This window comes from Tasmannia lanceolata, unplaced genomic scaffold, assembly GCF_043159265.1.
Source record: "Tasmannia lanceolata isolate RefF3 unplaced genomic scaffold, GAP_Taslan_0.1 ptg000018l, whole genome shotgun sequence".
Taxonomy (NCBI): Eukaryota; Viridiplantae; Streptophyta; class Magnoliopsida; order Canellales; family Winteraceae; genus Tasmannia; species Tasmannia lanceolata.
The window spans coordinates 20,585,000-20,645,947 of record NW_027518695.1 but is presented as its reverse complement, the minus strand read 5'-3'; the positions used below and the strand labels follow the sequence as shown (position 1 = coordinate 20,645,947).

Here is a 60,948-nt window from a genome sequence, read left to right as displayed (position 1 = left end):
TACTTAGGGTCCACTACCTAGTGACCGAGATAAGCCACCCCAATGAGTGATGAAGGCAAGGTCTGATGCTGGCTATATACAGGAAGAAATGTTCAGTCTCAACTCCAACCAGGAATCTTTTAGGTCTGTAGAGAACTAGAATGTCATATCTTCCATCCCATTGGGATCTGTGAATCTATGAGCATGATATTCCTACGATGCTACCTTAGGGCAAATATGTGTCAATGTAATAAAACACGTAACATATTCCTTTTATGTTCCCAATAATTGTCATGAAGTTCATCAATCAACCTTATGCACTACATCATGACTGGCTTTAAGGGCATATAGTCTAACAAGGCCCACATGATTCAATGACTCAAAACATTTATTCTTCAGGCCCAACTTTAATAGGTCATGCCCCGAAAAAAAAATCATCTCTACAGGATGATTACCAACCTATTTGTAGCAGGCCAGGTTATAGAAACCTTTATAAATTAGTACATTGTGATTGTCCCATGGAGATGATTTTCGAGGAATAACCTACTTACGTCGGGGGACAATAAATTGATGATTTCTATCATTGAATAATTTGGGTTCATTGAATAATTTATGTTACAGAAAGGCAAAACGAACGGAGCAGAATTGTTACTTTATGTCAGAGTGGGTGAAACGGGCGGAGCAGAAATGTAAATTTATGTCAGAGCGGGTGAAACAGGTGGAGCAGAATTGTGCAGAGCGACTCAGTATTCCTCTTCAAACTCTATTTTTAGCTACATTTAGTCGGTGATTTAGAGAAATAAATAGAACGGCCGGTGGCAAAGAACACCATTCTCCGATTTTTTCCTACTGTGCGAACTGGAAAAAACAAAGAAGGGCTCAAAAGAAGGGTTAAAGAACATGCGCTAAGATGCCGTCGGCGTTAAAACGGAGCCATGGTTTGTGTGCCAAGCGACATGTTTTACGGTAGGCTCAATGATTTCTTACCAAATATAAAAGCCAGGGTAAATGTATGCTTAGCTGGTTGGTTAAGTTAAGTCCCTCAATGTCGTACATGAGAGAGAGAGACCGTCATCTTAATGTTTTACAGTTCTTTCCATAGATAGAAATCTAACACTATTAATCTTGATCAATCTCTTAATGTTTGTGTTTCTACCATCTTGTTTCTTTCTAAACCTGATTTCATTTTTCATTTTTGCTTAGAAATGTAAAAAACAACTGAGTAAAAATGAATTAGAAGGTACGAACCTTTATTTTTTTTATTTAATAATTTTGAAATCAATGAAAGTTTGGTGAACAGATTTTCTAGGGCAACATTTAATGAGATGAGTGTATAAGACCAACAAAGGCGGGGAAAGATATGTAAAGAAACAGTAGTCTGCAATTCTGCATGTAATGAGAGAAAAAATAGGAGGCGTGTTGTGAGGCCATTGGAAGAGTAAAAAGTTCACCTAAAAATCAAACCTATTCACACAGCCTTTGTTTTCCCTCTGTCATCATCTTCTGTCAAACGCCTAATAAAGCCAAAACTATTAAAACCCCCTTCTTCTTCTTCTTTCATCTGTGTTTTTTCTTCAACTTCTTTCCATATATATCAGCTTTCAATTTTTGTGATATGGATTAGATATTTGAAAGATTAGTGAAATCTCTTTTTTCCATCTCTGGTTGTTGCTTTTATTTTCTTTCTTTTAAGAGATGGGGAGAGTTAAGCTTGAAATTAAGAAAATCGAGAACACCACAAATAGGCAGGTCACTTTCTCCAAAAGGAGGAATGGGCTTATCAAAAAAGCCTACGAGCTTTCTATTCTTTGTGATACCGATGTCGCTCTCATCACGTTCTCTACTTCTGGAAGACTTAGCCAGTTCTCTGGGAAGAAAAGGTTTGATTTTCTAAATACGATACCTCCCTTTTTTTCCCTTCTTTTCTGTTTTTGCTTCCTTACTATTTAGGATGTGATCCTTGGCGGTTTGCTCGTTGGATTGATGAAATATTTGAACGAGTGGCGGGAACCTCCATATCTTTTCATCATGCAAGAAGATCGGCAAATAGGGAGGCCCATGGTTTAATTAGGGAAGGTTCCTCAAGAGCAGAATTGGAAGTATTTGATTTTCTTCCCCCTTTGACGCGTGTTAACTTTGGTTATCTTATTTTCTTATTTGTTTTTGTCTTCCTTTAATCATCTCGATCCAGGGGTTCTCCCCGTGTTTCTTCATTGTATTAATATAACTCTTACCAGTAAAAAAGAGAGGAGGTGAGATGTGATCGGCCGCATGACCAAAACATTGCATGAATATTTTTTTATTTTTTTTTTTCGCAGGATTGAAGATGTTCTTACTCGCTATGTCAATCTCCCAGAGCATGAAAGAGGGAGGTAAAAATATCATATTTTGATTTTAGATATATATCATTTTATCTCTATTCCTTGATGAGGAAGATTAATTAATTTCTCCTTTTTCCGTTTGACATGTTTTCGATTTGCATTTCCCTTTTCTGCACGTGTTTGGGGTCATGAAATTTAAAAGGCTGAACAATCAAGAGGTAGACAAACACCCCTTCATCCAAATCTTTCAGTTGAGATGTTTTTTTTTTGTATTATGATAAAAGGGTTTTCTTTTTCATAGTATCTCCAAAGGATCCTGCTAAAGTTGAAGTGTGAGAGTGATCTAGTTTCTCAATTGAACAGGTCCTAAGGGCTTCTTCCATTTGTCCTTTGATTATATTCTTCTAACACGTACTAGTTTTTGCGTTTATTAGGTCACCTTTTCTGATACTTTTTATTCTTTTATGACGGTAGTAACAGCAGCCCAGGAAATGTTAATTCCCAGATGGAGGTATTTACACAAAAATAAATCAACTTCTTGTGTGGAAATGTTCTTTTGTCCATGTCGGGATTCAATTGAGACTCATCATTCCTTGATTTCAGGATTTGCTAAAAGAAATTAATCGTTGTCAATGCCAATTGGAGCAAGTGGAGAAACAACTGAAGTAACAATCACCATCCTTTTATCTATCAACAAAACCCTAACTTGTGAAGTCCTTTTCCTGTATAAGAGATCAAGGACTCATCTGTTTATCTATCCAAAAAATCAAACTTTCCTTCTTGTATAAGAGATCAAGGACTAAACTTACTTTTGCTTGATTTCTAGCATTTTCGAAGGAGATCCTATGAAGATAACATCGTTGTGTGAGGCTCAGCACCATGAACAGGTCTTGGAAGAAACCTTGATTCGTATTCGTAGGCGCAAGGCAAGATCTATATGCATTGTTTTCACTTCAAATCTTACACAAATTTTCTCTATCTTGAAAGTTATAAAGTTGTTTAATGGTAGTCTGCTTAGACCTGATATTGTTAAGATGATACTAATTAAGCCATATAATATTCAACTAAGATCAGAACTCTTAGAAAATAGGTTGACATTTTTTTGTTGTTGTTGCAAAACTGTATTTGGTATCTACCCAAAAGAAGCTCAATTTTTTTCCCGTTTGGTGAACAGGCATATCTGCTGTCGCGAAATGGAAATGGTAATGGGATCCTCACAAATGATTCAAGTCATATCATGGATTTTCCAGATTCAAATGGCTTACTTCCATTGAGGTGCTTATTGCAATGATAGCAATGATAGTAAGAAAAATTGATTTGTATAATTAAAAATTAGAAGCTAAATATAGAACTATCTGTGCACTGTAGGGAGCAAACACAATCCTTCGCTGAATACTTACCCCCAAACTCAATTGCCTCCCCGACATTTCTTCATCGAAATGGGTTTCATGTGAATGGATGCAACACAAGCAATGGGGTGAAGGAGAACATTGTCCACCCACAGGAATTCGGACATGCCAATGTGAACCTATCTCAGTGGTCTGAACATTATGCAGGCAATGGTAGTGGACTTGCTTCAATACACTATTCTTTACCACAAGTAACTCTCTCTCTCTCTCTCTCTCTCTCTCTCTCTCTCTCTCTCTCTCTCTCTCTCTCTCTCTCTCTCTCTCTCTCCCCCCCCCCCATTCACAGGCGCGCAGGCGCACACACACACACACAAAAAGGCACAAAAACGAAATCTTAAAACAATAATGTTTCCATGGAGCTCTTATTTGAAATTATTTAACAATTACTTTACATTGAAAACCCTAAATAGCAAATTACTGTTTGTAGGGAATCACAACTCCAGGTCTACAAGGCTATGAATATGAGCTCTCGCCTAATGGTTCTTACCTTAAATCTCGTCCGGTCACTGCCATGCCTCCTACATTCTAGTCATACTGATGCATAAAATGGGTATGAGGAGGGTGCTTCTTTGGCATCACTATCAGAATTTGTTTATGTGTTGCCTTGTTTGATCTTTAGAACAATGAATAATATGTCTTTCGTAATTGTTTTTGAGAACCCAACCAAAAGAACTGAGATAGAGTTATGGGCTTGAGGATGATGAGGTTTATGTTGAATTTCAGTATCCCCAAAAAGCTTACTCTTTTAATAAGTATTATATGTTTGATGGATCTTAGATGCTACTGACTAGAATATATGATTTTCCCCATTTTCTGAAACTGCATTCTTGAGTTGGAAAATACATAAAATAGATTAAATACGTACTGGTTCTAAAATTTGTGTTGACTTACTCTTCCGCCTTCCTTGATCAAGAATTGAATAAAGTTCTTGGGGAGGTTTATCAATTCACTGAAGGCAAATGAATTTTGGCAAGCAATGCTTTAATGCATAGTTATCGCTTGATTGGCTACTTCATGTGTATGAATTGTTTTTAGTCTTTTGCACAAGGAGATCACAAAACCTTGAGGTATGAATTCTTTCTTACAACCCTTCATTGAGGATTTGTATCGGTAGCAGGTACTCACTTTTCATACTTCTATCTCCATATCCAACTCTTGTGTGCTGTCAAAGGCCTGTCTTAAAGGTGTTGACCCAGCTATATTGCAGCTTCAATTACCATAATCCATGAAAATCTGAATCCAAATGTAAAATTTTTCATTGCTATCTAAAACCAAATTGCTTATTCCAGAAGCTCCAGGACTGGCATTGAACATTTAGCGGATTTATTTTTACCCAACCATATTCTAGTAGAATCCATGTGATAGTTTTGCCAAATTGCAGAATTCTTAGTTGTTTAAGGCACAATGTATTACTCAGTGATGGAAACAGTGTGACAAATTGTTGCGCCTCAACCCGGAAGCATGCGAAATGAGGACGCAGTACCGCACGCCTATGGTTTGACCCACAAACACGCTAGGCCGCATATAACACCCACATCTAAAATAATAAAAGGTCATCAAGTTCTTAAACAAATTCTTCACATTATCCCATATGAAATAAAATAAATAACTTCCAAGACTTAGATAAACTAGACAAACCACGACTATCTGACTCTTCAATTCTTGAAATGATGTCCTACGCGCAAATACCATTCCACTGCGATCCTAAACCTGCTAGTCATCTAAAAATAACAGTCAAATTTGAAATAAAGTAATGCATTAAAAAAATACTATACAAAAACTTGCATTCATCACAAAAGGGTGGCTCATCCTTCCTACATTTTCTTCTTCAATTGCGAAGAAATGAATGACACCGATAACACGCAAGTGATATAGAAGAATGAATTTGAGTTTATTTCTGATAAGTGTCAATGTACAATCACCCCATTCACTTACTAATGAAAAAAAGGCCTACCAAATTTCCTACGCATCCTAGACGGACAAACGATTGCAGTTTATAATCATTCTCTCTATATCGGTAATGACAACCCCACTACTTATTCCCTACTCAAAAAAGTCTATGCCACATAACCTAGAGTTCGATTCATATGCGTCGCGACGGAGGGCAATTACATTAGTCACCCATTTAAGAACCGTCTGATCATTTCGTCGGACTAGATTAAAAGGGTTTAAAAACAATTGCTAAAGGTATCCCAAAGCCTTCTCGCTCAACGTTCCTAATCATCGCAATCCCAATCTAAAGCACAATTGCCGGGAAAAAAAATGAAGATTTCCATTTTCATCCTCGTTTCTTCCTCCCGTAGCCTTCTCTACTACCTTTCCTAATTTTAAGAGCACGTTTGGCTGCCTTGCCAAGTGAGATTTCTCTCCCACATTTCTTCCTCCCGATGGCTTCTATCTTTATTTTCACCCTCTCTCGATAGCTCAAATCCCGCCCAAGGAGTTTCGGGCAACTATGGATTAATCCATCAACACATTCAAATGTGAGCTGAAGGGAATCTGTTAAGTCAGTGGGTTTGTCTCGTGTCCACGTGTTATCAAAATCTGAGAATTTATTTCCTTCTTAACATTCAAAGTAGAAAATTCAAAATTAAACCATCACATAATCATAGAAACTTCTTGAAAATTTATCGCAGGAAAATGGGACCCCACTCAAGGGATGAAATAACATTTAGTATAAAAACGACCCCAACATCAGAAGTAGGTTTTTCCCATCCAATTTAAGTCTAGTAAATCAAAACAAAACGCAGCACCCAGAATTTTTTGTTCGAACAGTTTGTGAATTGAAAATTTGATGACGCCAATCTGTTTATCACCTACCACCAATACTTCAAAGATGTATTGATCGGTCCACAAGGAAACCATATAATTCGGTCATCGCTACTCCCCTCTCACCTTTTGCCATCCTCTCACCTTATGCCATCGCCGCGGGGGGTGGGGATCTCACCTGGCAAGGCAGCCAAACACGCCCTTAAAATTAGGAAAGGTGGGAGAGAAGGCTATGGGAGGAGGATGGAAATGGAAAACCTCTTTTTTTTTAGCGGAGATTGCAATTTGGATCAGGAATCTCATCCTAAAAATTAGAAAAGGTGAGAGATAAGGCTACGGGATACCTTTTGCAACCATTTTTAACCCTTTTTAATCTGGTTCATCAAAATGATCAGGCGGTTCTTAAATAGGCGACGACGTAATTGCCCTGCGTTATGATGCACGTGAATCGATCTCCATAACCAAACTCTACATATCACTATACTCTTAGTTTGGTTGCACAAACTCTAGGCAACCATCGGGATTTTGAAGGCCATTCCTTGTTTGGTTGCCAATATTTCATGGAACTCCAAGGAGACTCTTGACATATTTCCTAAGTAGATCTTGAATTTCGAAATTAGAGATCTACTTTTCAATACCTCGGCCACAAGATGAATCTACGAAACAAGTAATAATCCAAGGATTCGGTCACAAGGGTTTGTTCTCAAAGGTTGAGGCAGAAGGGAAAGACCAGATGAGGCTATGATGGTGGGCTATGGTGTGATAGTGAAAGGAGACATAAATGGACAGCAGTAGTCTATTGAGATTAAAGGATATGGAGGATGGGTATTATAGGTGTAATGGGGATAGGTATATGGGCTTTATGCCTATTGGTATTAGGATAAAGGGTCTGACAATTATGGGATATATGAGGAGAAGGCATGATGGTGTTGGATATAGGATGAAGTATGGTGTTTGGTCAAAGTTGTGGTGAGGGAATGACAATGGAGGTTCGGTTTCCAAGGATATGGAAGAGAGAGGGCTGTTGGTTATGGAATGGGACGAGAGAGGTAGTGGGTATATCAATTTTGGGTTGGACCTTATGTAACCTTCAATTTTTTTTTCTTCTCCTCCTTCCACAGATGGGCTGTAGAGAAGCATTTATAGGTGATGGGTAACTTGAGTTGCTAACCTTGGAGCATGTAAAGGTGTAGGGAAAAGATTAAAAGTCAATTTTAGGAAACAAATGGAGGGACAAGATGAAAGCTCCTAGAATGTTCCTTGTTTATAATAGGCAATTTTAGAAGGACAGCAAATCACGGCCAATTTAGGAGTGCAAGCTGAGTTTTAGAAAGCCTTTGATTGGTGTCTTTGTATAGAATAATATTCGAGATTTATAAAAATTGGTAATATTGACTAGTTTTCCCTTTTTTTATCCAAATTGGCAGAAATAATCCAAAAATCTCTCAAAATATGTCCAAAATAATAAACATTAAGGAATATTCCAGCAAGGGACGTTTTCCCAAGTTGGGAAAATGTGGCTTGGTGAGAGAATAAGAACGGAGAGAGAAAATGAAAGTCAATTGCACATTTTGTTAGATTTTGTAAGATGGCACAACTAGTTTCGAAATTTTCTTCCCAACTCTTGTTCTCTAATATTTACTTAACAATTTAAGGCCCGATACTGCCATAGAAATACCATATTTAATTATTTGGATTTATGTAAGCCGTCATTTTTTAACGGCAAACCATTTGCCCAAAAATTGATCAAATTGACGATCTGATTGAACCGTTCAGCTTAATTAATTTTGGATTGATGATCACAACCACTAAATTATGTTTTTGAAACCAATTTATGTATTTAAAATCATGTTATCAATCATTAGATTTAATAATTTCAACGGCTCACATTTATCCGCATTGATCCGTGGGTTTTCACAGGGTTTTCGATTAATTAATTGTTCCAATGCTTAATCAGGATTGGGGATTGACCCTGATTGATTTAATTTTAATCAAATAAGCCTAAATATACGTAAGAACACCCAAATTAATTTTAACCCTCGATTTGATGATTTTCTAAAAATCAGGTCACGGAATGGAATTAGGGCTCATACTGTGAAGTGACCCTAACTAATTTTAATCTAATTAGCGATTTGTATGGCTGGAACATGGCTTAGATGACCGAAAGTATATTAGTACATGGTAATAGGCCTCTCACATGACTTAGTATTATAAATAGGGCCTTTTACTAATGTTTCAGGTCAAACTAGTTTACCTGGTAAATTCCATCGCCAGTCGGACATTTTGGCCTCTGGGAGTGTGAAAATTAGCGAAATTCTACCGTTCATTTGAGAAATATTAGAAGTTAAAGTGTAGCAAAATGGGAGTGTCTACATCAGGATTATCCAAAAATCCTCAAGGGTCAAACGAGTAATGAGTGGGATCACTGCATGGATTCAATGGTTGATCCTGCAGGACTCAAAGAGCCCCACTAAGACCTTGCTCTCTAGTCCTACTATGGTCGCATTTAGGTAAATTGGCCCAACCAAGACGTACTCTGAAGATAACAATCAGATCATCCTAATACCTCTAATCACATCCAAAGTGTACATCCTTCCTCCATATCCTCCTCTGGTGGGTTGGGCCCCATAGGGGCTGGACACTTACTACCCCTTTGGAACGTACCAAGGTATATCGTTCAAACTACACCCTTGGGTCCGCAAATGCATTTGCAAATTCCTTTGAAAACATAATATGTATAATATGTATATTTTGAAAACCTTTTGATAAACAATTATAAAAAGCCTGGCCAGGCTAATTTAGAGGCCCATGATGTGATTGCAACTGTAAGTGATATTCCTCTATATATGAGGTGGAGGATTCCATGAAAGGCATCCGTATTGACCTCGTGGGTTGCCCTCTGACCCACTACTACCGTAAAGTGATCCTAAAACCACTGTTAGGCATACTAGAGCCATGAAGTGAGTTCATAGACCAATATGACCCCTCAGGTACAAGGACAAATATAGGGACCTATCTTGGTAGAATATCCTTATCCTTGTTTTCTATCCACGGGCTATTCTAGAATATCATCTTGTTCAGTGCGTCAATAATTCATTGCACCCATTCTACCTACTTAGGGTCCACTGCCTAGTGACCGAGATAAGCCACCCCAATGAGTGTATGAAGGCAAGGTCTGATGCTAGGTATGTACATGAAGAAATGTTCAGTCTCAACTCCAACCAGGAATCTTCTAGGTCTGCAGAGAATGGGAATGTCATATCTTCCTTCCCATTGGGATCTGTGAATCCTTGAGCATCATATTCCTACGATGCTACCTAAGGACAAACATGTGTCAATGTAATAAAGCACGTAACATATTCCTTTTATGTACCCAATAATTGTCATGAAGTTCATCAATCAACCTTACACATTATATCATGACTAGCTTTTAGGGCATATAGTCTACTAAGGCCCACATGATTCGATGACTCAAAACATTTATTCTTCAGGCCCAACTTTAATAGGTTATGCCCCAAAAAAATCATCTCTATAGGATGATTATCAACCTATTTGTAGCAGGCCAGGTTGCAGAAACCTTTATAAATTAGTAGATTGTGATTGTCCCATGGAGAGATGATTTTCGGGGAATAACCGACTTACGTCGGGGGAAAATAAATGGATGATTTTTATCATTGAATAATTTGGGTTCATTGAATAATTTATGTTAGAGCAGGCAAAACGAACGGAGCAGAATTGTTACTTTATGTCAGAGTGGGTGAAACGGGTGGAGCAGAATTGTAAATTTATGTCAGAGCGGGTGAAACAGGTGGAGCAAAATTGTTACTTTATGTCAGAGTGGGTGAAACAGGTGGAGCAGAATTGTTCAGAGCGACTCAGTATTCCTCCTCAAACTCTATTTTTAGCTACATTTAGTCGGTGATTTAGAGAAATAAATAGAACAGCCGGTGGCAAATAACACCATTCTCCGAATTTTTCCTACTGTGCGAACTGGAAAAATCAAATAAGGGCTCAAAAGAAGGGTTAAAGAACATGCCCTAAGATGCCGTCGGCGTTAAAACGGAGCCATGGTTTGTGTGCCAAGCGACATGTTTTACGGTAGGTTCAATGATTTCTTACCAAACATAAAAGCCAGGGTAAATGTATGCTTAGCTGGTTCGTTAAGTTAAGTCCCTCAATGTTGTACATGAGAGAGAGAGACCGTCATCTTAATGTTTTACAGTTCTTTCCATAGATAGAAATCTAACACTATTAATCTTGATCAATCTCTTAATGTTTGTGTTTCTACCATCTTGTTTCTTTCTAAACCGAATTTCATTTTTCATTTTTGCTTAGAAATGTAAAAAACAACTGAGTAATAATGAATTAGAAGCTACGAACCTTTATTTTTTTTATTTAATAATTTTGAAATCAATGAAAGTTTGGTGAACAAATTTTCTAGGGCAACATTTAATGAGATGAGTGTATAAGACCAACAAAGGCGGGGAAAGATCTGTAAAGAAACAGTAGTCTGCAATTCTGCATGTAATGAGAGAAAAAATAGGAGGCGTGTTGTGAGGCCATTGGAAGAGTAAAAAGTTCACCCAAAAATCCAACCTATTCACACCGCCTTTGTTTTCCCTCTGTCATCATCTTCTGTCAAACACCTAATAAAGACAAAGCTATTAAAACCCCCTTCTTCTTCTTCTTCTTTCATCTGTTTTTTTTCTTCAGCTTCTTTCCATCTATATCAGCTTTCAATTTTTGTGATATGGATTAGATATTTGAAAGATTAGTGAAATCTCTTTTTTCCATCTCTGGTTGTTGCTTTTATTTTCTTTCTTTTAAGAGATGGGGAGAGTTAAGCTTGAAATTAAGAAAATCGAGAACACCACAAATAGGCAGGTCACTTTCTCCAAAAGGAGGAATGGGCTTATCAAAAAAGCCTATGAGCTTTCTATTCTTTGTGATACCGATGTCGCTCTCATCACGTTCTCTACTTCTGGAAGACTTAGCCAGTTCTCTGGGAAGAAAAGGTTTGATTTTCTAAATACGATACCTCCCTTTTTTTCCCTTCTTTTTTGTTTTTGCTTCCTTACTATTTAGGAGGTGAGATGTGATCCTTGGCGGTTTGCTCGTTGGATTGATGAAATATTTGAACAAGTGGCGGGAACCTCCATATCTTTTCATCATGCAAGAAGATCGGCAAATAGGGAGGCTGATGGTTTAATTAGGGAAGGTTCCTCAAGAGCAGAATTGGAAGTATTTGATTTTCTTCCCCCTTTCACGCGTGTTCTTCGACGCGTGTTAACTTTGGTTATATTATTTTCTTATTTGTTTTTGTCTTCCTTTAATCATCTCGATCCGGGGGTTGTCCCCGTGTTTCTTCATTGTATTAATATAATTCTTTCCAGAAAAAAAAAAAGAGGAGGTGAGATGTGATCGGCCGCATGACCAAAACATTGCATGAATAAATTTTTTATTTTATTTTTTGCAGGATTGAAGATGTTCTTACTCGCTATGTCAATCTCCCAGAGCATCAAAGAGGGAGGTAAAGATATCTTATTTTGATTTTAAATATGTATCATTTCATCTCTGTTGTTTGATATGGAAGATTAATTAATTTCTCCTTTTTCCTTTTGACATGTTTTCGATTTGCATATTCCTTTTCTGCGCGTGTTTGGGATCATGAAATTTAAAAGGCTAAACAATCAGGAGGTAAACAAACACCCCTTCATCCAAATCTTTCTCTTGAGATGTGTTTTTTGCATTATGATAAAAGGGTTTTCTTTTTCACAGCATCTCCAAAGGATCCTACTAAAGTTGAAGTGTGAGAGTGATCTAGTTTCTCAGTTGAGCAGGTCCTAAGGGCTTCTTCCATTTGTCCTTTGATTATATTCTTCAAAGTTTAAACACTAGTTTTGGAGTTTATTCGGTCACCTTTTCTGATTATTTTTATTCTTTTATGACGGTAGCAACAGCAGCCCAAGAAATGTTAATTCCCAGATGGAGGTATTTTCACAAAAATAAATCAACTTCTTATGTGGAAATGTTCTTTTGTCCATGTTGGGATTACATTGAGACTCACCATTCCTTGATTTCAGGATCTACTGAAAGAAATTAATCGTTGTCAATGCCATTTGGAGGATGTGGAGAAACAACTAAAGTAACAATCACCATCCTTTTATCTATCAACAAAACCCTAACTTGTGAAGTCCTTTTCCTGTATAAGAGATCAAGGACTCATCTTTTTCTCTATCCAAAAAACCCTAATTAGTGAAGTTTCCTTCCCGTATAAGAGATCACGGACTAAACTTACTTTCGTTTGATTTCTAGCATTTTTGAAGGAGATCCTATGAAGATAACATCGTTGCGTGAGGCTCAGCACCATGAACAGGTCTTGGAAGAAACCTTGATTAGTATTCGTAGGCGCAAGGCAAGATCTATATGCATTGTTTTCACTTCAAATCTTACAAAAAATTTCTCTATCTTAAAAGTTATAAAGTTGTTTCATGGTAGTCTGGTTAGACCTGATACTGTTAAGATGATACTAAAGCCATATAATATTCAACTAAGATCAGAACTCTTAGAAAATAGGTTGAAGTTTTTTTGTTGTTGATGCAAAACTGTATTTAGTATCTACGAAAAAGAAGCTCAATTTTTTCCCTTTTGAAGAACAGGCATATCTGCTGTCGCGAAATGAAAATGGGATCCTCACAAATGATTCAAGTCATATCATGGATTGGCTCCCACAAAGAGAGACGCAGTCCCAAATCATGAATTTTCCGGATTCAAATGGCTTACTTCCATTGAGGTGCTTATTGCAATGATAGTGTGAAAAATTGATTTGTATAATTAAAAATTAGAAGCTAAATATAGAACTATCTGTGCACTGTAGGGAGCAAACACAATCCTTAGCTGAATACTTACCCCCAAACTCAATTGCCTACCCGACATTTCTTCATGGAAATGGGTTTCATGTGAATGGATGCAACGCAAGCAATGGGGTGAAGGAGAACACTGTCCACCCACCAGAATTCGGACATGCCAATGTGAACCTATCTCAGTGGTCTGAACATTATGCAAGAAATGGTAGTGGACTTGCTTCAAGCCACTATTCTTTACCACAAGTAACTCTCTCTCTCTCTCTCTCTCTCTCTCTCTCTCTCTCTCTCTCTCTCTCTCTCTCTCTCTCTCAATTGACGGGGGGCGCACACACACAAAAGGAAACAAAAACGAAATCTTAAAACAATAATGTTTCCATCGAGCTCTTATTTAAAATTGTTTGACAATTACTTTACATTGAAAATCCTAAATAGCAAATTACTGTTTGTAGGGAATCACAACTCCAGTTCTGCAAGGCTATGAAGATGAGCTCTCTTCTAATGGTTCTTATCTTAAATCCCGCCCAGTCACTGCCATGCCTCCTACATTCTAATCATACTGATGCATAAAATAGGTATGAGGAGGGTGCTTCTTTGGCATCACTATCAGAATTTGTTTATGTGTTGCCTTGTTTGATCTTTAGAACAATGAATAATTTGTCTTTCGTAATTGTTTTTGAGAACCCAACCAAAAGAACTGAGATAGAGTTATGGGCTTGAGGATGATGAGGTTTATGTTGAATTTCAGTATCCTCAAAAAGCTTACTCTTTTAATAAGTATTATGTGTTTGATGGATGTTAGATGCTACTGACTAGAATATATGATTTTCACCTTTTTCTGAAAATGCTTTCTTGAGTTGGAAAATACATAAAATAGATTAAATACTGGTTCTAAACTTTGTGTTGATTTACTCGTATGCCTTCCTCGATCAAGAATTGAATAAGTTCTTGGGGAGCTTTATCAATCCACTTAAGGCAAATGAAATTTGGCAAGCAATGCTTTAATGCATAGTTATCGCTTGATTGGCTACTTCATGAGTATGAATTGTTTTTCTATTAAGCCTTTTGCACAAGGAGATCATAAAACCTTGCGGTATGAATTCTTTCTTATAACCCTTCATTGAGGATTTGTACCGGTAGCAGTTACTCACTTTTCACACTTCTATCTTGATATCCATCTCTTTTCTGCTGTCAAAGGCCTCTCTTAAAGGTATTGACCCAGCTATATTGCAGGTACAATTACCATAATCGATGAAAATATGATCCAAGTGTAAATTTTTTCATTGCTATCTAAAACCAAATTGCTTATATTCCAGAAGCTCCACGACTGGCATTGAACATTTAGCGGATTTATTTTTACCCAACCATATTCTAGTAGAATCCATGTGATTGATTTGTCAAATTGCAGAATTCTTAGTTGTTTAAGGCACAATGCCACATAACCATGAGTTCGATTCATATGCATCGCGACGGAGGGCAATTACATTAGTCGCCCATTTAGGAACCGTCCGATCACTTTGGCGGACCAGATTAAAAGGGTTTAAAAACAATTGCTAAAGCTATCTCGTAGCCTTCTCTCTCAACGTTCTGAATCATCGCAATCCCAATCTAAATCACAATCGCCGGGAAAAAAAAATGAAGATTTCCATTTTCATCCTTGTTTCTTCCTCCCATAGCCTTCTCTACTACCTTTCATAATTTTAAGTGCACGTTTGGCTGTTTTGCCAAGTGAGACTTCTCTCCCACGTTTCTTCCTCTCGATGGCTTCTATCTTTATTTTCACCCTCTCTCGATAGCTCAAATCCCATGGTTCACAGCTCTGTTACACATGTGGGTTTCCCTACTGTTGGGCTTTACGACCACCCTTGGGAACTTTCTTGGATTGTAGGGGATGCATGATGTCTGTAGCCAATCCAAGGGTTTAATGGTTTATCAAAACAACTGAGCCAACTACATCATTGAAGGGGCGCAACTAACTTTTCTACTTGTTATGTGTTGCTGCGAAATTGGGTGTTGTAAAATGCAAACACTTGCATTTAAAACTAAGTTCCAATGTATTTGTATTGTATGAACTCAAGTTCTTGATGGCTATGAAAAATGCAGTTTAATACACATTTGCGAAGTACAGAAGTATGGAAGAAGCTTACCTTACATTTTTCATGCATGAAGAAAAGAATGTTGTCCCATGAAATGTAACGATTACAGGCTTTGCTAAACATAGTCGCCCGTGACCATGTTATTGTTTGAGTTTATATCAAAATGAGATGACTTAAAGTAATGTTCTTCTTGCTTGTAGTCATGTGGGTTTAGTTGAAAAGGGGCAGCATTATTTTGATAGGATGGTTAGATATAACAATTTTTTTTTCCAATGTTCTTCACTAGTTGTGCATGGACATGGTTGATATACTTCCTTGTGCTTGGGAATAATGTGGGTTGTTCCATGAAACTTGTTCACTGGTGATGAAGCCCAAATGATAGATTGCTGAAAGCTATCACATGCCAATGAAATAGCCCACATACAACAACCATTCATGAGCATTCTTAGAATCATCTCTGAGCAAGGATCAAGGAATCTATGCCAATCAACAGAGATTAAACCATCAACACTCAAATGTGAGCTGAAGGGAATTTGTAAAGACAGATTTCATTGGGAATTTGTAAAGACAGATTTCATTTGGAACCCTGCACTTAACGATTGTCAATGAAATTCACCACCAACTTCAGTGGGTTCGTCTCTTGTGTCCAGGTGTTATCAAAAGCTGAAAATTTGTTTCCTTCTTAACATGCAAAGTAGAAAATTCAAAATTAAACCATCACATAATCATAGGACCTTCTTGAAAATATATGACAGGAAGATGGGACTCCACTCAAGGCATGAAATAACATTTAGTACAGAAACAACGACTCCACCATCAAAAGAAGGTTTTTCCCATCCAATTTAAGTCTAGTAAATCAAAACAAAACGCACCCGAATTCATTGTTTGAATAGTTTGTGGATTGAAAATTTCATGATGCCAATCTGTATATCACCTGCCACCACTACTTCAAAGACCCATATACTTTGGTCATCGCTGCTCCTCTCTCACCTTATGCCATCGGAGTCGGGTGGGGGAAGGGGGGAGAGAAATATCACTTGGCAAGGCAGCCAAACGTGCCCTTAAAACTAGAAAAGGTGGGAAAGAACGCTATGGGAGGAAGAAACGAGGATGAAAATGGGAAACCACTTTTTTTTCAAGGAGATTGCGATTTGGATTCTCAAATGGGTGATGAACGTAATTGCCAGAATCGATTTCCATAACCAAACTCTACATATCACTATACTCATAGTTTGGTGTTGTGTTGCCAATATCACATGGAACTCCAAGGAGACTCTGACATGTTTCTTAAGTAATTATTTAATGTCTATTGAATTAGAACTCGTGTCCCCCTCCTTATAACTTTCAAACCAAATTCTACAAAAAAAAAACAAAAGGTAGAAGATAGAATTTTGGTTGAAAAATCTTAGGAATTGTCTCTCTCTCCTCTTTATACTAAAAAAAAGGTAGAAAGTATAATTTTAGTTGAAAAATCTTGAGAATTGTACCTCTCTCTCTCAGTTGAAAAATCTTGCGAATTGTACCTCTCTCTCTCTCTCTCTCTCTCTCTCTCTCTCCACTCTTTATATTGGTAATAACACCCCTACTTATTCCCCTATGCTCCAAGTCTATGTCGCGCAACAAAACACTATTGTAACTATTCTTTGAGGAAATTTCAGACAAATCCAATGTTTGTCTCCTCCCTCTTGACTTCTTATTCCACTGCACTCCGAGCCTATGCCACGCATCCAAACATACCCTAAGGTAATTCCAAGCAGATCCAATGCTTTGTTGAGTAATGTTACGCGACCAATAGACGAAGTACTTCCTCTTGAGCACAACCATACTGACCTCATGTTGCCACAAACCACGCAACCATTAGCAACTTCCACGCAACCATTAGCAACTTGGTATCCGAGCAAAAATAAAGCCTACAAAACATGCTCAATTCTACATCTTATATTTATATCGTTAAAACACTAATCGAATAGTGCCCCAAATTCCACTCTCCACCAGGCAACCAAGGTCATGAAAGTACGGCTGCTCTAGCCATCTCAAGAAAAGAGTAAACAATGTGTTTGTTGTATGTTTGAGTGAATGGATGATAGACAAAACGAACCAGGAACCGAGCAGATCAAGGTTTAAAAATGCAGAACAAGTTATTGCCAGAGTGGGAGAAGAATATGTCATCTTCCAAATACGGAGATGTGAAGGGAAATTGATCGATGATAAAATTGGAATGACATTCAACGGCTCCTGCATTCAGCAGAAGTATGATAATTGATTCAGAAATTTAACATCTAATTCAATTGCTGAAAATCGAATTTAACGGAATGGCAAAACCGTGGGTAGCGCGGCCATTGATTCAAGGCACTAAAAAAGACAAGACATGATACAGCAGCCTATACAGAAATAATAGGAACATTGAAAGCCATGGGTTGTGAAAGATGAGAGCCAAGTTGAGAGCCGACAAACCAAGGAAAACAGAAAGGAAAACCAAGGTAACGCAACATTCAGCTACCAGTTAATCAACAACATTAACTCAACTGGCCAATAAATGAGACACCTTAACCTTCAAAGATTGAAGAGCAGGTCAGAATAATAGCGGGCCGAGTACATCGATTGGAAACAAAGAACACTTCTAATATGGATGAAAAACAAATAGATGTTTCAATTTAATTAAGATCCACAACGGCAAACAATGAAGTTCAAGTTAGAATTATAGATAACTGTCACAACATGTCAACAGCAGAAAATACCATTCTATGTTTGCTTTTAGGTCATTTACAAGGTCATGCTAAGGTTTACCAACTAACCCACATTGACCAGACTGAATTGGGCTATGCCATCAAACTACGGTAAGTACGGTGGACGATACGGTAAGCCACCAGACAAGGGGAGACTGCTGTAAACCAAACGCTTATCATACAAACTAGTTCCCAGAAGATGCTCTGAAGAGTACTGTTCAGACAATGAAGGAATATGGTTAGCACCAAAATCCAAAGATGATCCCAGAAAACTGGGACCCGAGCAGTCATAGAGCATACCAGGTCCTGCCAAGCCATAAGGCCCAGCTGAACCCAAGTAAGAAGGGACACTGTTGACCAACAGCCCAGAAGGCTGTGGTTGTTGTTTATTGATTGTGGCTTGTGGATCACTATGAGGGACAGCAGCCGTGGTTGGCACCACTGGTCGAGGCTTCTTGTTTGGTGGATGTTGCTGGGGCTTAAGTACATGCAACCGTGCACCACGGTTCTTCTCCGCCTTCTGTTTTTCTAACTGAGAAATACGCTTCTCAAGATTCTCAGATGAGAATTCAGATTCAAGGCTATGCTCTTCTATGCATGTGATTACTCCTTTCAAAGCTGCAATTTCTTTGTCCTTGGCCTCATTCTGTAGCAGATATACACAGTTTATAGTGTCCCCATGTGCAAAAGACATTGAAATATGTCGGGAGTAGTCAATAGAAGGATGCAAAGAATACCATACCTCTGACCTAGTTGTGTACTTCCCCCGTTTTCGGATTTCTTCAGCAACCTTCTCGGATTCTTTTAAGTAGGTTTTCAACAATGGTACAGGAGGGAATTTATTCACGAGCTCAAAAGCATAGACAAAGTAAACAGCATCGAGTTGCTTCCCCTTAATGACCAGTTTCTGAACAAAATCTGAAACAAGCAAAAAGCTTGCTGGTCACACAGGTAAGGGACTTATCCACAAGTTAATGCAACCATAATTTCTCATAAATTTATCTAGCAAAAAGATGGAAAACAGGGCCAAAAGGATCTTAGGAAACAGATTTTAACCGATATCATACCAGGAGATTACCAAGGATGAGAACCACCTAACATTACTGATGTGTCTTCACCATCTGGTATATGCTGAAAATGATTTAAATGGATGGAAGACCAAATTTTACATTACTCCAAAAAAAAGGGAAGAGAAAAATAACAAAAATCAAAGGAGAATAAAAGCTTGGTTTGTGATTTCAACTGTAGAGACTTGTATCAATGACAACAAAAAACAGGAACCACTTCTAACAAATTATCCAATTTTTACAAAGTAATAAAGGATGATAGATGTGTCAAAAGCCATGGTGAAGAAAATCGACAATTCGACATAAATATTTAACAAGAGGCCTCAGAATTGCAGAATAACAGCAAGCCTTCAAGAGCCATTCAGTCCCAAAAGATGGTGTTCTTTGATATGATATCATCATAGGCCAACAAAGTATTCAAGGGTAAATAAGAATTGGTCTTTAGAGGGGGCTAAACAGATGTACATCACCTGTTTTGCCTCCATATGTAAATGCCAACCAAATGTCATAAAAAATTAAATGCTAACCAAATGTCATAAAAAATTAAATGCTAACCAAGCATTTCACCATTAATAAGCCAACAGAAATTATCAAAACTAACCATATGTCATAAAAATGAACTTTAACACATAACAGGTCACCTTGTGAGATGAATGATGAGTAGAAATTGATGTTGAGTGAGCAAATTAATTCCAAACAGCGGCGGACACCATGTGTAAATACCAAGGGTATTAAATTAGGTACCCAACACAAAATCAGTGATGAAATACAAAAAGAAAATTTAAAACACAATTAGAAATTACAACATTGACACAACAACAAGACATGTCATGATATCAGTCTTCTCCATACAAGAGCAACCCAGTAACTGGCAACATATCCATGACAAAACCAAGTAAAAAGTAAAAATGACAACCAAATAGACTCCCGGGCAATCTATTGTAGTTGAATAGAATTTAAAGCCCACAAAATATACTACTTATGGTGGGGGCAAAATATTTCTTCCGTGACAAGTCCAAGGAGCTAGCAAACACTGCTCCTCAAGGCAAAAAAGCTTAAAAGCAAAAATAGGAAATAAAAGGATTACAAGAAAACCAAGACTAAATGAATCCAGCCAACACATTGACTGATTAAAACTGATGAAAAATCCAGCAAACAGATTTGGCTGATAAAAAAAATCAGATCCAGAATCTCTGTACATAAAAAGAATGATATGGGAACACAAGAAAAAGAGGATAAAAAGAAAACAAAGAAAAATAGGAGGATTACCTCATCCAATAAGGTGACAATGGAAACAAACAAATAACATGAAAAAAGTGCAGGCATGCCTATCATATAGGGATAGGCCTGGAGAGAATCAACAGGAGATGAAAAAACTCAGGACTGAATATGAAAATTAAAACCGTTCAAATCCAATTAAAATGAATTAACTGAACAAAATAGTGAAAAGCAAAAGAATAACCTTAACATATCGGCAGAAAAATGTATGTCTCATGGCCAGTCCGAAGAGGTAATGGCAGCAATGCTGCTCCTCAAGGCGATGGAATATGAGACCGCTCAGTAAGAGGAGGTCTTCGAAAAAGACCATCAACTCCAAGAGCTTTATCTGTGACGATCTACGAACACAATTTGCTTGCCCCAACAAAGTAAGGAGATTTTCACCCAGAAAAATCTTCCCCATCAAGTTATAAAGGATACGCTTGAAAAACATATCAAACCAAATAGAGGGATCAGCGGCAAAGATTCAGAACACATACATATCTAGAGAATGTATTTTACATGAGAAAAAACAACTAGAAACAAAAATTAACAACCAAAAGAAAAAGAGGATTGGACAAATGAATGTCTGTCTCATGGCCAATGCCTGGAGGTAATGGCAGCAACGCCCCCAAGGCAATGGAATATGAGATGGCTCTGCAAAAGAGGAGATCCTCACAGAGGACCATCAACTCCAAGAGCTTTTTCTATGACGTTTACCAAAGAAAATACAAACACAATTTGTTTGCTCCAACATGGCAAGGAGAATAATACTGTCCGTCACAAAGTTGCAGCAAATGTCCAATAGAAATAACACCTAGAAACAATCAAAGTCCATATAGAGACAGGAAAAAAGGCACTAGCCACTAGACAATGAAACCCAAATAATTGGCATGGCAAAAGACTGAATCTTTCTGGACAATATGCTCAGAAACTAGAATTATAAGCATGTAGACTCAACTAATAAACAGGTACCCATTAAAATTTAAAACTAGAGGTGGTAGTGAACAAAAAGTAATTTTTTGTATATCCTTAGTAGCAAAAAGAACCCAGAAAACTTCACAAAGCAAAAACCCAGTAAATTATTTGCCACTATCAAAATGTGATTATACACCTGGTCCTTACCAGGAATCTTATCTGCTAACCCATGCGTCCTGATAAAATCAATCGTCTCTTTCCATCGAGCAATAAAAGCAGTAAGATCCAATAATTCAACAGCATCAAATACAGAAACCAAGCGATACGAAGCTAAAAACTGGAAAAAAACCCAAACTTTTAAACGATCTTCACGACGGGGACTAATCATCCCCTTCCATTCAATCGCCAATTTCTTCGCTCTCTCCTTCACAGAATTTTTAATCTCAGGCGAAATCATCGATAGACAATCTAAAAGAAGAATGCAAGTATGTCTAAATGCCGAAAACAACTCTCTCTCCTTTTCATCCCTTGATTTTGGATTAGAACTGAAAAAACCATTCATGGCATCCAAAACCAACTTCGCGGGATCAGAAGCTGACCTAAGAGCAGAAACAATCTCATTCTGTAATAAAGAGAGTTCTTTCCAATTTTCAATTATGAATTCTCTCAATCCCTTTCCATCCATCTTTACACAGAAGGATTTCAACTCCAGCTTGGGTTTTGCCTCTGAGGATGATTCTTCGGGTTTTTTCGCCACATTATCTGATTTTTCTGATTTTTTTACTAGAGGGTTTTGTTTCTCCTTTGATTCGAGCTCTTTGAAGCGAGATTGGACGGATTTTGACATTGAATCGATGTGGGTTTCGAGATCTTTCCATTGAAGAGTGAAAGAGGTGAGAGAGGAGGGATGAGATTGGACTTCTTCGAAAGCTTTTCGAAGAGATTCTTTCTTTGAAGGAATTGATTTAATGGCCGCAGAAATCGACTTCGTAGAAGAAACCATTTCTGAAACAAAAACCCTAACCCTAACCCTAGATCTGAGAACGGAAAAATCGTGCAGGTATTGTTGATTTACACTGCATACATGTTATCATTTACAAAACCTATTTGTTTTGGATATTGAGAATCGATTGTGAGTCCAAAACAGCCCAGCCGGGTTGGAAATCAGGTTGGCCCGACCCAATTTCCAATTCGGGTTGATTTTTCCCGACCCAATCCAATCCGATTTAAAAAAAACCCAACCCAAATTCAGGTTCAACCCGACCCGAGTTGCACCCCTACATGATGGTCTACAAGTGTCACGCCCCAAACCGAGACCCAACCAGAGGCACGTGACAGCACGTCTATGAACTTAAGTATACAGACAAGAAAGGCGTTCCAATAACCATGCAATAAACAGAGCATAACTAAAACTAAATAGTCTCATAAATTTGAATGAGTAATTGTCATATGTAAAAGTAGGAATTTGCTAGCGTCCATCGCAGATGGTCTGTTGCATGTCAGACCAGCCACACAGGTTCACTTTACAGCAGCTTTTGTCTTCATTCATGAGGTTGCTCGTGTGATATGCAACAGACCATCTGCGATGGACGCTATGCGAAGGACGCTAGCAAATCCCATAAAAGTAAGTGCTGAAATAAAGTAAGGGCAGCGCTCCAATGTTTTGATAAACATGCACTCCACATGTTTGTCGTGTAGTATTTAAGGGCTTCAAGAGCTTTTTGAGAACTGTAATATTCGTCTGACAACCCTTTAAATGCTACACGACATAAATTTGAGTGCATGTTTATCAAAAAATTGGAGCGCGGAAATCATTTCCCTAAAGTAAATGTCCATAAGGGACTATAAGAGTGAAAAAAAAAATGATTCAACTACTGAATGTCTACTACAGCTTGAAATAAACAACTGTATAGTAAAATCCTAATTTTTGACTTCCTCACTTCTCGGTACCACAAGATAAAATCTTCTACTTGTTCAGCACTTGTATATATAAATAATAATGAGTGAACTAAAACCCAATGAGGTAGACAAGTTCTATAAGTAACAACATGAATACCGAGCATGATAATAGTTGATAATTAAGGCAATACTAGTAACTAGCAAATCCATGCAATAATTGTACAACCGGCATATCATATCTTATCTAGCACAGATACTATTGCATAAAACTGGCATGTAACATATACTGGCATCTTGAAACTGGCCCAATGGTGATCAAGACACGCCTCCGCAAAACCTGTAATAGGCCAAGTCTCCACTAAACCCGTGGGAGACCCGATCCCCACTAAACCAGTGAGCGATCTCATCCCCAGCAATACATAGGGAAAATAAATTCTCTGCAATCCTGCCATAAATCTCGTCCCTATAATACCTGTGGTAGACAACTGCTCGCTGACCCACGTGAGACCTCGCCCTCACAATACATACCTATGTCCCATGATTTATCTCTAACTAATCCAAGTCAATACTGACATAAACATGCAAATTTAATAATTCTACAATTATAATTATTTTATCAAGTACTGGTAGACAATGCTACTGGTCATGAACAATTGTTGGATCATGGTAAAATCTATGTGTAATCCAACACACTACTTTTTCAATCAAGATGATCATACTGCATATAAAACCTGCATAAGCAAAAAGAAATAGAACATGTATATAATAAAATCGGTAGAGAACTTTGTCACACACAAGACCTCAACTAGAGTTTTCCATCTCTCCACAAAAAGTCACCTAAAACTAAAACAACTACATGCCTTAAAGACGATTTTGTTCTCCTCCAAAAATCTCCATTGGTTCTTATTTTCTCAAAAAAACCTCCAAAACATTTTCTCTTGGGTTGATTTTCTGCAAGATTTTTGGGTTAAAGTAAGCATTTATAGACCCTCTTTAAGAGTCCTAATCCATTTAGAATAAAAGCCCTAATCTAATTCAAATTGGAAAGCTCTAAATAATTTGGATTCAGTTTGGACAAAAATACCCCTGCAAAATGAATTTTCATTTTTGGGGTATTTCAACAAGATCAACGGTCTCGATTACACATGCATGTCCTTGTGTAGGATCCACAAGTCGATTGTTAGGATTAGTTTTGATGGTATTCCTCCTCATAGTTGGACTATTAAACAAAATGTTAGAAATAAAAATTCATAGAACTAGCTTCAATAGTTCTATCGAAGTAAGAAGATAATCAAACTTTAAAAAAAAGAAAAAAAAAAGAAGATAAATCGATATTAAAAGAAGGGAAATGATAATCCCCCCCTCCTCCCTTCTGACGGATAAAATCCCCACGTTTAACTTTAGCCGTTAAGTTTTAAAGGCAAAGAAAAACGTTAAAAGAGGTGAATTTATCCTCAAGCAGTGAACCATTCTCATGGAAACTGTTGAAGGGGAGATTTTATCCGTTTAAGAGAGAGAGAGAGAGAGAGAGAGAGAGGGAGGATATCATTTCCCTAAAAGAAAGGTTTACAATGAAGGGCAGAGGTTACCATGATAATGCATCACCGATACAACAGTTCTATCGAAGTTAATTAATCCAAAACTTATTGCATATTCTATATTCTAACCGGAAAATACAAATCCGGCATATTATTATGGGAAGTGATATATTCGCCCCTTTTGATTACTTGGGACACCTGCAGCAGTGTATCAATGACTGCAGTGGGCTGATATACTTCACATCAGAAGGATTCAATGGGGCTGATTGAAAATGTACACACTACACAGGCCCTAGGTGTCCCAAGTAATCAAAAGGGGTGGATATATCACTTCCCATTATTATTTGTCACACATTGATTGATTGGACGATCTTATACTCTTGATTTTAGTAGAGCGCAATGCTTTGTCCATTTGGCATGTAAACATGACCATATGAGGAATCTTGTAATGGCTCACTAGATGAACAATCGACATCAAACACTCATCTCCCATGTAAGACCCTACGATGATTCGACCCCCCTTAGAGCAATACAATTGCAAGTTGAATAATTAGGGGGCTGTCCCAAGTGAACAAAGAAGCTAATATATCATTTCCCTACTCATAACATCTCAAAGGTAGATTTAAATCTAATGGGGAATTAATCAACTTGCAATTAGAATTGTCAAAAGAGAAATCATAACCACACTCCCATGTTTGATCCCAACTCGACTTTTAGGAATTCGGATTGAGCTTTTATCATAAAAGTAGATTGAGTTCAGGTTGGTAAGCACTAATTAAAAAAGATTATAGTGGGCCCATATTATATGATGATCTTAACCGTTTATTTGTTGGGCCCCAATGCCATATCTCGAAAATCATCTCCATAGATCGTATAGATCTCTATGATCCTAGGCATGGTTTATTTACATTGGGGCCCAAGAAATGAATGGTTTGATTTTTTTTTTAATGGTGTGTGTTTCCCTGAGTTCCCTTACATTGGGTTAGTTCTTACTTCTTAGAGAGTTTCGAATAGATCTTCTTGCAGAAATGTCTTCTTCTACAGAGTCGATTTCTGCTGCCATAAAATCCATTCCTTCAAAGAAGGAATCACTTCGAAAAGCATTCCAAGAACTCCAATCTCATTCCTCCTCTTTTGCCTCTTTCACTCTTCAATGGGAGGATCTCGAAACCCACATCGACTCCATGTCAAAATCCTTCGAGTCTCGTCTCAAAGACCTCGAATCAAAGGACAAACAAAACCCTCCTCTCAAAAAATCAGAAAACCCAGAAAATCCTTCTAAAAAACCCGAAGAATCATCCTCAGAGGCGATTCCAAGACCTGAGCTGAAATCCTTCTGTGAAAATATGGATGGAAAGGGAATTCGATCTTTCATAATCGAAAATAAGAAACAACTCTTTACTTTACGGAATGAAATTGGCCCTGCTCTTAGGTTTGCATCTGATCCAGCAAAGATGGTTTTGGATGCCATGGATGGGTTTTATAGTTTGGATCCAAAATCAAAGAGAGATAAGGATATGGAATTGGGTTCAATTAGAAAGACTTCTATTCTTTTGTTAGAGAGATTGTTAATGATTTCACCAGAGATTAAGAATGATGAGAAGGAGAGAGCGAAAAATTTGGCGGTTGAATGGAAAGGGAAGATTAGTCCTGGTGGTGAAAACCCTTTAGAGGTTTTTGCATTTTTGCAGCTTTTAGTTTCGTATGGCTTGGTTTCTCTATTTGATGTGGATGAATTATTGGACCTTGCTGTTTTTATTCATAGACGGAAACAGATTGATTTCATCAGGGCGCTTGATTTTACAGAGAAGGTTCCTGGTAAGGACCAAAGGAGAAATCACATTTTGATTGTGTCAAATAATTTTTATGGGTTTTTTTATTTGTGATTTTTCATTAGAGGGTTCTTTTCACTACAAAAAATTGATTGTGTTGTCTAAGATGGATCTACCTTACATGGTTTTTAAGTTTAATCGGTACTTGTTTGTTAGTCTAGTCTTCATGCATATAATTCTAGCTTCTTGATTGATGTTGGATACTGTGTTTCCAATCCTACTAGGATACTAGCTTTTATCTTTATCTAAGATATTAGTATCTTATTATTGTCTTATTATTGATGTTTAACTAGTTGTTAGGATTTTACTAAGTTTTTTTTTTTTTCCTTTTTTATTAAAACTCATGGAATTTTATGCAATTAGGGAATTATTGCTATATTAGTTGTAAAAATCGTAGGGTGGGCTTTTTGGATGATCAATTGAAGACATTTTCAGACACACTCTGATGTAATCCTGGTAGTGATTTACAACGAAACCACAGGATGAGAATCGAATCAAACTCAGATGAGATCGGAAATACTTTGACAAATCTAGTAAGATGTTAGGTTTCCCTAAAATATTCCAAAACTTAAACAAGCAATGGAACAATGAAGCAAACCACAATCAATACGTGCTTAGATCCTTAGTAGAACATTAATAGATCAAGCCAAGAGAAGTTCATAGTAGATCGGTGTGAAAATTCCCAAAAGAAAAAGAAATTTTATTTTCCAATCTTCAAAGCAGAGAAACAATAAAAAAAACCTCCTATTACCACAAGTTTCTAGGCTTTATATAGCCTCAATCACAAAACAACCAACTCAAAAAAATAGAAATCCAAACTAACTAGGAAAGAAAATTTGCGTAAAAATAAGAAAGTACAAAAATAAGAAAGACGTGGGAAATGACGTCAAACAGCTCGTGGTCGGATTCTGTCACTCTGTGTTGCCTGACTTGGCGCAACTTGTCCCAGAATTCCTCGGCAAGCTCTTGGATTGCATCATTCTCCTCGGGTTGGAAAGAATTTGCCCTCGAATTCAGCTCGTGTTCTGAAGAATCTCCATGATATGGCACGAGGTGTCTCTCATCGAACACATCATGCGTCTTGATGTGGCTGGGAAGTTTGAGCCTACATGCATTGTCATTAATCTTCTCCATGGTCTCGCAAAGCCCAATCTTTCTTGGATTAAGCTTGTTGTACTCACCTGTGGGCATGGTTTGAAATTTTGACCGAAATCTGAAATTTCGGGTTTCGGTCGAGACCGAAATTGAGATTGGGTAAAGTCAAATATGCATTTTATCCATTATTTAATATTATCCAGAAAATTTCAGCCGAAATTACCGAAATTTTGTATGATACAAAATACTTTTTTAATTGATTTCGATGGATTTCGGCTGAAATTTCTGTCTCGGTGAGGACCGAAACGCATTCCGAAACTGAAAATTCTAACCATGCCTGCGGGTACTCTATCTTTGGTTAGGACAACCCAAACATAATCTCTAACATCAAATGCAACCCGTCTTCGATACTGATCCGCCTTCTCCCTGTATCGTTGGCTAGATTTCTGTAGCTTCTCTCGAACTAACTCATGAGCGTCATGAATCTTCGTCACTTGCTACTAGATCTTCACCATTAAAAAAAAAGAAAAAAAAATCTTGCTACTAGATCTGCCAAGGTGTGGTATTGGTGCTAAGTCAATAGCACACCTAGGATTAGCTCCATTCAAGATCTCAAAAGGGCTCAATCCTGTGTTTCGATTCTTGGACCTGTTAAATGCAAACTCCGCCTGAGCTAGCATCTGGTCCTACCGTAGAGGATTAGAACCAACCAAACTCCGTAATAAATTTCCCAACTTGTCCCAGAAAGCCGTGGAAAACGGCGTCAAACACCTCGTGGTCGGATTCTGGCACTCCGTGGTTTCTTAACTTGGTCCAACTTGTACTAGAATACCTCGGCAAGCTCTTGGATTGCATCACACTCACAGACTCTCTCTCTCTCTCTCTCTCTCTCTCTCTCTCTCTCTCTCTCTCTCTCTCTCTCTCTCTCTCTCTCTCTCTCTCTCTCTCGTGAATTCTAGGGTTCTCCTTCCCTTGTGGATTCTAGGGGTTTGCAGCTTGTACGCTTCGGCTTTGATTTTTCGTTTGATATGCTGCGTTACTTCGTTGCATATTGTTTTAAAAGATTCTGTCTTTCGCCACCGCTCTTATCTCTGTTTCACCGTCTATAGGCTAGTGCTTTTTTCCCTGTCTCTATATGAACGTTGATTGTTTCCAGTTCTAGGTGTTATTTCTGTTGGATATTTGCTGCAACTTGTGACGGGGAAGATTTTTCTTGCTGAAAATCTCCTTACATGTTGGAGCAATAAACATCATAGAGAAAGCGCTTGGAGTTGATGGTCCTTTCTGAGGATCTCCTTTTTCAGAGCAGTCTCTTATTCCATCGCCTTTGGGAGCAGCATTGCTGCCATTACCTCTTGGGACTGGCCATGAGACATACATTTTTCTGCCTACTTGTTAAGGTTTTTATTTTTCTTTTAACTATTTTGTTCCGTTAATTCATTTTCATTGGATTTAATCAGTTTTAATTTTCATATTCAGTCCTGAGTTTTGTATCCCCTGTTGATTCTCTCCAGACCTATTCCTATGTGATAGGCTTGCCTGCACTTTTTCATGTTATTTGTTTGTTACCATTGTCCCCTGATTTGATGAGGTAATCCTCCTATTTTTCTTGGTTTTCTTTTAATCCTATTTTTTCGTTTTTTTGAAAGATGACGAAAATATAATAAGATCATACAAAGAGTACATGTGTGGGGGACCAGTAGTCCCCCAAGTATTACATTGTATGAAAACCTGGATCATTCCAGGGCGAAGAAAACCAAAAAAGATAATTATAAACTAACAATTGGCCCTCCCAACCGTCTTCCATATCCACCAAAAATAGATCTGAATTCATTACTACCCAACTAACTCCCAAAGAATTCTTCCCATTTCAAAGCAATTCATTGATCCTCTTTTTTCTTGTGTTCCCTTTTTCTTCTTCTTTCTGTACAGAGATTCTGGATCTGATTTTTTTATCGGCCAGTTGAGTTGGCTGGATTTTTTTTCTCAGTTTTTTGTCAGCCAAATGTGTTGTTGGCTGGATTCTTTTAGTCTTGGTTTTCTTGTATTCCTTTTATTTCCTATGTGTTTCTTTTAGACCTTTTTGCCTTGAGGCACAGTGTTTGCTAGTTCCAAGGATTTGTCATTGAACAAATATTTTGCCCCAACCACAGGTATATTTTGTAGGCTTAAAATTTTTTTTTGAAATAAAGGGCTTTAAATTCTATTGAATTACTATAGGTTGCCTGTGAGTCTATTTGGTTGTGTCATGGATATGTTGCCAGTTACTGGGTTGCTCTGGTATGGAGAAGGCTGATACATGACATGTCTTCGTGTTGTGTCAGTATTGTAACCTCTAATTGTGTCTTAAATTTCCTTTTTTTTTTCTGTTTCTTCAATGATTTTATGTTGAATATGTAATTTAATACCTTTGGTATTTACACATGGTGTTCAGTGTTCACCACTGTTTGGAATTAATTTGCTCACTCAACATCAATATCTACTTATCATTTATCTCTCGAGGTAACTTTTCAAAAAAAAAAAAAAAATTATCTCTCAAGGTGACCTTTATGTGTTAAAGTTTAATTTTTTACGACATTTGCAGTTTTGCTCTTTTTGATAATTTCGATGGGCTTAGTTATGGTGAACTGCTTGTTTAATATTATAATTTAGAGATTGAGGCAAAGCAGGTGATGTATATCTGTTTAGCTGCCTCTAACGACCTATTCATATCTACCCTTGAATCGTCGTGGATATGCATCTAGAGTCTTTAACATTGTTGGCCTGTGATGATATCATATTAAAGAACACCATCTTTCGGGACTGAATGGCTCTTGAAGCCTTGCTGTTATTCTGCAATTTTGAGACTGTCATCCTTTTTAAATTTGTTAAAATTGGATAATCAGTTAGAAGCCATTCCTTTTGTTTTGTGTTCTTAGCAGTCATTAATACATGTCTCTTACAAATTAAATCACAAATGAAGAATTTCTTCTGCTTCGATTTTTGTTATTTTTTTCTTCCCTTTTTTTTTAGTGATGTTAAATTATCGTCATCCATCCATTCAAGTCATTCACATCATAGTGAAGATGCCTCAGTAATTTAGGGAGTTCTCATCCTTCGGTAATCTACTGGTGTGATATTGGTTAAATTCTGTTACCTAAGATCCTTTTGGGCCTGCTACCATCTTTTTGCTAGATTAATTTATGAGAAATTAAGCTCATTGAAATTATGGTTGCATTAGCTTGTGGATAAGTCCCTTCCTGTGACCAGCAAGCTTTTTGCTTGTTTCAGATTTTATTCAGAAACTGGTCAGTAAGGGGAAGCAACTTGATGCTGTTAACTTTGTCTATGCTTTTGAGCTTGTGAATAAGTTCCCTCCAGTACCATTGTTAAAAGCCTACTTAAAAGAATCCGAGAAGGTTGCTGAAGAAATTCGAAAAGAGGGGAATTACTCAACTAGGGTACAGGTATGGTATTCTTTGCATCCTTCTATTGACTACTCCCGAAATATTCCAACGTCTTTCGCACTTGTTGACCCTATAATCTGTGTATATCTGCTACAGAATGAGGCCAAGGCCAAAGAAATTGCTGCTTTGAAAGCAGTAATCAAATCCATAGAAGAACATAAGCTTGAATCTGAATTTTCAACTGAGGATCTTGAGAAGCGTATTTCTCAGTTAGAACAACAAAAGGCAGACAAGAATCTTGGGAAGCGTATTTCTCAGTTGGAACAACCGGCACCAGACAAGAAGCCTCGACCAGCTGTGCCCTATGACCACTCAGGTCCGGGTTTTGGTTTTAACCCTAGCCCATCAATGTCAGAGCTCTACTCTTCAGAACATCTTCTGGGATCTAGTTTGTTTGATAAGCCTTCGGGTTATAGCGGTCTCCCCTTGTCGACCTTGTCTGGTGGCTTACCATATCGTTCATCATACTTGCCTTAGTTTGATGGCGTAGTCCAATTTAGTCTGGTCAATGTGGGTTAGATGGTAAACCTTAGCATGACCTTCTAAAGGTCGTTGTCTAAAAGCAAACATAGAATGATATTTTGTTCTGTTGACATATGTTGTGACAGTTGTGCTTATCTATTACTCTAACTTTAGGTTCATTCTTTGCTGTTGTAGATCTTAACTGAATGGAAATCTCTATTGGTTTTTCTTCTACATTAGAAGTGTTCTTTATTTTCATTTGGTTGTGTACTCCAGCCACTGTTAACCTGACCTGCTCTGCAATCATTGAAGGTTAAGGTGTCCCATTTTATTAGCTGGATCAGTTCATGTTGCTGATTAACTGGTTGCTGAATGTCGTGTTGCCTCGGTTTTCCTTTTTGTTTTGCCCTGCCTTGTGGGTTCTCATCTTGCCTCTCCTCAGTCAAAGCCCAAGTTTTTGTTGCTTGAGGTTTTGTCATTCCATTAAATTTGTTTTTCTGCTGTTGGTGTCTGTTGAGTTTTCTTTTTGTCCTGAAGAATTCAGCAATTGGAACAGATGTTAAACCTATGAAACAATTCTGATAATTCAATTTTATCATTGGTCAATTTCCCTTCACCACATCTCTGTATTTGGACGATGACATATATTCTTCTCCAAATGTTGTAATACCTGTTTCAATTAGCTGTTGAATACCCCACAAATGTTATGTTTAATCCCACTCTGGTAATACCTGTTTCAATTAGCTGTTGAAAACCCCACAAATGTTATGTTTAATCCAACTTGTACATGCCTTTGTGGTGTTGAAAATTTTGTTCTGTCCTGTCTATAGAACTTCTTTCGAATACATATTCATATTGGTCTGAGTTTAAACTCTCGAAGATCAAACCCGTTACCATTTTTACAAAATCACCCATTTATCATCCGCTGCTGTGGGCTGGGATATGTTGTCCTTGGCATCTAGTTAGTGTCTGCCATTCTATTCTATCAGAAGATGAGGAGGATTCAAATACATTCCTAGGTATGAAACTTTGTTGGGACCATTTCAAAATTTTTTCTATGTAGCTTTAGCTTTCATCCCCAACGTTGTTGTTTAAACTTTTCTATGAAATTTTTATTTCACTTTACACGTCATTTGATGTTATTTAAGAACAGTTAACTTTGAAGGGATATTTGCTAGGGACCATCGGAGAAGGCATTTCGCGGGCCTGCTGTTGCATGAGAGAGCAGCCGCCTCAGATGAATTAAACGAATAAGACAAAATCTGTCGAAAAGTGGGCCTATGTGGCTGCTCTTTACTACAAATATAATCCTGATAAAAATACCTGATGAAACCAGCTCACTAGAAACCTTCACATTATTTACTTCTTTGGATGCACAAGTGGTTTATGATGGAATTGAGTCATAGAATCCATGATTACATGACTCATCTCAAATCTGAATTGAACTGTACTGTAACCTTTGGTTATGTTTATGTTTCTTCAAGACTAACTCACTTAGATTTGTTCAAATTTGAATAAACTCGAAACAGAAACAAGTTCTGCTTTGACAAAATCAGGTTCTGCAATTCTTTGCTTGAACAAGTTTGTGTTGAATCATGAACTTGTGGAATACATTGAATTCCAGTTCGGATCCTTGCCGCAACAAACATTGGAATTTTTTTGGAACCGGTTGCCACTAATTGAACAAAATTCGTGAATCATTGGAGATCTGATCAGTCCTGGTCTGAATTGGAATGCAAAATTAGAAGTTCCTATAGAAGTTCACGAAGTCCATTAGAACTTGATGTTTGCACATTCAAAAAATAAGTACAAGTATTAATATGACAGTTAACAGGAGGATGGTTTTAAATTTCGGTTTCAGAATGCGTTTCGGTCCTCACTGAAATCGAAATTTTGGCCAAAATTCAACAAAACCATTAAAATTAATATTTTTTTTCCATACCAAATTTCGGTCGAAGTAATGTAAGGTTTTGGGTATCCACAATTTCGGTTTCGGGGTTGACCGAAACCCGAAATTTCGGATTTCGGTCAAAATTTAAAACCATGCAAAGAAGTTGACACAACCTTCAAATCCAATGCTAAGCCCTAAATCTAGGGCTGCAACTCGAGCCGGGTTTTACCCGACCCGCATCGATCCGACCCGAAAATAGCCTGGGTTGGGTTCAGGTTTCATGGGTTTCGGGTTGAGCATTCAAAAGCCCGCATGAATCTCGGGTCGAGCCGGGTTTGAAGGGGCCCGACCCGAGTTACATAAGTTATAGTATGTACATTTTTTTCTATTGTTAGTTAAAAGTTAAAAGTGAAAACCCACGCACCCACTGTTATTGTATGTGAGTGTAATTTCTGCTTCTATGAGTTGAGTTGATTCAAGTGTTTGATTCAGCATTGTTTGATTGTAATTACAACATTGTTTGATTCAAGTGTAATTACATCATTGTTTGATTCAAGTGTAATGTGAGTGTAATTTCTACTTCTATGAGTTGAGTTGCCTTGCTAGACAAGAATTTTCCTTAAAAAATTGCGTCAACGTGAAAAAACCCGACTCGGCCCGACCCAACCCGAGATTTATCATGGGTAGAGCCGGGTTTGGGAATCATGGGTTTTCCGGAAAAAAACCCGACCCGACCCGACCCGAGATATTTCTCGGGTAGGGTTGGGTTCTTCAAAACCCGACCCGAGTTGCAGCCCTACCTAAATCTACCCAAAAAAAAGGCTACTGATTTAGGGGTGCAACTCGGATTGGGTTGGGTCAGGTTGAGGCCAACCAGAGGAACCATCTACTCAGCCGAAACCTGACCTGACCCGAGTTCCAACCTGAGGAACCCTTTTCCCAACCCGAACCCGACCCGAGTTGCACCCCTAGTCTCCTGATCTATTAACATTACCTTGTTTTGATATTGGCAGTTACTCACTTGTCTTTTACTACTTAACAAAGTGAGTTAGTATAATTATCAAAAAATGGAAGTAACAAATAACAATATGAATAGCTAAAAAGCCAAAAAAAAAAAAAACACTCATTTGACGGGATATTTTAGCAAAATCTACGCACCTAGTCCGAATTCCATATACCCCGCCCCGGTCCACGCGTTTTCTCGTTCCGCGTCATGCATCTTCTTCTTCTACAAAATCAGAAGCGAACGTCCCTCCTTCCTTCTCTTCCCCACACTCTACACAAAAGAGCCTCTTTCTGTGCCATAACCCTAACCCTAATTTAGCTTCTTTTACTCTTAAATTTCTAGTGTTTTCTGCTGCCCTAACCCTAACCCTAACCCCAAAGCCCTCCCTTTCCCTTTCCCTTTCCCTTTTCTCTTACGCTACCCGAACCCTAACCCTAATTTAGCTTCTTTTACTCTTAAATTTCTAGTGTTTTCTGCTGCCCTAACCCTAACCCTAACCCTAACCTCAAAATCCTCCCTTTCCCTTTTCTCTTACCCTACCCGAACTCTAACCCTAATTTATCTTATTTTTCTCTGAAATTTCTCGTGTTTTCTGCTGCCCTAACCCTAACCCCAACCTATCTTCTTCTCCTCTACAATCTCTCCTTTTTTTTTTTGAACCCCTGACCTAATCAGAAGCCATGCTTTTATCTCCAGGCCATTCACCTCGCCACATCTCAATCTCTCCCTCCCCCTCAAAAACCCTAGAACAACCTCTTCCCTCTTCAATCCCCTCCAAAAACCCTAACAAGCGTCGTGCCCTCGTCCTCGACGAGGACAGCTATGTCGCAGCCATTGAAAAGATTGTCGAGCGAGATTTCTTCCCGGACCTTCCCAAGCTCCGGGACCGCCTTGATTGGCTAGAGGCCCTTCGCAGTGGCGATCCGATCCAGATCCGAGATGCCCAATTGAAAATCTTGGAGCGCCGTGGCAAAACCGCAATTCCCAATGATTCTGAGGGTAAGATTCTAACTCCTACTTCTTCCAGTTTCTGCAATTCTCCTTCAATTCTGTTCGAAAAAACTCCGATTCACGGTGTCTCTGGTTATGGAGAAACCGTTGCGGATGATTTGGGGGTGAGTGATTCATTGTCATTAGACCAGTTTTTTCGTCGTCATACTAGTGAAGATAATGAAAGTTTTTCAAAAATCATGGAGAAGGTTAGCCAAAAGAGGAAGGAGAGATTTGGGTATTTGATGGAAGGGGAGGAGGGGGAGGAAAGGAAGAGCCTTGAAATTGAGAAGAAGGATCGGATAACTGATGGATATGGGACTTCTGATCAGCCACCAAGTACATTAGAGGGGTGGAAATACACTGCTAAGAATCTTCTAATGTATGATTCTACGAACCGTGAGGAAGTGCCATTGACAGTGGCTGAGAGGGCAGAGAGGTTAAAGGGTTTGACAAAGGAAATTGATCGTTCGAGCACACGATTTCATGGCAATTTGGTGGATTCTAGACCAAAAGAAGAAGACACTGTTGCAATTCTTTATACTCCTGTTGCTGGTGCGACGCCTGTAGCTTTTCCCTTTGCAAATCGAGAAGCAGAGAGGTTGAAAAAATATGATTTGGATGATTTGAGAAAGACCCCAAATCCGTTTTACATTGAATCTGCGAAGAAATCTGAAAATGGGTATAGTTTTGTTAGGACTCCATCACCTGCACCGGGGCTTGGTGAATCACCTTTTATTACATGGGGAGAAATTGAGGGGACACCATTGAGGTTGGAACCAGAGGACACGCCAATTGGTATTGGGGGCAATGGCCAAGGGGCACATTTTAAGATCCCGTACCCACCTTCTAGAGATTTGAAGGCCCACTCCTTGTCAAGGGATGCTGCTCGCAAATTGAGGGAGAGGTCGAGGCTGTTTCAGAAGCCACCTTTGCCTTCTCCGGCTAGAGGGGGCAGCATGAGCCCTAATGGTCGGATACTTTCTTCAGCTGCTCAAAAGTTTGTGAGGAATGCCATTGCAAAGTCATCATCCTCTATAGACGAAAGCCTTCGAGCGAGCTATCGTGGCACTAGTCCAGGTATAGGGACTCCAAAATCGGGGAGGAGCTTGACTAGATTTAGTAGAGATGGAAGCTTGGAGTCTAGATCACCTTCAGTGAGAGAGGGTTCTAAACCTCCCGGGTGATGTTGGTTCATTTCCTTTACTTTTTTTTTTTTTTTTTTTTTTTTTATATGTATGGTTAAGCAATGCGGTTATGATTGTCTGTGTTTAGCTCTTGAATAAACATCACATTTCTCAGATTCGAATTCTTCTCATTGCATATATGCACCTATCTGTGCCAATTGTGAGGTTTTGTTTCATTTTGCATCTTTATATGTTTAAGGTCCATGAATTTGAGCCACTGGTTGAGAATTGGGCAAGGGTTTAGCTTTTTGGTGTTGGGTTTAGTTGAAAACTATCTTTCTTTATCATTATCAAGATTCGTGGTGACAGATTGTCACACTCTGACAAATACGAACCCAACGATACCAAAATTATATTTTGGTGCAAATGATATGTTGTATATCTAAATAATTTGGCCTTTTGGTGTGGATTTTATTTTTTATTGGAAGGATAAGGAAAATATAAAATGTGTACTTTCTTAAGATTGGGTATGATGTCTCTTGATAGTTTGAGGAGATAGAGTGTGACAATAAGAGAAGCACACAAACTGACATCTAATTTTGCAAGCCTCCACATTCAATTGCTTGCGTCTTGTCTCATCTGATGGTAATGAGCGGATCTCCCTCTAGCACAAGATGCCTTTGAGAATTAAGGGTGTGTTCGGCAACTATTCTTTTACGGGATTTTCCCCCTTTTTAGGGGTGGAGAATGACGAAAGCCAAAAAAATCTCAAAAATCATGTTCGGCTGCGTGACCCGCTAAGGTCCGTTTCCACAAAAATTTCTTACTTTGTTGACCAAAAAATAGGATTCCTCAAAGCGATAAATAACCGTTTCTAAAATTTCTCATAACTCCGTTTCCGCCCGATTCTTTAGGCGAGAATGAAAAGTGTTGCCGAACATGCCCTAATTTGCAGAGTTTTTTTTCTTGAGAATTAATTTGCAGCATTCCTTTTTTTTTTTTGAAAGGTAGACGGAGCAAATATATTAAAACGGGAAGACCAAGGAGGTCACCCTAGGAAGAAACAAGAGAAAAAGAAAGAAAAAGAACAAGAAAAAGAGAAAATACAAGGATCTCAAGGAGGGAAGAACTCAAAAAACTCCAAAACATCCTGATTTACACCCTCCGAGCCAAAGCATCTGCCTCGCCATTCGCAGATCTTCGCACATGATTGAAAGCTATGGAAGAGCCACGAATGATATCGTGAATCTCATCGAGAATTGACTAAAATCTCCACGGAGGCGATGCAGATCCCCGAAGCCATCTGATGACATTGAGAGAGTCTCCTTCCACGATAAACGAGTTAAAAGAGCCCCTATCAATGTGTTTGAACCCTTCAAACGCCACAAGAACCTCAGCTTCACTGGAATCACAAACCCCCAGGGGACCAGAATAAGACCAAATGGGCTCACCACTAGAAGAACGGCATAATCCCCCCACCCCAGCCGGCCCTGGATTACCAATGCTAAAACCATCAAAATTAATTTTCAGATAGCCAGTTGGGGGAGGACTCCACTTTTGAATCACCTTGGGGCAATGGGACCCTTCCATACAAATCACGCTCCACCCTTTCCATAAATCAAAAGAAGAAACGAAACAGAAAGAGGGAAGACATCGAGCCCTCTCTATTACAGAAGCAATGATATTGATGAAAACCCTCTGAGCAGATTTATGCACACCCTAAAAAATTCTCGCATTCCTCTCCTTCCAAATTTGCCAAAATGTATAAAATAAGCACATCTTCCAAAGCATTCTACCATTTTTCTTCCAAGGCACTCCCTCCCAGCACTTCAATGAATCCAAAATAGAACTAGGGAACACCCAGCAAAGGCCAAATCTCGATAATAGTAAACCTCAAACAACTGACGCAAAGCTGCAATGGATAAAAAGGTGAGAGGCCGACTCACCGGCCTTAAAGCAGAGAGGGCAATAGTCAACTAGAATCATTCCCCTCTCCCTGAGAAAATTAATGGTCTGAATCCTATTCCTGCAAGCTGCCCACCCGAAAAAACACACCCGAGGAGAGCATGAAGAATTCCACACTATAGCCAAAATTGGATGAGGTGAGCCAGGGATAAGATGGGAATAGAAAGACTTAACAGAGAAAAAACCAGATTTATCCCAAATCCATACTCTCTTATCAGCTTCCGGACAACTTAATATAGCAAGATTCTAACAGTTGAAAAAGACTCGCCAAAGCATCCAACTCTCTCTCAAAGAAATTCCTGTGAAAAGCTGGCATCCACAACACTCTACCACATTCCCGAACGAAGCAATCTTTAACCAACACTGCCTTGTCAGGAACTATTAGAAATAGCGCAGAGAACAAAACACTCAAAGGCTTAGAAGCACACCAGGCATCCAACCAGAATCGGATACGATCTTACATGAATAATGCCTTTTAATGTCAAGGGGATAAGCTAGTGGAAGGTGTGTTATGTTGATACTTGATAAATGTCTTTTAATGCCAATGCCTATGATGTCTTGATTCTTGAAGCAAATGGAGAGTGCGATGGTAATACCATCACAAAGATTGGCATCTTATGTGTGCAGGCCTCCACATTCCAAACCTTCCATCTCACCCATCTTATGGTAATGGGCATATTCCTTCCACTAGAAGAACATTACTTGATTGGCGTCTTTTAATGCCAATTGGTACGATGTCTTGATACTTGATGGTAAGAGAGTCTCAGAAATTGACATCTAGAGGTTTGCAATCCTCTACATCCAAAACCTTCTGTCCTGCTTTTCTGGTGGTAACAAGTGGATCTCCCTCCACTAACAAGTGTTACGCAATTAACTTTGTATTTGCCAGCAGTACTTTTTTTTTTGAATGGCCCAGTGATACCTTTAAATGACATGTTTCAATCACTTCTTTGTTTTCTAATCACACCCCAACTCCAGAAGTGTCTGGGTTATATAGAGATGGTAAAGTTTGATAGTACTTATGGGAATCTCTCACCTCGTTGAAAGTCTTCAGTTCCTCCGCTTTGATGAGCAGAATACCTTTCTTCCATTCTCTTAGCATATCCTTGAGCTCTATTGTAAAATTCTTTTCAGAACCAAAGAGTCCATAAACCCGATCCACTCTCTCCCTACTCCTACTTGCGGTGCCAACCCTTTAAGAGTCTTGTTATTTTTATATTTCCAAGTTTCCTAGAAGATCAACTGGAAATTTTCCTTTTAGGAGAGCTTGCATGAGATTTGAGGAATTTAATTTGGTTGCTTGAAGGTGGGTTTGGGATAAGATTTAAGTTTGTAGGAGTCTATGGACTTTCTTAAAGTTTTAGAGTAATTGTTAGTTAATTATCCAACTTTCCAACTTTTGTAGCCTGCTAGCCTGCTAGGAATGATTTTGTGTGTTCTTGGGCTTTTCAAAAAAAAAAATGTGCATTTTGGTTTGCTACTTGGTGAGAAGCTGACGATGATTGATGGCCCCATCATACTCATGGACAAGATAGAAGCCAAGATCAATCAAAAAGGGTTGAACAATCTGGATGATAATTTCAGAAGTGGGTCCTCTCCAAGTCTGTTTGAGCTGAATCGTAGTATTCATGGTTATTGTTATCTTAGATGATCTTTAGTGAACTTTAGCTTGACTTAATAGTGAATTTAGGTTGGTTTTAAATGGGGTCTATAAATAAAAGCATGAATTGTATTTTTAGGTTTATTTGTTGCCAATTTGGAGTTGGGTTTTGTCTTTCTAATTTTATTTTAGTGTCTTTAGGTCTAAGAAAGTTTTGTTTAAGATTTTCAGTGGTTGAGTTAAATGAGGATGAATGCTCAATATTGTGGGAGGTTTTAAGATTGTTTATTGTCTTATATATAGTTGTTTTGAGAGAATTATCTAGGATTTCTTTTGATGTTTAGTAACTAATTTGAAGAGTGGATTCTGCTTTCTTTTGGAGTGGTCTCTTCACACTCTAGGGTGGATCCCTATGTCTTTGCATTGACTGTTCCCACTAGCTCTCTTGTATGCTTTTCTTTGATATAATTGATTCTTCATTTTTCTTGTATTCTTGCAACTTAGATTCTGTTGGAGCATTCATCACGATCAATTTGCATTAGAAAGAGGAATAAATGAGCCTTCTTTTCCTTCATGTTAGAGTGGCATATATGATTTATTGGCCGGCCGCGATAGTTTCATCACCTCATGGGTGTTTCCAACAAACATAGTTGACTTGTTTTCTAGTTAGAAACATGTCCATTGACAATAGAGGAAGGATACCATGGTGGCTGACCTCTCTATACAATCATTTTGCTTTTATGGACCAAAAGAAACATCAGGTTCTTTGACAACCCTTTGTCTTCAGTTGTGAGACTTTTGTTGAGATGATGGTCTCTATTTTCCAATGTGGCCCATTGTAAAAAGTGTTTTGGGGGGAGGGGGGTTACCTTTGGGGAACATTCATCACAATTGGAAGGCCATCGCCTTTTCTTGGTAATTGCCTTCTAATGTTCCCAAGCTTTAAACTTCATTGGTAGTTTTTTTTTTTTGGAAATCCAGGTTTGGGTGGATTATGAAGTTGGCAAAGAACTCATTAGGAGAGGTTGTCGAAACCTTTTTTGGGTCGTTAGGCATGACAGGTTCCTCGAGACCGGAAGCCATGGCACTCTCTCTACTGGCCTTTTGATTATATTTAAGTAGCATTTTTTGGATCCACCATGGATTTATGGCAATTTGTCTAATGTTATTTCTTGAGAGGCAAATTCAAGTCCCGATCTGTGGCACCTATTCATTTTCGTTATAGATATAGTTGATATTTGTAGAGTTCATGTGCACGCTCCTAAGAACACCCCCCCTAGTGCAAACGAGGTGGTTAGCAAGCTTGCGGAGTTGGGCGGACTGATCTTGTCGTGGGGAGTGGGCCATGGGGACTGGTTTTCCCTTTCAGAATGTTGTGACTTGGTGTTTAATTTTTGGATGCTTCATCATTTTCTTTTTTCTCTGTGTCTTGAGACCATGCCATCCCCTTTGTTGTGATCTGCTATTCTCTCATTAAAGTTTCTGTTATCACTCAAGTAAAAAGGGTAGGATCTGTGAATTTCCTAATTTGGAAAGCTTCCAAATTGAGGATGTGGTTTTTAGACTTGGATATGTAACTCACTTGTAACTGAGGAAAGTGTATTAACTTAGTGTTGGAAATAGGTAGTTTGGTTCTAGTAGTTGTAGTCCTTTGAGTTTCTTTGTTTTGGGATGATTTAGGAAATATTTCAATTCAGGATTAGAATGTTAGGGTTTTCAAGGAAATTGTGCGTGGGTATGGGCGTATGGGTACGCGTTTTGTTTCCATGTCTCTGTTTGTCTATGTTCAGAACTTGGAAAGGGAACCCTCGGATGTGCCCCATGCCCATTTCGATTGGAAACTAGTGTGCATGCTAATGTTTTGGTCAATTAAAATTGATATCATTGAGAAGCATTTATCAACTTCAACTTCGATCCCACCAGCCCGATTCTCTGGACAATGTTTTACTTTCAATTAAAATTAATTTGATTGAGAATCATGTATCAACTTCGACTTCGATTCCACCAAGTGACAACCAACTTTCAATCCCATCTCTCCGAGACCAAATCAGCACAACACACACAACTTTCTCTACTCACCCTTTCTACACCTTTCCTGTCTCTATAGCTCCATACAATGACTACCAGCCTGGCCACCTCATCTTCCTTTTTGCACCTTCTTCACGCATCAGCAGAACAACCTCACAGAAATATTAAAACCTCCAAAACCATGTCATTGGTGTTGAATTAGGTGTTTAGAAACCTATATTGAATAGATTGAAGCCAACCTCATTGGAATCAATATCAATTGAGGTCCTCAAACGAATAGGAGGAATGGATCATTTTTTTGAATGGGTTTTTTGTTATTAGTTACTATTTTCCAATTGTTTAATTTTTTTTTCGGCGATCAAACTTTGTGGGTGTCCTGGTCCTTGTATGTCTTTCTTTTCATTTTAATGCAATCACCATTCTAAAAAGAAAATGAAGAAAGGAAGTAAAAGAGGTTGGTTCCCTTCTATTTAGATTGGGAACTTTGGAAGGGATTATATGCATGTATCATGTTGTTAGAGTGCAAGTTGTTGGCCTTTGTCGAATTTTTAGAATTTCGCTAGAGAGATGACTTTGTTGCTCGAGTGTACAACACAGTGTTTTAAAACGCATATGTGGGCCACGGCCAAAGTAAAACCTAGTCGACTCAGCATGGCGGCCAAGGTAAAAAGGAGTCGACTCGATGATTCGATAATGATGTAGGGGTGTTTTGAAACTACTGTACAATGATCTCTGTTATGCTATTAACTAGGACATGATTGACAGCTCAATCAACAAGGTTTGTTATCTGCATTATCCCAAGCAGATCAGACTTGCTCTTGAAGGTTCTATGTGACGAGTAGGATTCTGAGTTCCATCTCACCTAAAATCCAACATATTACACATGGTTTTGTGAAGCTTACTCGTACACAGAACTGAGTTTTTCTTTTCTGAGTGGCCTCTTCATACCATGCTTCCTGACTTGTAAATGCATGAGAACTTTGTGTGCATTTGGAGATACCATTATGAACATTTACTCCCGTTTTATGTTGAAAGAAACAAAGCCCAAGTGAGGGAAACCAGGACGCATGTTACAGAAGAAGTGGCCTACCCTCTTTGGCAGTAAATTAAGATGGGTGTAAGAAATTTGTGATAACATCTGTTAACGCAGATGTCATTTTTTACTTGAATTTTGGGTGCCTCGTCGTCAAAATCTCTTGTTTGGTTGTTATTAGAGGAATGAAATCTCTGAAGACTAATAGGGCTGTCTCTTGGTTGTGTCCTCTCTATCTATTAATGTGGCATGCCAGCAAACTCCCTATAAAATCCAAGAAAAAATGTGGCGTTTTGCTTTGATTTTTTTGGGGATTTATGGTTTTTTTCTCCTCTTTCTTTTCTCTCCATGTTGATGACATCCCTACCACTACTCTACGAGGTTGACTACCAAACACTACTTACCCCTATTCTACGAGGTAACTAGAGTGGGGAAGTTTCTTTGTAGGTCTCATGACTTTATGAATGACAGTAGGTGTACTTTACCATAGAGGTGGCTTCTTAGTGGATTATTTGTCTTGTGAGCAGATCTGTTTTTTCTATCACTTGAAACAACAAAATCCTAGTTATTTCTTGCTCTTTTGTGACAAAAGAATTAGGGGTGCAACTCGGGTTGGGTCAGGTTGAGGCCAACCCGATCCGAGGAACCATTTTCTCAACCCGACCCCGACCTGACCCGATTTCCAAATCGGGTTGGGTTGGATCGGGTCAACCCGACCTGAAAATTAAACACATTAAACGAGCAAAAATAAAAAAGTGCGAAGGGTGATTTCACCCCCTTTAACAGTTTCTGTGATAATGGCTCACTGTTCCAGGATAAATTCACCCTCCTTTAGGCTTTAAGCCTTTAACGTTGAGTCTATTTTATTATTTTAAAAATGCAAGTCGGGTCGGGTTCCCAACACCCCTACCCGAATTCAAATCGGGTTGAGTTTTTCCAACCCGGATTTCATAAAACCCAACCCGACCCGGCAAAAAAATCTGGTTCAACCTGTCGAGTTCGGGTTCAACCCGACCCAAGTTGCACCCTAAAAAGAATCATATATTCATGCCCTAGTCCCCAGGATTGGCTTCAAAGATCCTTTTGGAAATACAGCGACTAACACCTTGATAGTTAAGTCAAGCAATTGTGTTCTTACATGAGATGAGGCCTTGTTTGTTTTGGGGGTTTTTATTTTTTTTTTGAAAATTAACGATTATATTGGATGAAACAAGAAAGTCGGTACAGAAGACAAGACGTCCCACAGAATGAGAATGTCGGTACATGCAAGAAAGAAGGGGGAAAAAATCCCTACTATAAGGGTATTCTAAAATGCAGAGGGAATCACGATCTACGCCCTCCTTTTGGGTTTTGAGACCGGATTGAGATTAAAAACTGATTATTGGACTCAAATTCAGGAGTTTCCAGTCTAGGGAACTAGGGGCTAATCTGAATCTATTTTCCCCATTTAGGCCATGTTCTTTTAATATTATTACAACCGATTGTGAGTGCCAAACCTATTATTGGACTCAAATTTCAACTTGAAATTTGAGTCCAATAATAGGTTTGGCACTCACAATCTGTTGTCATAATCTTAAGGCCATGTACGTTTAAGATTATGACAACTGATTGTGAGTGCAAAATGATTATTGGACTTAAAATTATGTTTAACTTTGAGTCCAATAATCGGTTTGACACTCACAATCGTTTGTCATATTCTTAAAAGAGCAGAGCCCGTTCATTTTGGATTTTGAGAACTTATTGCAAGTCCAAAATGGATTAACAATAAGTTTTTGGACTCAGATGGGTTCTCAAAAGGCAGAGTTTTTATATGATGCCCGACCGTGAAAATCACAAGGGCAGGTGAGGGTAGGGTGTCAAAACCACCCTGCCCCTTGATTTTTGATCTATTGACACCCTGCAAAATATAAGGTAACGGCCGGGCATCATATAAATTCTCCAAAATGCAAAACAAACCGGGCTTAAATGGGCAAAATATAAGGTAACTACTCAAGTCATGCTCTCATTTTCCGATTCTCGGAGTGGGCAAAGTGTGCGGAACAGAATTGACTTAAACAACTTCTCTCCACTTTGCAAATTCTGCATTTTTTTCACCGCTCGATAGGCTGGTAAGACTACCGAATGCATTCATTGAGTCGAAAAAGAGATAGATTGATTTGAAGAACATGACCTAAAGCACATCAAATCCTTAGTACAGATGATGTGAACTCCGCATTGACTGCCTACTACTCGACTCGGAAAGAAGACTCACTCACTCTGCTTTCATCCTGATGACAAAGTGGTCGAGAAACCATTAATCTTCTTAATTTGATATCTTACTAGTCCAACTGTGGGCTTCTCTGGCATCCAGTTTCCATAACATGGCCACCCACATGGCATCAACATGATCTGAACCGTTCATCTATGGTTCCTAAAACTCTCACTCATCTTATGATCCATCAAAGGCTTCAACAGCACCCCTCCCCAGGCTGTTGGCAGCTTGCTAGGCATTGCAACAACCAAAGAAGATAAAGTTCAAGGGAGGGTGGCCAATATCAGGAAAAAGAGGGGGTGAATTGAATATACATTTCTTCTTTAAACTGTAACTGTTTTTCTTTATTTTTCTGAAATTCCCATCATAAACAACCCAGCAAAAGTATATATTACTCCAAAATGCGAATGTCTAAAATCCGGGATCTGAAGTTGAAGAAATAGCCACTAGATCCAAAAAAAAACAATACAAAATTCGGATTTAAAAACACTTATAGAGTACAAAATTTCCTTCAGTCAAATAAAAATTCCCACCCTAGTTATTTTAAGTATTGCACCTTTAAAGAATGTATTGCTTGAGTTTGAAGGCTTGAAGCTGTCAACGCATAAGAAGGATTTGATGTTAATAACCCTTTTTATCTTGTTTTTCTCCCAAATTCCAATAAAGTGAATCCAACCCAGTGCAACTCGGACCGGATTAGGTCTGGGTTGAGGCCAACGCTAGCCCAACCCAAGGACCCAAAAGCTCAACCCTAACCCTAGCCAACCCGATCATTGGGTCAAGGAGGGTCAACCCTAACCCAATCTGTCTAATCCGATTTTCCAAATTGGTCCTGGTTGGATTGAATTGGGTTCGGGTTCACCCTGAATAAAACTAGATAAAGATACAAAAAAAAATCCAATAATCCTAATAACTTAAAATTGCGATAAAATTAGGGGAACAAAATCGGGTTTGGATCTGGTCGGGTCAGGTTGCCCAAGCCCTCCTCACCCAAATCAAACCCGAAATCAAATCGGGTTGACTTTTCCTGACCCTACCCAACCTAACCCGAGGAAATGCGAACCCAACCCAACCCGAGCAAAAACGGGTTAAATCCGTCAGGGTCGAGCCCGGCCCAACTTGCCCTCCTTCAAGTGGATTGCAAAACAAAAAAGGCAATGATATTGGCACTACTATGTTTTAATAACTGCACAAACTCAGCTTGTCTTTTCTTTTTTAATTGGCATCCGAGGTTTTTTGGGAACTGTAATAACCTTTGACAGCTTTTTAATAATAAAATGCAATATCAGTTAGTGCAATTATAAAAACATGTTATTGCCGATATCAGTAACCAAAGAAAATGACCAATCAATAAAATAATCTATTCGATTAAAGTAAGATTGTTGTTGGGAGCAAGCAAACAGACCCCAACTACCCAAAAACACCCGAATTTTCAGAAGCCGTGCCGTCTCGGGAGTTATATAATGCATGTGAAGAGGCACGACAAGAGAGAGAAAAAAAGTACAAATCTTCATCCCCAATTCATCTTCTGTCCTTTTCATTCTATTCTCTCTTTTCCCATGGATTCTCCACTCTCTTCCTTTCTTTCAAAAATACACATTTCTCCCATTTTTCTAATCTCTTTTTGCTCAACTAGAGCACCATTTTTCAACTTCTCAATCTCCAAGAACCACCTTCTCAGCCTTAAAATTTGGTCTCAAGCCCCCCACCACTCGTGTACACTCATTTTTACTCTTTTCCTCATCTGGGTTCTTTACCAAATGTTTGACTTTGACTTCATGGTTGATGAGTGATATAACTGATAACCTACCTCCTTTTTCGTGGACTTCTTTTTCTTGTTCTGGATTCTAGAAGCTTTAATAGTAATCTTACTTAAATTCTTGAAATGGGCTCTAAAGCATTTGGTTGGTGTATTTATGTCTAGATTGCAGTAAGTAAATAGTACTGAACAAAGGTTGTGAACTTTGAAGCTTCTCAGATTGGGGTTGATCATTGCATTGAAGTTTTTGAATAATGGATTCTGTTTGAATGCTTATGAGCTCTGATAATCAAGTGGGAGTAATGAATTCTTCAAGCCCCAATTCCAGCTCTTTGGTTCTGAGTCCTTTCTCATGCCAAACAGTTGGGGAGTTGCTGAGAAAAAAGATAGTTTCATGGTATGGCTTTTGCTTGAATGTTACCTCACTTTCCTTCTATGTGTGCATTCCTTCATTTTGAGTGACTAGTTTTCCTTTTCTTGTCTATCAGGAGCCAAGAGACTTGTTTGCCTGTCTCAGTTCGCGTACTAGTCGAAGATAAAAATTTTGATCTGCATAAGGTATGGAGAATTCAATTAAAAAGCTTACTTGAATTGTATTTTTCCTGTAATATGTTATCCATATTCTGTTTTTTGGCAGCATCCATTGATTTCAAAGAGTGGATACTTCAAAAGGGCATTGACTGACTCACTTGAATGCAAACTGCCCGATAAATTTCCGGGAGGATCAGAAGTTTTTGAGATGGTTGCCCTGTTTATGTATGGATCTTTCCTATCTATCGATCCATTTAATGTTGCGGCTCTCCGATGTGCATCAGAATTTCTTGAGATGACAGAAGAATACACCTCTGGTAACCTTCGGGAGCGGTCTGATTTATACCTGAACCAAATTGTTCTACAAAGTTGGGACGATACGCTGATCGTTCTTCAGAAGTGCCAAACATTGCTTCCATGGGCCGAAGAACTTCTGATAGTGAGCCGCTGCATCGAGTCACTTGCTTTTATGGCTTGTATGGAAATTCTAGACCCCGAACAGCGAAGAGATCAACCTGTTATTACCTCACATGCATTATCAGGGAGACCTTGGAGTTGTGAACTTGTGAAGGAAATTGCTGGTCAGTATCTTTGGATCAAAGATCTGATAGCATTGCCCTTCGGATTCTTTGAAAGGATAATTGGGTCATTGAGAAGACAAGGAATGAAGGAGAAATATGTGAGCCCCATGATCATATTCTATGCTACTAAATGGGTATTGTCTAAGAAGATCCATCAGTTTTGGGAGAGCACAGATGATAATAATGAAATCCCAGACGCAATTAGCAAGGTCTCAGAAATTCTGCAAGGTGTAATCCGATTGCTCCCTGTCGGAGAGAAGTCTAGTAAAGTAATCCCAGTTGGATTTTACTTTGCATTGCTCTCGAGATCTCTGAGTCTCGGTTTAAGTGACGAGAGTAAGATGAAGTTACAAGATCAGGTCGCATCTCTGTTACACTTGGCCTGTGTTGATGATTTTCTCCTTCCTCAAAGTGAAACAGAGCCCATTGCATCTAGTGTGGAGTTAGCAACAATGGAGAGAATAGTTTCAGTCCGTTTCTCACCTAAATCAGAGACTTGTCGTGCCCCTTCAAGCACCAACGCTGTTGTTGCACAACTATGGGATGTCTACCTGTCTCGAATTGCGGTTGCTCCTAAGATTGGACCAAGAAAATTCATGGATCTCATTGAAATCATTCCAATATCAGATCGAATGACACACGATCATCTTTACAGAGCACTGAACAACTTCCTAATGGTAAGGTTTCTATTAACTTCACCTTCTCCAACCAATCAGATTGTACAATTCAAATTGGTTCAGAAAAAAAATTCTGAATTTTTCGTTCTTGGTGGGTAATCCTGATTTTTTCAGAAACACCCACATATTAAAAAAATTCTGAATTTATGTTCTGGGTGGGCAATCCTGATTTTTCAGAAAAACCCATATGAAAATCTGAATTTTCTGTTCTTGGTGGGCAATCCTGATTTTATCAGAAACGCCCACATATAAAAAAAATCTGAATTTTCTGTTCTTGGTGGCTAATCCTGATTTTTTTTTCAGAAACACCCATATATATAAAAATCTGAATTTTCTGTTCTTGGTGATTAATCATGATTTTTTTCAGAAACACCCACAAATATCTAATGAAGAGAAAACATCTGTCTGCAAATACCTCAACTGCCAGAAGCTATCACAGGAAACATGCATCGAGGCCGTTCAAAACGAGTTAATGCCATTGCGCTTGATAGTCCAAGCACTGTTTGTTCAACAGTTGAATACACATCAAGCTTTTAAAGACTGCTCAGATTCTTTCAGATACATGCAATCCTGCGAATTGTCAGGAAGCCTTTCGAGCTCAACATACAAGATCCCCAAAAGCCAGCCCTTGGGAGAGAGCCCATATATACAAACAGATGAAGAAGAGCCAGTTCGTAGGCATTTGGGTTTCTTGCTCCAAAAAGATCTTACTATGCAGAGGCCAGAATTTACTAAAGAGGAGTATGAGTCAACAAGTTTCAGGATTCAGAGCCTTGAACAAGAACTAATGTCATTGAAGCTAAGCCTCCAACGGCAGGACATCTCAAAAGAATCAAAGCAGACCCCTACAAAAACACACAGTTTTAGAATGTTCAATGTCGATGGAAGAGCAGTGAGGAAGAAGGGGAAGTCACTTTGCCAAGTTAGTAGTTGCATTGGTTCTGTGAATTGGGCTTCTCAAAGGAAGTATGCTAAAAGGCTACTGAACATCTTCCGAACAATGACATTGCTCGGAAGAGGCAAATCTAAGAGAAAACAAGTTGCTTCAGGCTTTTCGGATGGCCTAAATCCTTGAAGTAGAATCCAACATATGCATGAGATGTAGGATTTTTGAACCAGTAAATATGGAATATAAGGTTTATTGATGCAGCTGGATTGAACTTTTTTTTTCCCAATTCCCTCTGATACAGAGCAAATTTGTATACATAGTCATGCATACACGTTAGCATTTTAGGCACAGATGCACACACAAGAAACATATGCATGAATTTGTAAACACTAATAATGAAATTAATCAGAGTTATCTAATATCAAGGTCTCTCATTAGAAAACATGTGTTCCAAATTAATTTATCAATATTTAACCATTTAAAATCATTTGGTATTTTTCAATTATGACACATTAACACATAGATATATGCTGTACGGCTGGGGCTCTAATAATTAATATTGATGCTGGCTGCATTTTATGTAAGGTATTAGAGAATATTAATTATCAGATAAATATTATCCATCTCCCTACCCCTAGCCATGTAGCACTTCATTCGTCCAACTCTTTGTAGTTGCCCTGCCTACGCTTTGGTGCACCAGGTTTCATACCTATTTGTCTGGCAACAACAAAAAAACCCGACAACCTCCTACTACCACTTCCAAGCAGGAGTCTGGTACTGTTTTCCTGCCTGCATATGCTATTGGTGCCACTCCTGGTGTCACACCAAAGCCCAAGGCTGTTACGACCATGACAACGAATTCTATTTAAGAGATTGAAGAATGTTTCTTATGTACCTACCTACAATATGTACTTGGATACAACATGCACTTTGGACACTATTATTGTTCACCCGTATGTACTTTGAACAACGATTCCTAAGAAGGTACTCTCTTATATCTTATATCACTGGTTTTTTGAATTAAATATTAGAAATAAGAGAGTAATAATTAATAGCATAGGAACAATGCTAATTCCGGATCTGAGCTGTAAGACATAAGAAACTATAAATTTATAGAGCATTAATTATTACAGCCCCAACTGTATTAAGAAAACTGTATAATTAGAAAAAAAATGGTGGCCACATTTGTAGGTCAAATTAAATAAATCAATTTGAATACCATATCTATGGATATTACTTCAGCAAATTAGAAGATTTGATTCTGACAATTTATGCTCTAAGCCATAACCTACACGTGCATCCAAAAATCCAAGTTTTCCATTTCATTACAGAAAATACTTCTAGTGAATGAAAGTACACAGTAGTGTTATTCTTAGAGTTATAATTTTCTTAGGTCAAAGGACTGATATAATTTTTAACAATGAGATAAAAAAAAAACTCGTCATTGGTAGTGCAATCATGATGGCTGGGGATTGAGACAGGGGGATCCACTTTCACCGTACCTCTTCATTATTCTGGCCGAGGCTTTCAGTGCATTATTATCAAAGGCGGAAAGGTGTGGTTTTATAACTGGCCTCAAACCGTCTGAGAATTCATCCACGGTATCTCATCTGCAATTTGTGGATGATATGGTTATACTTATAGAGAATTGCACATCGCAAGTGGTGAATGTTAAGGTGGTTGTGTCAGCGGAGGTCACTGCTTTCGTGCGGATTCTGGGATGGGATGTTGTGAAGTATCACTCCCAATCCGATACTTGGGATTACCATTCGGTTTCGGAATTCCAAATGAAAAGTTATGAGATCCTGTTATCGAGCGAATAGAGAGAAAGCTGGCGACGTGGAAGAGGAGGTCTTTATCTCCGGGTGGGACAATCACACTCATCAAAGCAGCACTAGCAAACATGCCCGTCTATTATATGCCTCTATTCAAGATACCGGTGAAGGTAGCTCAGTGGATAGAGAAGCTTCAACAGGATTTCCAATGGGAAGGCAAAGAGAGTGGCAAAAAATTAAAGCATTTGATGAAGGGAGATGATATGTTCACCCCCTCTGCAGTACTAAATCGCCCCCCTTATAACGTGAACAGTGGGCAAATTTAACACTTTTTAACGTCAAATCACGTTAAAAGGGGGGCGAATGTGTACTGCATGGGGTGAAAATATCATCACCCTTGATGAAATGGGAAAAAGTCTGTAAAGCTAAATTGAACGGCGGGCTTGAGATAGGGAACATTCGGCTGAGGAACAAATCATCACTAGGCAAATGGCTTTGGCACTTCAGGGTGGAAAAGGAAGCCCTATGGCATTCTTTAATTGTCGAAAAATATGGAGCAGGCTGCGGGGAATGGAAGTCCAGAACTCCTTCATCAAGATCAGATTTAGAGTGGGGAAGGGAGTGTCGGTTCATTTGACTTATGGCTGGGAAATAATCCTCTTGTTGTTCAATATACGGCGATACACCGGTTGGTCTTGGAGCCGGATTCAAGGGTGGCGAATTATCTGGTAAGAGACAATGGGGATGGAAGAGTCTTTTGGGACATATGGCTCAGAAGAAATCTAAAGGACGAAGAGATGGAACAGTTCGGTTCGCTTATGCAAACCTTGGAATCTCAGTATATTTCAAGGAATGCAAAGAACAACTGGATATGGATGCCGAATCCTGAAGGAGGGTCATTTGTGCAGTCGTTTTTCCGGAAAATGTACGAAGGAAATGGTAGAAAGTCCAGTTGGGCACGACTATGGTGTACTGCAGTCCACTCGGCTTTCATATGGACCATGGTTCACAGGAGTATTAACAAGGGGGATAGACTCAAGAAGAGGGGATTCCAGCTTGCCAGTTGGTGTGTGTTGTGTTGTAAGTCTGAAGAAACAATCAATCACTTATTTTTACACTGCCAATACGCAAATCGGATGTGGATGGATATCCTAAAATTTGTTGGGATGTCCTAGGTATTCCAAAAAAGAATCATCAGCGTTGTATTGAATTGGAATGGGGCCTTCTCCGGATGCATTGGTCAATCCATGTGGAAAGCCATCCCTTATGCAGTCACGTAGCATCTATGGGTGGAACGAAACAATAGAATCTTCAACGATAAAGAGTGGATCCAGCAATATATAACACTAGATATTAAGATATCTATCATCTCGTGGGGCTGGGCAAGAGGGGGGATTCCATATTCAGTGGGAATGATCTTACGTCATTGGAATACAGTAGTAGGAGAGAAGAAATGTCATCACAAAATATCACCTCCATTGGAAGGGTTCTTCAAACTTAATTTTGATGGCAGCTCATTAGGAAGTCCATGACGGGCCGGAATTGGGGGTGTCATTCGTGATCACAGTGGAAATATTGTTGTCTTTTATTCTGGCCCCGCGGGTATTTGTGACGCAAATGAAGAGGAGACCACAGCCTTGTTATTTGGGTTAGGTTACGATGGTTCGTGTCACATAACTTAGGGCCCCTGATTGTGGAAGGAGATTCAACAAATGTGATCGCATGGGCGGCAAATCGAACCTGCGGTCCTTGGCGCCTGGCGCATAGGATTGATGAAATTCGTGATTTGGTGGAATCCATCAGACCCCAACTCACCCACAAGCGGAGATCTGCGACTGTCTTGGCAGACGGCCTGGCAAAGGCACCGCGAATCAGGATGAGATAATGGTTGAGGAAGGAGCCCCAGTGGGGGATAATGTGTAAATAGAACATAATGTTCTGTGGGTTGACATTGTAGCTAGCTTCTGTATCTTTTTCTTTTAATAAAATTTTGTTAATTTCTCAAAAAAAAAAATAAAGAAGTGCAATCATGGTTTATTCTTACTGAGCTCGTCAATGTACAAAAGTACCCACATTCATATTTGAATTCAGAGAAACTCTTTATTGATCGAGAATCATCACCATCACCCAGTATGTGACACAGACATATAAGTGAGTTGTCCTCACTCTCCCCTAGGTATGATACTCAACTAATCACAGAATCAATTCTCAAAATGTTATCTATACATTTGTTTGGAAGAGATAGATCTAACATGCTAAAATCCCATCAAAATAAATCAAGTGCTCTCAACCCAACAAATGATCAACAAAAGAGATACCCAACACTAATTAGATCCTAGCCCTATACGGAGAAATCTACAAATATTATGAATTTCAGTAGTAAAGCCTTTTTCTAGCATTTCATGCATGTAATGAACATTTTGTAAGATTTTTTCATTAATAATTTCAGTAGGATTCATAGATCACTACCAATCAATGCCAATGGAAACAAGAAGATGAATGCATCAAGATGACCAGGTCAAGACAAATTGGGGGTTGAAGCATTGAACAGATAGGCAACCATAATAGGCCAAGTCTTATGCCGAACAAATTTCTCATTCGAGATGTTCATAGAATTCATGGCTTGTGATGGCTGACATGGTTCATGGACCAAATCACCATAGTCCGTTCATTTTATGAACGTATAGGGTATGTTTGGAAACCATGGAAAAATATTCCATGAAATATTTGTGGGGCCAATTGTGAGAGATGGACAGGAGAGAGAGAGGGTGGGTGTGAAGGGAGCATAAAAAGCACCAAAAAAACAGTGGGGGAAACTCAGTGTCAAGTAGGGTACTTTTTACTGTTTTTATGGATTTGTAATGTTTTCTCCACTCTTGCCCTCTCAAGTCTCCCTCTCCCTCATCTACCAAATATTCTATAGAATAATTTTTCATGATTGCCAAACATGCCCATAAAGAAGAGGTAATATGATACTTGCTTTTTTTTTTAAAAGAAAAATAATGGTATCAAAGCACATGTTAGGTCCAAAAATTTGGTGATTGAAAAAGTCCATCTATTGGGCCCTACATCGACTGTGTTGTACAAGATGGTTCATTACTCATTATGTTCCTTAGCATAAGCAATTAAGCAGCCACACTGGTAAAACAAGCTGTTACATTTCAAACACTGTAGGTAAAATCCAGTAAAACTGCAACCTTAATATAAATATACACACATAAAGAGGGATAAAACAACCATCCTTGAACAGGAAACAGCAAATGGTTCTCTACCAGTAGATCATACAGACTTGAAACCAATGAGTTCAACCTAATAAACGAAGCGATAGAAGCCTCAATAGAACATACTAACTTGAAACTGGAATTGTTTCAAGCGCCAAGTCACACGGAACCTTTCGAGATTCCAAGACATTCCTTGCAGCCTCAATGACAACTTGCCCATTCACATAATGCTGTCGACAAACTGGCATGTAAACGTCGGCCCCACCAATAACTTCTGTCTGGGTCTCCTCTGTCTTCCTTAACGTAAAGAAGGCACGCTTACCACAGAGTTCACAGCGAGCTGTTAACTTTGTAACAGAATCAGCTAGAGGTATAATGTCGAGCACTGAACCAAAGTTCCTTCTGCAAACAGAAGTTCGGGTTACTTGTCAAAAGAATGGCGATAAATTCTGAATTAAAATAATGATATAAGAGACATTATAGATTCTGCTAGGAGGGTATATTTGGATGGAAATATGATTGGAACAATACCGCAAGTAGTCACCATCAAGGCCTGCAACAATTACAGTCTTTCCATCATGATCAGCAGCCTTAGAGCAGAAATCGTAAAGGTCTTCAAAAAATTGAGCTTCGTCAATCCCAATCACATCCAGCTGTCAAAATGTGGTGTAACGAGATGAATATGTAAATATAAAACTAAGGACACTTAACACAAGGAAACTTAATATGCAAATTCAACTAAATAGTTGTCAATGTAAATTTGCCAGATCTTCAATGAAATAGTCTCACATATTTCTTATGTGTGTTGCAACAGAATACAGTGCTCAAAGGTTAGAAGCCAAGAGAGAGGAGGCATAAGAAAGATTAAAGCAGAATATAAATTAGTTTTAAATGGATTCAGGGATGGGAGAAGAAGGGGAAGAACATTTCAATGGCAGGATACCGCTTCCAATGTTCAGAGCATTAGCCCCCGTGTATCAAATCAGCAAACATCTGTTTCTATATTGCCATGTTTATAATTAGCATATTAGAAACTTAGAGATACAAAAGAAAATATCATGATACTTATTCTGGAGGGTATGAGACATTGGTATGTCAAGTTGCCAATTTGATGCAACAAAACAAAACTTAATTACAGCCACTGCATTTTAAGGTGTAAAGAAGGATCATTCTTTTAGCGTCATAGCAATTTTATTTATATTCTTTCAATGCCCTATGTTGATTCTCCATTCATCACATATCTTTATTTTAGTTAGTTTATAACTGAATGCTAATTTATCATTTTCATTCATTAGTAGCCCATCAAAGGCATTCAGTATTTGCTTTCTGTTTCATAGTGTTTTCTGTGTGTGTGTGTCAATGTGAGCATGCAAGACTTTCAAAATCTAAGTTTAAGAGTTATTCGAACTCGTTAAAAGAAAATATGAACAGAAAAAAAAATAAGCAGCAAGTTCAAAGTTCAAAAATTGGGTGAACTTGATCACTTTGGCTCAGTTGCATATTTTATCTTAAAATTGGTTCACGAAAAAACTATGGAGAAAATAATGCTAAAATGATGCACAAAAAGATACATAAAGGGATTGCCTAAGTTGCACAAGCAATTACACATCATTTATTCTTTTTATCATCTTTATTTTTCTGACTCAGCTGAGTCATCTTGGCTTGCCTGTGGTGATTTATAATTAGTGCTGACGTTCAAACAATTACATTTGTGCTGCTAACTCCAAACATGGAACTGGAAGCAGCCCCCCCCCAAAGCAATATTTAAAAAAAAAAAAAAAACCATCCACCTCACAAGTTTCATTCTTTTAACAATAAAAATAGAATGACTCAATGACCTAAAGTGACACAAAGCGAAACAAAGTCTTTAGAATGAAAAAAAGGACAAGATAAGATGGTTAGGCTGCAATACCTAACGGACTCCTAGTTGTCATTTTCATTTCATCCCTTGCAAGCTTTGCATAACTCATTACATAGTTACCAAGTTGGGAAACAAATTAGGGAAGTGGAACATTAAAAAAAGCAGAAAACGTAGGGAAAAAATATAAGGAAAAACAAGGAACAGAGAAGCGACAGAAAATTATATGAGAAATCATTGAGAAACATCTTAAGAAACACGCTAGAAACATTTTAGAAATGATATAGAAACATCAGAGAAAACACATGAAATTCAAGGGAAACACGAGAGAAATATATGAGAGAAATGAACCTAAAGTATATCTATGCTTTAGAGCAATAGACATGAGATTATATGCAACAAGATGTACCAGATGTCATGTGCAAGATAAGGCAACTTCTAAAACCCTAAGTCCACACATTTTCCAACATATTGAAGCTTGTTGAAGCCTCATTGATGGCTTTTGCGGACTCTTTTCAAAGATTAACATCAACAACCTGGATCAAAGCATCAACAAACCCTATTCAAGATCGCTGAGTTCTCCTTCAGGTAGCTATAGGACGAACTGCCACCTATAGGAGGTCAATGGAATGAAGATTCAAAATCCTAATTTGGGGGATATTTGCATTTTGAGGTGTTTAGTATATTTTTTTGGTCCTTTTTGTGAATGATTTAGCTCTTTCTTCCAACATACAATAGAAGTATAGAACTATGTTCTAAAGTATATCTATGCACAAATTGTGCAGATCTAGTACTTTCTTTTTCTCCACTTGTCTTCTTCTTGGGGTTTCTTCTTTTAAATTAGTGGCTTTTTTCCAAACAATTGTCTTTCTTGTTAAATAGACATATATCTACATTTTCCATAAGATTTATGGTTAGATCTGTGCAACATTTGTTATAGATATTTTCTTTCAGTCTTTGGAATTTTATTTTATTTTTCTTTCATTGTGAAAACTAAGATAAAGAAACTTCTCCAGAATTCTAAGACGTGTCAGACAATGTTCTGGACAGAGCTACATTTTTTCACCACCTCTTTTCTGTATTCCTTGTGTCTATTCTAGGTCATGCTATTGATATAGACAATTGAGATAATAATCAGAGCCTGGTGGTTCTCCAACTTGCTAATTTGGACAATCAGGAAAACAAGATGTGGGGCAATCTGCATAAATTCTTGTAAATTGTTGTTTAAGGAGACCATGACTCCTAATCTCAGTCTCCTACTTCTTCTAGCCAGTCTCTTGCTCCCACAAGATATTCAATAGGCTCCTAGCAAATGGGATCTACCTGTTCAAAATATTAGATGGAATTTTGTTAAATGAAATGACATGTAGTGTCTAGAAGAAGCTTTACTCCATAGTGTGAGTAATGTTTAACTGCATTCGGTCAAGTGAAGCATATATTGTGTAGCTACTCATGAGATAAACCACAAATATAGTTGAAAGTGGTGTTATCATCAAAATGAGGAAAGGTGAGCTTAAGTTCAACTCTGATGGGGCATCTAAGGCAAACCCTTGCATGTTTAGTGGTGGGGGAGTTTTGAGAAACCATAATTGCAAAGTAGTTTTCACTTTTTCTCGCTATTATAATAGTGATAGTAACATACAGGCAGAAGTTAGAAGCATGCTAGATGGCAAAGTATGCCCCCCTCTTGGAATTATTTTTCACATTAATAAAATCAAGGTGCCGGCCCGGATTCCTAGATAACTTCCACATTTTAAAAAAAGTGGTGTTATCAACTTCTTCAGCCTGATAATTCCCAAAAAAAAAAAAAAAATTCAACTTCTTTAGCAAGAAATATCACTAAGAAATACCAACAGATCAACTGGGAATCAATTGGGATGCCTTTGTACATCCGACAATGTCACCGGCACAAAGGTTTCTCAAAATGAGCCAAAGGAATCACATTAACAGAGTAAGATAAATGATGACAACAAGAAACCTTATAAGCGCCACCAAATCAACTGACTACTCTCACATTTTTGACAAGAAGCAGAAGGGATTTGTTTGAGGTCCATATCAATCTCTTTGTAAACACCTTCGGGAGATAAATTTAAGTTACTTCCATAGAAAATAAAGTACTATGTACAGTGAATGGAAGCAAATATATGCTAAGCTAAGCATTGTAATATCTATCATATGAATAATTTTGTGGAAATAAATTCCAGGTCAATTAGAGATACAAATTAAACATAAATCTGGTGGGCATCCAGCAAACCCCAGTTACTGGCCGAAAAAACTCAAGCTAAATCAATCTGTAGCATGAAGCAACGTTAATTAAGTACAAAATCACAACACTTCTAAAATCCTAGATCACTCAAACTCATTGAGACAGACATATTTCAATCCTTCTCTTTTACATACCTTTTCATACTCATCAGCTCCGATTTTTGTTTTAAACATTGAGAGATCCGGCAAAGCCCAGCATCGCATTTTTTCACCATCGTGTGTAACAATCGAATCTGAGTCGTATCTTATATCCTTGTTCGATTTTAATACCGCAACTCTTCTGTAAAGCCAAGATTTCATTCTCATGATTAAAAAAGAAACAAAAAGAAAAACAGGACAAATTCAAGTAGGTAACAATTAGGATTTGGGTTCCTCCAGACAAAAAAAAAAGCAAGAAATTACCCAAAAATGAGAATTGAACTATGTTTTTTATAATTAAAAAACAGGACAAATTCAAGAATATAATAATTAGGATATGGGTTCCTCCACTACATAAAAAGTAACAATTTTTTACCTTCCATTGACGCTTTCGGATTGGATCCAACGGAGAAGGGCGGTGGTTTTCCCAGCAAACATGGGGCCAATGATGACATGGATCTCGCCAGAAGATGATCGGGGTTCCATCGTTGGATCAAGACCGTCGATTAGGGTTGAGGGAGATAATGAGATGGGTTTATGAGAAGAGAAGGGTTTTGTAAGGTGGATAAAATTAGGGTTTTGGAGAGAAATTGGAGGAGATTTGAAGAGGTGAAGAAATGGGGAGATGGGTTTGGGTTTGGAAATGGGATTAAATTGAAGGGTTTTTGGAAAGGAAGATGGGATTGATGAGAGAGAGAAGAGAGATTTCATCTTGGAAAAAGAGGGCATGAAGGGGTAGGGATTTTATAGGCGTGGTTTGGGTGGGGTTTGAAATTTGAAGGGAGGGATTCAAAGGGGGTTTTTTTTCCCTCTTTTGTGTTTTGACTTTGGAGGGAAAAAACCCTATCCTCTCTTTTAGAGAGAGAGATTTGAATGCTTGCAGAGGAGGGAAGGGAAAGAGGGAGAGTGAATAAGTGAGGTTTGGGGGATTTTGGGGGAAAGAGTGTCCAAACGAGAAAAAGCTTTCAAGGGTTAGGCGCCACCCCACTCCAAAAGGATGACTGAACCCCACCATAAGGGCAAATTAGGGCTGATGGTGGGGAAATCCCCCTCCCCTCGCCGCGGGGAAATATCTAATCCCCATCCCCTCCCCGTCCCTGCCCCAACATCAGCCCCTCTTTAGTCATTGATACACTACTGCTGGGTGTCCCTAATCAAAAGGTACGGATATATCATTTCCCTTACACACTGTTGGGTGTCTCTAATCTATAGATGTTTCTCTCCCTAATCCAACAAATGAAATTTAAATAAAAACATAAGCATGAGATGAATGAAGATCAATCAATGATACAAAAGAAGAGTTTCCAATACAACAAAAAAGTTCATAACATAATGCAATGCCGTATATTAAGCAAGTGACCAACCTAAAAAGCCCTAAGATGATGTTGGCACTCCCATGTTTTGATATCTTCCCCTAACTCATCTTGTCTAGTTGTCTATTAAGTTTTAATTTGTAATCAGACAAACTTTGTTTGTGCAATTAAAAAAATATGGTGGTTCCAAAATCACTTGCCTAAAAGAAAGAAATGCAAATGTGAAAATGAAATGTTTAATATTATATTCCCAAGAAAGTTCTCACCAAAAAAAAAAAAAAAAAAAAAACTAAAATAAATGGTATTGATTCAAGGGGACGGGGCGGGGCCAACTAAATCCCTGTCCCCTACCCGTCCCCGCACCGGGGAATTT

At 38.4% G+C, this 60,948-nt stretch overlaps 7 protein-coding genes and 2 non-coding genes across 16 annotated transcripts; 6 read left to right on the top strand and 3 right to left on the bottom strand.

Moving 5' to 3' along the window:
• The first annotated feature begins 784 nt into the window (after positions 1-784).
• Positions 785-4,528, top strand: LOC143851090 (agamous-like MADS-box protein AGL104). 4 transcript variants are annotated; one of them, XM_077360416.1, is made up of 10 exons: positions 785-945; positions 2,298-2,351; positions 2,503-2,518; positions 2,602-2,663; positions 2,775-2,811; positions 2,904-2,965; positions 3,127-3,226; positions 3,475-3,575; positions 3,669-3,900; positions 4,137-4,528. In XM_077360416.1, exons 1-10 carry the CDS (start codon positions 890-892, stop codon positions 4,236-4,238), a joined length of 822 nt encoding a protein of 273 aa, XP_077216531.1. In that variant the 5' UTR covers positions 785-889; the 3' UTR covers positions 4,239-4,528. The 4 variants fall into 4 exon arrangements, with proteins under 4 accessions (XP_077216531.1, XP_077216529.1, XP_077216528.1 ...); XM_077360414.1 differs by lacking the exon at positions 785-945 and adding an exon at positions 1,480-1,859 and having other exon boundaries at positions 2,784-2,811; XM_077360413.1 differs by lacking the exon at positions 785-945 and adding an exon at positions 1,483-1,859 and having other exon boundaries at positions 2,781-2,811.
• Positions 4,529-10,408: 5,880 nt separating this feature from the next.
• LOC143849666 (agamous-like MADS-box protein AGL104) lies at positions 10,409-14,137 on the top strand. Of its 5 annotated transcripts, none has more exons than XM_077358781.1 (10): positions 10,409-10,576; positions 11,955-12,008; positions 12,160-12,175; positions 12,257-12,318; positions 12,433-12,469; positions 12,562-12,623; positions 12,794-12,893; positions 13,138-13,271; positions 13,356-13,587; positions 13,794-14,137. In XM_077358781.1, exons 1-10 carry the CDS (start codon positions 10,521-10,523, stop codon positions 13,893-13,895), a joined length of 855 nt encoding a protein of 284 aa, XP_077214896.1. In that variant the 5' UTR covers positions 10,409-10,520; the 3' UTR covers positions 13,896-14,137. The 5 variants fall into 5 exon arrangements, with proteins under 5 accessions (XP_077214896.1, XP_077214895.1, XP_077214894.1 ...); XM_077358780.1 differs by lacking the exon at positions 10,409-10,576 and adding an exon at positions 11,183-11,493 and having other exon boundaries at positions 12,794-12,854; XM_077358779.1 differs by lacking the exon at positions 10,409-10,576 and adding an exon at positions 11,187-11,493 and having other exon boundaries at positions 12,442-12,469.
• Positions 14,138-18,110: 3,973 nt separating this feature from the next.
• On the bottom strand, positions 18,111-22,630 carry LOC143849664 (truncated FRIGIDA-like protein 1). Its single transcript, XM_077358776.1, has 3 exons — positions 21,613-22,630; positions 18,906-19,081; positions 18,111-18,809 (listed from the first exon to the last, which is right to left on the bottom strand). Exons 1-3 carry the CDS (start codon positions 22,406-22,408, stop codon positions 18,270-18,272), a joined length of 1,512 nt encoding a protein of 503 aa, XP_077214891.1. The 5' UTR covers positions 22,409-22,630; the 3' UTR covers positions 18,111-18,269.
• Positions 19,549-19,638, bottom strand: LOC143852151 (small nucleolar RNA SNORD96 family). Its single transcript, XR_013236716.1, has one exon. It is a non-coding gene; the product is annotated as a small nucleolar RNA SNORD96 family (small nucleolar RNA).
• A 3,172-nt stretch (positions 22,631-25,802) lies between the features above and the next one.
• LOC143851827 (truncated FRIGIDA-like protein 1) lies at positions 25,803-31,911 on the top strand. The gene is made up of 3 exons (XM_077361318.1): positions 25,803-26,660; positions 31,040-31,215; positions 31,312-31,911. The coding sequence occupies exons 1-3, from the start codon at positions 25,871-25,873 to the stop codon at positions 31,690-31,692; spliced, it is 1,347 nt and encodes a 448-aa protein (XP_077217433.1). The 5' UTR covers positions 25,803-25,870; the 3' UTR covers positions 31,693-31,911.
• On the top strand, positions 30,529-30,618 carry LOC143852152 (small nucleolar RNA SNORD96 family). Its single transcript, XR_013236717.1, has one exon. It is a non-coding gene; the product is annotated as a small nucleolar RNA SNORD96 family (small nucleolar RNA).
• Positions 31,912-34,716: 2,805 nt separating the features above from the next.
• Positions 34,717-36,934, top strand: LOC143851204 (uncharacterized). Its single transcript, XM_077360547.1, has 2 exons — positions 34,717-35,078; positions 35,192-36,934. Exon 2 carries the CDS (start codon positions 35,255-35,257, stop codon positions 36,749-36,751), a length of 1,497 nt encoding a protein of 498 aa, XP_077216662.1. The 5' UTR covers positions 34,717-35,078; positions 35,192-35,254; the 3' UTR covers positions 36,752-36,934.
• Positions 36,935-47,151: 10,217 nt separating this feature from the next.
• Positions 47,152-50,437, top strand: LOC143851143 (Phototropic-responsive NPH3 family protein). Its single transcript, XM_077360477.1, has 4 exons — positions 47,152-47,724; positions 47,816-47,885; positions 47,965-49,116; positions 49,484-50,437. The coding sequence occupies exons 1-4, from the start codon at positions 47,597-47,599 to the stop codon at positions 50,189-50,191; spliced, it is 2,058 nt and encodes a 685-aa protein (XP_077216592.1). The 5' UTR covers positions 47,152-47,596; the 3' UTR covers positions 50,192-50,437.
• A 4,435-nt stretch (positions 50,438-54,872) lies between these two features.
• On the bottom strand, positions 54,873-60,256 carry LOC143851476 (thymidine kinase a-like). Its single transcript, XM_077360933.1, has 4 exons — positions 59,639-60,256; positions 59,260-59,404; positions 55,533-55,654; positions 54,873-55,403 (listed from the first exon to the last, which is right to left on the bottom strand). Exons 1-4 carry the CDS (start codon positions 59,989-59,991, stop codon positions 55,127-55,129), a joined length of 897 nt encoding a protein of 298 aa, XP_077217048.1. The 5' UTR covers positions 59,992-60,256; the 3' UTR covers positions 54,873-55,126.
• Between the last annotated feature and the right edge of the window lie 692 nt (positions 60,257-60,948).

Excerpts from the sequence above, each read along its gene's own strand:
- LOC143851090 (XM_077360412.1), top strand. The coding sequence starts at position 1,675 with ATGGGGAGAGTTAAGCTTGAAATTAAGAAAATCGAGAACACCACAAAT. Across the intron at positions 1,860-2,297 it reads CAGTTCTCTGGGAAGAAAAG|GATTGAAGATGTTCTTACTC; the intron begins GTTTGATTTTCT and ends TTTTTTTCGCAG. Across the intron at positions 2,664-2,774 it reads CTAGTTTCTCAATTGAACAG|TAACAGCAGCCCAGGAAATG; the intron begins GTCCTAAGGGCT and ends TTATGACGGTAG.
- LOC143849666 (XM_077358777.1), top strand. The coding sequence starts at position 11,309 with ATGGGGAGAGTTAAGCTTGAAATTAAGAAAATCGAGAACACCACAAAT. Across the intron at positions 11,494-11,954 it reads CAGTTCTCTGGGAAGAAAAG|GATTGAAGATGTTCTTACTC; the intron begins GTTTGATTTTCT and ends TATTTTTTGCAG. Across the intron at positions 13,272-13,355 it reads AATGGCTTACTTCCATTGAG|GGAGCAAACACAATCCTTAG; the intron begins GTGCTTATTGCA and ends TGTGCACTGTAG.
- LOC143849664 (XM_077358776.1), bottom strand. The coding sequence starts at position 22,408 with ATGGTTTCTTCTACGAAGTCGATTTCTGCGGCCATTAAATCAATTCCT. Across the intron at positions 19,082-21,612 it reads GTTAGCAGATAAGATTCCTG|ATTTTGTTCAGAAACTGGTC; the intron begins GTAAGGACCAGG and ends TGCTTGTTTCAG. Across the intron at positions 18,810-18,905 it reads AGTACACAACTAGGTCAGAG|AATGAGGCCAAGGACAAAGA; the intron begins GTATGGTATTCT and ends TATCTGCTACAG.
- LOC143851827 (XM_077361318.1), top strand. The coding sequence starts at position 25,871 with ATGTCTTCTTCTACAGAGTCGATTTCTGCTGCCATAAAATCCATTCCT. Across the intron at positions 26,661-31,039 it reads TTTTACAGAGAAGGTTCCTG|ATTTTATTCAGAAACTGGTC; the intron begins GTAAGGACCAAA and ends TGCTTGTTTCAG. Across the intron at positions 31,216-31,311 it reads ATTACTCAACTAGGGTACAG|AATGAGGCCAAGGCCAAAGA; the intron begins GTATGGTATTCT and ends TATCTGCTACAG.
- LOC143851204 (XM_077360547.1), top strand. The coding sequence starts at position 35,255 with ATGCTTTTATCTCCAGGCCATTCACCTCGCCACATCTCAATCTCTCCC.
- LOC143851143 (XM_077360477.1), top strand. The coding sequence starts at position 47,597 with ATGCTTATGAGCTCTGATAATCAAGTGGGAGTAATGAATTCTTCAAGC. Across the intron at positions 47,725-47,815 it reads AGAAAAAAGATAGTTTCATG|GAGCCAAGAGACTTGTTTGC; the intron begins GTATGGCTTTTG and ends CTTGTCTATCAG. Across the intron at positions 47,886-47,964 it reads AAAATTTTGATCTGCATAAG|CATCCATTGATTTCAAAGAG; the intron begins GTATGGAGAATT and ends GTTTTTTGGCAG.
- LOC143851476 (XM_077360933.1), bottom strand. The coding sequence starts at position 59,991 with ATGCCCTCTTTTTCCAAGATGAAATCTCTCTTCTCTCTCTCATCAATC. Across the intron at positions 59,405-59,638 it reads TCCGAAAGCGTCAATGGAAG|AAGAGTTGCGGTATTAAAAT; the intron begins GTAAAAAATTGT and ends TTGGCTTTACAG. Across the intron at positions 55,655-59,259 it reads GAGCTGATGAGTATGAAAAG|CTGGATGTGATTGGGATTGA; the intron begins GTATGTAAAAGA and ends ACATTTTGACAG.